This window comes from Aristolochia californica, unplaced genomic scaffold (genome assembly GCF_029961685.1).
Source record: "Aristolochia californica isolate CCGP_79_NKW_82.1479 unplaced genomic scaffold, dmAriCali1.0.hap1 SCAF_3, whole genome shotgun sequence".
NCBI lineage: Eukaryota > Viridiplantae > Streptophyta > Magnoliopsida > Piperales > Aristolochiaceae > Aristolochia > Aristolochia californica.
Genome location: NW_027181992.1, coordinates 39,022,666 through 39,094,754, shown reverse-complemented (window position 1 = coordinate 39,094,754; position 72,089 = coordinate 39,022,666). Strand labels below are relative to the sequence as shown.

Below are 72,089 nucleotides of genomic sequence, written 5' to 3'. Positions count from 1 at the left end.
TGGGTCCCATGTTTGTAGTCATGAGAAAAGGAGATGGGAATTCCAAATATTTTGGTTTTGTTAACTTTGAGAATGTAGAAGTATGCATTAGTGTTGTATCTAATGATAAGAATGCATGTGTGGTGAATGAATACAGCAACGGCGGGGCTGTTTCAGGTAATTTTTCCAGCAGTAAATTGTTATGGACTCTATAGCATCATGAGTTACCAACAGGCGTAGGAATTAATGAATGTGTTTTTCAATTTCCATGTAATTGTTTTTGGTTTGGTTTTGTCTTTGGTTTGGGTTGGTTTAGCATTTATTGGTTTGAACCATTGACCCAAGGGGTCTTTAGTGTTTTGGGCGTCCTCAACCCTATTTAAGGGGACGGCTAGGGTAATGAGAGATATGAATTGAGTCTACTTTAGCTAGAGTAAATTAGATAAACAGGTCAAGAGCTCCTTCAAGCTCTCTCCCGTTTTTCCCCGATTCCTTTCTGAAATTCTCCTTTCCGAAATTCAATATCTATCATTCCCTTATTCCATCTCAACGTTAAGCAAGGTAATGGAAGGAAGAGAAGAGAGGAGGGTGACAAGATCCATGGCTCATGAGGATCCTAACAACGTGGTATCAGACAGGTCCACCCTCGGTGATTCCTCTTCTCCAGAGGACAACGTCAAGTACTTTCAGAACTTCAACAACGATCCACTCTTCAAGGTACTGAAATTTCTCACATCAATAATTACATATGCTGGAATCATCTCTCCAAACAGTCATCCGACAACTTGCTGCACTTCAAGCACCAACGCCACCACCAAATCCACCCCTGCGCCAACCACTGGTTCCCATGGCTACTCACGCACAAGGACCATCCACGATTCCAAGGTACTTTAAACTGAACTTTCCTACATATGATGGCTCTAAAGATCCTTTACTGTGGTTCACGAAATGTGAACAATTCTTCTATCAACAACAAATGGTGGAAATGGACAAGGTTACTTTGGCCGCCTACCACCTGCTTGATGACTCATGTGGTTCCATCACTACCGAAATGTCCATTCCATTCAAGATTGGCTGCACTTTAAACATGCAACCTAATGGGGGAATTGATCAACTATAAATAGACAGGCACCTTAGAAGTTTACCAAAAACGTTCCAAGAAAGGTTGGCCCGAGCTAATGAATTTGTTCCTCCTCACCTACACGTTCAGATTTTTAATGCTGGATTGACAGAGGCGGTTAGATTGGAAGTGGAATTACTTGGTCCGATAGATTTGGACTCAGCAATGAATTATGCCAGAACTGTGGAACACAAACAGAGAGTTCTAAAAGAGTCTTTACACCGAAAACCATTTTGGAACAACAGAATACAGGGTACTGCATTTGGTCCACGTTTTGGGTCCTCTGCCCCTAACCGAGTAGATCAGTCTACCACTGTGCCTCCACACACTATGCCACATAAATTTTTGACTAAACAGGAAATGGAAGCTAGAAAGGCAAAGGGCCTATGTTTTAATTGTGATGAACAATTCCTGTCAGGACATACCTGTAAACGCTTATTCAGTATTGAACTGTTGGAAGAAGATTCAGAAGTGCTTCCTGAAAATGAATTTGTTGAAGAGGTACAGCAAGAACCAGAGCTCTCCCTCCATGCCATGCATGGCCTGCGTAGTTCTAATACCATGCGGGTAAAGGCCAGGTTACATCATCTCATGCTACTTGCTTTAGTTGATTCGGGCAGCACACATAATTTTATCAGTGAACCAGCCACGCAACAATTGGGACTGGAAATTCAACAACAAAGGGGACTCTCAGTTTCAGTGGCCAATGGGGATAAAATTGCAAGTGTGGGGTTATGTGCAAAAACCCCTTTCACCATTGAGGGACATTCATTTCAGGCATATTTACTAGTCATTCCCTTGGCTGGATTTGATTTGGTACTCGGGGGTCAAATGGCTCCAAGTATTAGGACCTATATTATGGGACTTTCAGGCTCGGACTATGACATTTACAGCACTATAGGGTCAGATTACATTACAAGGTATTGTGGCACAGGTACCTAACGTACTTCACACTTTACAGCTTCAGCACAATGGTGATGGTCAGTTAGCTCCTTTACTTACAGCATTTGCGGATTTATTTAATGACCCTACGGGTCTACCACCAGTGCGTCACTGCAATCACCGTTTTCGTTTAAAGCTGGGAACTAATCCAGTAGTGGTGCGGCCTTATCGTTACCCGCATATATAGAAAGATGAAATAGAACGACAGTGCATGCATATGCTCGCTCAAGGTGTGATCCAGCCCAGTCGATCTCCTTTTTCCTCACCAGTGTTACTAGTATGTAAAAAGGATAAATCATGGAGATTTTGTGTCGACTATAGACAACTCAACTTGCAGATAATTAAAGATAAGTTCCCCATTCCAATCGTGGACGAGTTGCTAGATGAGTTACATGGTGCTACAATTTTTACCAAATTAGATTTGAAATCGGGCTATCATCAAATAAGAGTTCACTCGGCGGATGTGGAGAAGACTGCGTTCCGCACACATCACGGTCATTTCAAGTTCCTCGTCATGCCCTTCGGTCTCTCCAATGCACCCTCCACCTTTCAGGCCCTCATGAATAAGGTATTTTCATCACTTCTGCACAACTATGTGTTAGTTTTTTTTTACGACATTCTGGTCTATAGAAAAAATTGGGAAGAACATCTCCACCACCTCCATCAAGTATTTACCATCCTACGCTCTCATCATTTGGTTTTGAATAAATCAAAATGTTCTATGGGTACATCTAAGGTGGCATATTTGGGCCATGTCATATCAGTTGTGGGCGTGAAAGTTGACCAGAGCAAGATACAAGCAGTAACAGATTGGCCGATTCCCACCTCCATCATAGCATTAAGGGGATTTTTGGGCCTAGCAGGATATTACAAAAAATTTATCCAATCTTATGGCCAGATAGCAGCACCACTCAACAACCTTCTCAAAAAACATGCCTTCCACTGGTCTTCTTCAGTGGAACAAACCTTTCACATGTTAAAGGACGCCTTAGCCTCAGCGCTAGTCCTACAATTACCAAATTTTGAGGGAGACTTTGTGGTGGAATGTGATGCATTCGGGGGAGGTATGGGGGCAGTGTTACAACAATTGGGACATCCCATTTCTTATTTCAGCCGTCAGTTAGGACAACACCACCATAAGTTAGCTGCATATGAGAAGGAATTGATTGGGTTAGCCAAGGTTGTCCAACATTGGCGACCTTATCTCTGGGGACGACCATTTTTCATTCGTACAGATCATTGCAGCCTCAAGTATCTTCTTGAACAGCGCCTAACCACATCCCCACAGTAGCATTGGTTAACTAAACTCATGGGCTTCGATTTTACGGTTCATGCTTTATCTCGTCGGGATAATTCAGCCACACAAGTTTATGCTATCAATCACCCACGTTCACTGGTATTAGATTATATTCGTGAGGAAGTACATCAATATCTGGATCTCATGTCATTATATAAGGATATTCAATAGGGGACAGCAGCTCCTCATTGGACGATTCAGGATCGTCTCATACTCTACAAAAACAGGATCTTTATGCATCCTGCGTCCTCACTTCTTCACACCATCCTGTCCTCTATCCATGATAGCACACATGAGGGTCGACAGAAAACATATTTCCGAATCAGTCGAGACTTTTAATGGAAGGGCATGAAGAGCACAATTGCTGATTATGTGGCTGCTTGTCAGATTTGTCAACGAAACAAGGCTGAATCTTTAAGTCCAGCCGGCCTCCCGTAACCTCTACAACTACCATCTCAAATCTGGTCCCACATTTCCATGGACTTCATTTCTAGCCTTCCCGTTTCATCAAGTCGCTCAATTATTTATAGACAAAGCTTCAACAATACGGCCAGCTGTCCCTGACTGCATCCAAGCACCATAAGCTGTCTCCAAAATATTATGGTCCATTTCAGGTGTTGGACAAAATTGGGCCCATGGCATACCGCTTGCAACTACCACCGGAATCAAAGATCCATAATGTATTTCATGTCTCCCAATTGAAGCCCTTCCAGGGTGACTCGCCCCTACTATACACTCCACTGCCGCCACTACATGAGGGCAGAGTCCTTTCTATTCCACTTCAGGTGGTAAAAGCACGCACATTCAAGGTGATTGGGAAATTCTTGTCCAGTGGGCAGATGCCGACCCCAGTGACACAACATGGGAGTCGTTATCAGTTTTTTGACTCTTATATCCTTCCTTCGAGCTTGAGGACAAGCTCTTTCTCCAGGAGGGGGGTGATGTTATGGACTCTATAGCATCACGAGTTACCAACAGGCGTAGAAATTAATGAATGTGTTTTTCAATTTCCATGTAATTGTTTTTGGTTTGGGTTGGTTTAGCATTTATTGGTTTGAACCATTGACCCAAGGGGTCTTTAGTGTTTTGGGCGTCCTCAACCCTATGTAAGGGGACGGCTAGGCTAATGAGAGATATGAATTGAGTTTACTTTAGCTAGAGTAAATTAGATAAACAGGTCAAGAGCTCCTTCAAACTCTCTCCCGTTTTTCCCCAATTCCTTTCCGAAATTTTTCTTTCTGAAATTCAATATCCATCATTCCCCTATTCTATCTCAATGTCAAGCAAGGTAATGGAAGGAAGAGAAGAGAGGAGGGTGACAAGATTCATGGCTCGTGAGGATCCTAACATAAATGTCCATTTAAAAAAGTTGGGTTAATTTTTTTGGATGAATTGTATGATGTTCGACTATTGTTTGTCATAATTCTTCAACCTGGTGTGCCTTTTGGGGATGAAGATTTAAAGAAACTATTTGGCGAGTATGAAAAAACTACAAGTGTTGTAGTAATGAGAAAAGGAGAGCCACTTCCAATTTTTCAAATTGCTGTTGTGGTAGCAATACAGCAATGGGTTCTACAGAAAAAAAATAAAACCGATTAGAAGTGATGCAGATGAGCAACACCTAGAATATGTAGAAGAAAATGGAAATGAATCACAAGGTGCATCTATAGCTGATGAGAATCAGGGACTTGCTACAATGATTACTATTGTCCAGCTCTATGAACAAAAGTTGGAAACAAGACAACTGATAGGTTCATATGTAGGCCAGCAGTATGCCAGTGTTTATGGTCAGAGAGGAAGTTTCACTCCATTGAGTTGTTTAAACCCAAAAAAGGCTCTCGTAACCCATTTGAGTGTTGTGGCAGTCCAGCATTCACTACTGCCAGCCAGCCAAGCAAACAAGGCTATTGTTGTAGTTCTGCATACACTGCTGCCAGCCAGCCAAGCAGACAAAGCTGTTGTGGCAGTCCAGCATACACTGCTACCAGCCAGCCAAGCACACAAGGCTGTTGTGGCTGTCCAGCATACACTACTGATAGCCAGCCCAACCGAGGTGCTTCTTGATGATGCAGTTGGGTATTTGCATTCAATCAAGGCACTAACCCTGAGTGCTGGAAAAGGGAAGTATGATTCCAGTGGTACAGAGGAGTCTACCGCTACTTCTTTGGTTGCACATCAGACATTAAAGTGTTGGACAACAATCACGTTGGGACACTGGATTCAGGGATATCTTGCAGCACTTGGGTTCTTCCACAAATTGTTCTGTGTTGCTGCTATTACAATGCAGAAATGGGCTCCACTAGATAGTCAGGTTAGAGCTAATTCCGAGGTGATAAGCAAATTGGTAGAGGATGGGCAGTGGTTTGATGAAATGCCTCGACAAGGGGAATACCGCAATTTCCTGTTTAGCAGTTTGGGGTTTCTGAAATTGGTGAAAAATATGATAGGTGGGATGTTTTTTATTACCGTTATGGTTTATGGATTATGTCAAGAGGGTTGTCTTAACGAGACTTTGGTTCTATGTGAGAGGATGATGCAATTCCAACTTGTTGCTGTTGTTGCAGTCAGCGTGGTGGTCTCCTTTCATTACTTCCCTCTGAATGTGGAACTTAATGACCAATTTCATCCGAAATGGATTCCAACAGCAGCGGTAGAGATCTCAAATAACATGGAATATACGTATGTTGAGGTGTTTGCTGTAATTTAGGACAGTGAGCAACAGCTTGTGCCGTCTAGATTTTTTAGAAGGAACAACTGGTTGGATTCATGCCAATCTGGGGTTTCTGCTGATGATGGGGATGAGGAAAAACCATGTAGTAGGCTTCCTAGTGTTGTTCAGTTACCAGACTGCTCATTTGATTCACAGGAAACGAGTGGCGTGGCTTGGCTAGTTCTACGGGGGAAGCGATCTTGCTCTTGGCACTTCACTATGAAATGGCTCAACCAACCATACATCGTCAACATGTTGCTCCTGTTTGTTGTGATGGTTGCAAGCCCTTGAGTGTTTCAAGATGCAGCAAAGGGAGGGGGTTAGTGCTGTTGAGTCTGCTCAATTTCAGGGGGTTGGTCATGATGTTGTTGCTGCCATGCTGGCAAAGTGTAGGCAGTGCAACCTTGCCAATGGGGGGCCACTATGAGGGGCTGTTTCACACCAGTCTAGGACTGAGGGAGGGTAGAGATGCTGCTTGGGGAGATGTAGTGACATTCGGCACGCATCCCTACTTTCAACCATTAAAAAAAAAGTAAGTTTCTAGGGGGACTGCTCCAGTTTTGGGTGTCCAGAGGGTGGACATAGCTATCGTGGATGCTACTTGGGAATAGGTGGAGACGTCGACATACAGACCCTACTTTCAAGCTTGAGGACAAGCTCATTCTTCTAGGGGGTGTAATGTTATGAACGCAATAACATTATTATTTTAATTATTTTTATTTAATTTACTTTATTTTATTTCACTTTTAGGCCATATGGGTATTTTTGGAATATTTCATTTATAGGGGTATTTTTTTAATATTTTATCTTAAACCCTATAAGGGTGAACCCTATTTAAGGGATAAGAGTAATGAGAAAGAGAAGCATTGATTTTAGGTTAAACAGGATTTTGAGTTCTCCTCAACGAGCACAAGGGTGTGCGTTCTCCTTAACAAACCTAGGGTTTTCAAGCTTCCCTTTGGCTTAATTTTCGTTTTCCACTTCTTCCTCCCTACGAATCCATGTGTCAAATCCGGAACCATAACAACCTTTACATTGGTGGCCTGCCCAGTAAGGTTCATCACAATTATAATAGAGGTTTTTTGCCCGGCGGTCAGCCATTTCCAAACCAGTTAATTTTCGTATGTATTGGGTGGTAAGTTGTTGGTCGTTGTATATGCTGCCATAGTATTAACCGGAGTATTTTTGGGTGGTTGCACCGTTGGCAAGGTCACTTGAGGTGAATAGTTCCTCCCCCCCTTGCCAACCAGATGAAATGTTCCTTCCCCCTTGCCAACCGGTCCTCCAACTTTGAATTTTTTGTTTTGCTTCCAGTGATCGAGCTAAATTCATTGATCGAGCCAAATCTATAGGTGAGTGGAGTTCCACCTCTAACCTCAAAGACTCATTAAGTCCTGCTGTAAATAAATTTACCTGTTGGTCTACTCTAACCATCTGGCATGCTCGAGCCAATTTTTCTTGGAACTTTTTTTGATAAAGTTCCACGGATGCGGTTTGTCTCAACAAGACCAAATCTCCTAATGGGTTGATGTGTGCTAGAGGGTCGAATCTTATGGTACACAACTCTTTGAATTCCTCCCAATCCAGCACCAATCTCTCCAATTCTACTTGTTGAAACCATAGTTGCGCTTCATCGAGCATTTGAAAAGTGGCCAGTCCCACCTTATCAAACTCAGTTGTCCCTTGATTTGAAAAAATGTTCTCACATCTATGCAACCAAATTAAGGGGACGTCTAACCCAGTAAAAGTGGAAAAATCCAACTTTGTGTACCTAAGTACTGTGCCTCCACCCTATTGTTCATGGACACCAGTCCACCCTACAAACTGCTCCCCCCCCCCCTTCTACTATGCAAGTTGTCCTCACCCCTTCGGTCTGGGGTTGTGTTTCTTTCAGCCAAAAGATCTGAAACCATACCTTAGAGTCTCTCGAGTTGCAGGTTAATACTTGGAATTTTTTTCAGTAGCTAGCCGTAATTTGTCATTCTCACCTATTGTTCGGCCTATGTGCCCTGCACCTCTCTGACCATGGCTCTCAACTCTTCATTGTTGGACGTATCCCCCATGTTACCCTACTCTAATACCATGCTATTACGGTCCCGGGTCATGGATCTTGTAACACGGGGCTGGGAAGGATAATCCAGAGCTTAGTGAACGAGTTCCGCACTGCAGTGGCTACCCTTGGTTTTGGTAAATGGAAAAGAGAAAAAAGAGAAAGGAGAAGAAATCAGGATTCGTGAGGGAACCTAGGACCTTAGAGCTTGTTGAGGAGAACTCCAAACCCTATTTAGGCTAAAATCAGACTTATCTCTTCCCATTCCACTTTCCCCCCTAAGTAAGGTTGGTGCCAACACAAGTTCAAGATAAAAGATTACAATAATGCCCCTACGGCATATTAACTCTTCAACTAAAATAAAAATAAATTAAATTTAAATTAAAAAAAAATTAACTAAATACTATAATAACTCTGCCACGGTGCCTCTGACTGACTCGGCCTGCTATTGAGTTCATACAGACTTAAAACACCAATCGAAGCAACACACAAGATGTATTTGAGAGTCAAATAAAGGATGGTAGGAGAGAGGCTGCCAAATAACTAATGGGTAATAGGTAAAGAGGAAGACAAGATGTTGAGGCCACCACTTCTTCAATAATAATGTCTCATCCAAAGAGACACAATAGTTGCAGCTAAAATGGGTTTGGGCCCATATAACACGAACCAAAATAATAAAAATCCTTGTAAAGGACCCATGAAATAATTCGATACGAGTATCTGCACCAAACAATATGTTGACCAAGGAATATGTTGTGAATACCTCAAAATAATAATTCTACTAGAGACATAGAATTGAGTTGCGCCAAGTCAAACAATAGACCGATATAGCCGAGTTGCAAAAAAATAGGTGTAAACCTTGTGACCCGGACCAGTATAACCTAAGTAGGAAATAATTGGCCAAGTCAAGTTGACCCGGACCCGCATTTACTCACTGATTTGACCCAACTCACTAGGTTAACCTGATGAAATAGATAACTCTCAGGTTAGGTCTCAGTCAAAACAGACTTGGCCCCGGCGTTGGTATAATTTTTTCTAACTTACGAAAAATGAAATCAGCAATTGTCTTCCACACAGCACCGTGATGCACAAAATAATCTCCCTCTCAACTTCCCTTCTATTTCCACAGTGGATGATTTTCTTGATGATTACCTTGCAGAGAGAGGATTCAAAATCACAGTAGTAATGTCTTCCGAAGAAGCAACAATGATGAACTCAAAAGATTTCTATAGCCAAGAAGATACCTAGACTGACAAGAATAGATATGATTCTATCTTTGGAAGATATGAATTCTATACTTTCAGCAGAAAACCAGAGATAGACACAAGCAATAGCAGAGATAGTGACAAACAACAAAAATCTTAGAAAGTCAATCACGGTCTGCTAATCAAGTTCCAACCAAGTAGATAGAGTATTCTACGAAGCTTAGCAATACGACTTCCAGAATAAACTCATCTGAATAAAAATCAATCCCGCAGAGGAAGATAAAAAACTTTCAGAAGCTCATGGGATCTGTATCTCAGTATGGAAATGCCAGCGGCAATAGAAAAACAGAGATGGCAATCAGAGGAGTTTCCAAAATCTGTTGTTAACCAGCTTAACAGTAGAGAGCTATCGAGAGAAGAATAGCATCTTCGTCTTCCTCGCATTGTCAATGCGACACCAATTAAGATGATAATTGCGGCAAATTCATCGGAGACCGCAGAGACGGAGTTGTTTGCTCGATGCCTTTGCTGCAATGAAACATTTGGACTCGCTGGACATCTCGAAAAATTTATTGAAATCCTATAATAACACCACCTTTCATCTCTCCCAGCGAGCAGTAACAAAAACCAAAAACAGAACTTGGTAGAATTGTCCTATCGTCGTCTTCCGCAATAGCAATGGAGTTGTCGCTTGGGAAATAACCAGCAAATAGAAAAGGAATGATGACAATTTTGGAAGGAAATCAGATTCGATAGGTGGGCTTCTAGTAATATATATCTTCCCACAGACGGAGCCAAGGAGGAAAAATTGAATAGTAGTGTCAAGGTGAAAAATTAAAGCAAATAATGGGTAATAAGGACTGAAAAAAAAAAGATAAATACGAACCTAAACTGCTAGAGATAATAGATCAGAAAAAAATCACATTATCTCTGTGGGTTGACCCAGTCAACTCACAAAATCTGCTCTGATACCATGTTGAATTTAAGGAAAAGAGAAATACTTCATTAACTTATGTAATCAAAGTACATGAACGTCTATTTAAAATAGAGGAAGGTAGTAGAGTCCAATAATAATTAAACTACCTTTGTCCCAATTCTACCCAAACTTTAACACTTAAAGATAAGTCCTAACATAATTAAATAACCTAATATAAATAGAAGATTAACATGACTAAAACACCTTTAAATTGAAACTCTTATGTGAGACCTGCTTCCATAATAATTTTGGCTTTGTAAGACATGTTATTGTGTAAGACTCGTCATGCCACCTCACGTGATCATGGTGGGTCCATATCTTATGGGCTTGGGCCCATCATCCAACAAGAAGGAAGAAGGAGAAAAGAGAGAAGAGGAGAAGAAGTGAAGAGGAGAAGGTGATATCCAAGAAGGAGAGAGATAAGAGAGGATGAGCACGTGAGAGAAAAAAAAGAGGAAGAAGAATAGGGTTATGGACTTGTCCAAATCCTCCCTCTTAATCTATATTTATAAATGCCAAAAGTACCAATATTACAAGTATACCTTTTACCCTAGTAAGAGTGAATATGAGACAAAAATCATAAGCTAATTACATCAATGATATCCCAACTTATTCATATCTTTCAACATGTTGTATTATTGACACCTATAAATAAAGCTTAAGAGGGAGTGGTATCTCAGCCTCACATCCCTTATCCTCTCCTCTCTTTCACCAACAAGCTCTTCTTCTCTCTTTCTCACTAGTCGTCTCTCGTTGCACTCCTCTTATCTCTTCTTCTTCTCTTCTCTTCTCTTCTCTTCTTCTCCCTTCTTCCTTTCTCCACTACCTTAATCATAGTAGTAGCAACTATAGCTATAAATCACTTTTAAAGTCAGCCATCAAGATTTCAATTTTCTATAGCAGATCAAAATCCTTCAAGGGACGTCTTAGTAGAGCTAATGACTTGATTAACCTGAAAAATTCTAGGTTAACATGCAAATTCCAATACTTTTCTACCCCATGATTATTTAAACTATAAAAAGTACACTCCCTTTTCTTACCAGCATTAGAAGAATTGTAAGTGGATTCCACCTCTTCTTCCTCTACCTCTACACCTGATTAGCCACCTCTTCCTCTCCCTCAGCCATAGTTGTTGTTTCGCCTTCCATGGGAAAAAAAAATAGCTAAATTTTCTATAGGTTCTGGCTGAGAAAAGGATCACTTGGCTAGAATCCTAAGCATGATAGCATAAACATCATCAAAAGAAGGTTTAGCTAAAGAGCTACGTACCTGAGTATGGTTTTAAATTGTTAAGATAGATAGCAAATACAAGGACCTCTCTCTTGTTTTTCTTGAGTTACTATATCAACTGTGTATGGCTAAACAATGTTCCACTCTTTTAGAAGACCTATGGATCTTGTATTCATGGAGACTATCACGATGTTTTATCGTATACATCTCTTGAAAAATATCATAAATCTTTTGAAAACTATCAAGAGAGGAATACAATTTAAAATAGGTCTTCCAAATAACCCTAGTTGTATCCAAGTGTACAAAGTTATTTACAACTAATTCTTTCATATTGTTTATCAACAAACTCATAACCAAAGTGTCTTCCTTCAATCACTTGTGATTGGAAGAGTCATCTTCAGTAATAGGTGGCTGAGTTAAGTGTTCAGTCAGGTGGTCTTGTAACTCGGAAGCATTTAATTGATTGTGACCAAGGTGAATAATTGCTTAGACCTTTGAGTGGAATAGTTGTAATCCTCAAAGGATCCTATTTGCTGAAATCAGCATATAATGATGAATATGTTGATGTATTTGAACTTTCAACCATCTTAATCAGCCAAAGAAAGACTACTTTTTAATACTCAAGGGAATGTCGAATCCAAAATAACAACTTGTCAAGGCAAGGAGCAAGGATCAATACTAGATTAATAGCTAGTGATCAAGTGTTGAAAATCAAAGCTTCTTAACCCAGCACTATAGAGGAGTTTTTGATTTCATATGAGGGAATTTTTTGCATCAATTTAAGGGCGTAATCAAAGAGATTTCAAGTCTTCGCCCTTTTTCCTTCTTTCCCTCTTCTTTTCTTTTCCTTCCTTCTCATTCTTCCTTCCTCTCCCGCTACAGCCTTGGAGGACCTCGCCATTGCACGCTGCCAACCAAGTACACATTTTTTTCCTAATCTATCCCATGTGATCCTATCAGAGATGTGGGCGAGAAGTGAGAGGCTAGAGGGGAAGGTGTAGGGTGGCTGAGGGGGCCCGAGGAGAGAGGGTGGGGGAGGGAGGGGGAGAGGGGGAGAGAGGGAGGGGGAGAGAGGGGGAGAGGGGAAGGGAAGGAGAGAAAGGGGAGGAGGGAGGGGGAGAGAGGGGGAGAGAGGGGAAGGGAAGGAGAGAGGGGAGGAGGGAGGGGGAGAGGGTTCTAAAGAAAATTAAATAGACCTGTTAGTGCTTTTCTAGGGAAATAAATGAAAATTAATAATCAATCTCAGACATTACCATACTCTTTTGATAAATTTTTAATAAATAAAATATTAAATACAAAATATAATGAAAATTATTTCATGTTGAAAGTATTATAGTATCAATTGTAAAATATTTATTTGAAAAAGTTTTATATAGCTTGTTTTGGCTCATTTTGGATGAAAAATCTTACCCAGAAAATTATAAAATATACTTGGTAAAAATTTCTTGCTAAAAAAATATTTTAAGGAAAAAAAATGAAAATAATAGTCCCTGAAATATATTTCTACAAGAAATGTCTTTCCAATATTTCTTAGAAAAGACACTAACAAGTTCCAAAATCGAAAATTGAAAATCCAAAGTCAAAATGTATTGAAAGATAAAATCATTAAGGGGGGGGGGGGGGGTTAGTCAACTTGAAGTCTGAGATGAAGATCAACCGCAATACGCCCTTCATCAGTTGAAGTCTTTAGTGGAGCGCAAATGACATTTCATCTGGATGTTGGGGATGAAGCGGTCCTTCATCTCCATATTATAAAAAAATTCAAGTGGTTTCCGACCCTTTTTGCCATTCATCCAGATGAAGGACGCGCAGGGGTTCGAATGTTGTAGACTCAATAGCACACCGAGTCACACAACGAAGAAGACAACAACAACTCACTCAATAGGATTTAATTCTTATATTTATTTGAGTAGGATTTATTTCTTATATTGTTTTAAGTAGGATTTATTTCTTATATTGTTTTAAGTAGGAGTTATTTCTAATTACTTTATATGTAAGGACATGATGGGGAATTATTGTAACCCTAACCCTAAAACTCCCTATTTAAGGGATAGGTATGAATGAAATAGGTAAGCTTTGAGATTTTAGAATAACCTAGTCTAAATAGGTTGAGATCACCTCTTGATCTCGAGTTTAGGGTTTACTCCAAAAATCCAACCTATCCTTCACCCTCCATTGCCATCCATCTTCACCCAAATTCATCCACCATCATCCCTACTAAGAAAAGGAGCTTCCTGCCCCTTTTCCAAGCCCAAAGAGGAGGTCTATCCTCCCTCTCGGCAGCAGTAGCAAGAGAGGCCCAATTCCTCCCTTACCAAGCAGCAAAGTGAGGATTTTTATCCTCAAATCTTGAGCAAATCCTGGTGCAACGTGGGAGCTGATCATAGCATCAAAGAAGAGATATTAATATATCCCAAACTCGTGTTTCAAGTTATTTAAGAAAGAAGGATTGCATTCTTAGCTAGAGCAGCAACAAAGAAGGCCAAACCCTCTTTGCCGTGACCAAGAAAAGAGAGCACCTTGCTCTAGCAAGGTCAGCATTGCTATGGGGTCTTCTACCTAGCACAACAACTCGGTAGGACCCTCAAAAGAGGATCTTCCCTCCTGACCAAGCACTGGTTAAGGAGAAATACTCATACACAGACCCTTGATGTGAAGTGAGTAAATTCTGAGTGTTGGATTCACAAATCCCACGCCGTGTTACTCGATCCATGACCCGGGACCATAACAACTTGGTATCAAAGCAGGGTAACATGGGGGATCATATCAGCAATGAAGAAATCCAAATCAGGATACAAAAGAGAGAAGATAGCCTTGAAACAGCACAACCAGTGTTGGGAAAGGTTTGTGGTTTGGAAGAAGAGATGAGCCAAATCATTAGCATGCTACAGGAGTTGAGGACAGAGAGACATCAGAGTCCAGAGGTGCGAGAGGTTGTTCAACCATATCACAGAAGAGGGGAGCAGTGGCCAGGGCACACTGCTGTCCAAGCACCTCAGCATGGAGGCACAATCCCAAGGTACACCAAGTTAGAGTTTCCCTCTTTCAATGGTTCTGTGGATCCCGTAATTTGGTTGCATAGATGTGGAAAAAAAAATTTGAACCAAGGGACTACTGAATGGGATAAGGTGCAACTAGCCTCTTTCCATATGACAGATGAAGCCATGTTATGGGTACTTAAGTAGAGAAAGAGAGACCAGGAATGACTTGGGGCGAATTTAAAAATCTATGCACTGTTAGATTTGGGCCTCCCGCCAACAGCAACCCCTTGGGAGAGTTAGTCCTATTGAGACAAACAGGTTCGGTGGAACACTATCAAAAACTCTTCCAAGAAAAGTTGGCTAGTGCTGGAGAGAGGGTATTGGTTGACCAGCAGGTCTCCTTATTCACAGCAGGTCTCAATGAGTATTTACGGCTAGAGGTAGAACTCCTTATGCCCACGGATCTAGCTCATGCCATGAATATGGCCCGAGCAATGGAACAACGACAACAGTTGCAGCAACATATGTTAAGCACCTAGCCAATACTACCCAAAAGACCGGCCTGTTAGGAGCGGAAGACATAGGTACTTAACCCAGGACCATAACATCACACCCCACCTTCGCGAGCCGACGACCACGGTGGCGTAACGACACTGGCCCAACCCGGTGGCCTACTCTAGCGGCGGCCTACTCCTAGTGCCCCTTCGCAGTTCTCTAGGTCGCCTCCTCCGCTAGGTCGCCCCTTCCAAACCTACCAGTAATTTTAATCCAGCCTTTGCGCACCCCGGGACTCGAACTCGTGACGGGGAGCCCGCTCTGATACCAAATGTTAAGCACCTAGCCAATACTACCCAAAAGACCGGCCTGTTAGGAGCGGAAGACATAGGTACTTAACCCAGGACCATAACAACATAAGCCGGGTTGGTCGAGTGAGAGGAACACTTCCTCCACGTGGCAAGGGCGCCGCTATAATTCATCTCAGGGAGCATCTACAGCAGCACCATCCAAACACACTCCGACTACGACTCGGGTAGCCGATCCCCGCCATGGTAATTCCCTATCGAGCTTTATAAAAAAATTGACGAGTGCAGAGATGGCAGAAAGGAGGTCCAAAAATCTTTGTTATAACTGCGATGAGCAGTATCGGGTCGGATACCAATGTAAACTATTATTTTGGCTCGAGATGGAGGATTCATAGGATCCAGAGGAACCAGAGGATATTATCGAGGAGGAACCACCAGAGATATCCTTGCATGCCATTACTGGGCAGAAATCGCCTACTACAATGCAAGTCCGAGCTCATGTCATCGATCGAGAACTGGTGGGACTAGTCGACTCAGGGAGTACACACAATTTTCTGAGTTTGACAACCGCATAGCATCTCTAGCTCCAGATACACACTCATCCGACAGCCACCGTCTCAGTGGCCAATGGCGAGAAGGTCCCTAGCTATGGGATTAGTAAGGCAGTAACTTTTCCATTGCATTTACTTCATTTAATGCGGAATTTTTTGTTATTCCCCTAGCGGGATTTGATATGGTTTTAGGCATTAAATGGTTACAAACATTGGGCCCATTCTGTGGGACTTTTCGGCTTTAACCATGAGCTTTGATTTGGCCGGAAGTCAGGTGCTCTTACAGGGCTGTCAGGTGGACAGGACCCCCCGCATACACACTTTGCAGACATAGGATCAGCCTGCCAGTACTAGTGATGGTCTGGTTGAGGAGTTCTATGACCTCTTCCAGGAGTCTTCGGGGTTGCCTCCCATGAGGCACTGTGACCATAGGATCTGTCTGAAACCAGGTTCTGAGGTAGTGGTCGTGCGACCATACCGTTACCCACACCTTCAGAAGGACGAGATAGAGCGTCAGTGCCATGAGATGTTGAAACAAGGTCTTATTCATCCCAGCCGCTCCCCGTTCTCTTCACCCGTCTTACTTGTGAAGAAACATGATGGGACATGGAGGTTCTGCGTGGATTATCGGGAGTTGAACGTGCAGACAGTAAAAGACAAGTTCTTGATTCCAGTAGTGGATGAGCTTCTGGATGAGTTACATGGGTCGTGGTTATTCACTAAACTCGACCTCCGTTCGGGATACCATCAGGTCCGGATGCAACCCTCTGATATCGAGAAGACGGTGTTCCACATGCACCATGGCCACTTTGAGTTCATCATCATGCCGTTCGGGTTATCCAATGCACCCTCCACTTTTCAAGCTTTGATGAACGAGGTATTTAGCCCCTATCTTCAAAAATTTGTTCTTGTATTTTTCGATGATATTTTGATATATAGCAAGTCAGTTGAGGAGCACTTGGCACACTTGAGGATTGTTTTCGACTTGTCAAGAGCACATCAGCTCTATTTGAAACACTCCAAGTGTTCTTTTGCGGCTTCACATGTAGGATGTCTGGGACACATTATCTCACATGAGGGGGTTAAGGTGGATCCCGAGAAGATCCGAGCTATTCACGAGTGTCCGCAACCACAGTCATGTTCTGCATTACGGGGTTTTTTGCGTCTTGCGGGCTACTACCACAAATTTATTTAGAACTATGGGCCAGTGGCAGCACCATTGACGAGTTTACTCAAGAAAAATTCCTTTATTTGGAATGAGGGGGCCACCACGTCATTTGTGGCACTCAAAGCTGCCCTCGCATCCGTGTCAGTATTACAACTTCCCAACTTCGACGAATTGTTCGTGGTAGAGTGCGACGCTTCGGGCGTGGGCATGGGGGCCGTTTTATAGTAGTTGGGCCATCCTATTGCTTATTTTAGCAGACAGTTGGCAGTCCGCCATCACAAACTGGCAGCCTATGAGCGCTAAATGATTGGGTTGGCCAAAGCGGTCCAACATTGGAGGCCTTATCTCTAGGGCCGGGCTTTTCTCATACGCACGGATCACTACAGCCTTAAATTCTTACTAGAATAGCATTTGACAACGTCGCCACAGCAGCACTGGATCAGTAAGTTGTTGGAGTTTGACTTCTCGGTGGAGTATCGTGCGGGGAGATTAAATAAGGTGGCAGATGCCTTGTCACAGTATTTTGAAGATCAGCAGTCGGTCTATTCTATCAGCCAGCCGAGATTTCTCATTATGGACTTGGTGCGAGAAGCACATGCTACTAACCCTGCACTACAGGAACTGCATCAGCAGATCTCAGAAGGGACAATGAATGTGAAGTGGTCCATCCAGGATTCACTTATTTATTACAAGCATCAGATTTTCCTTCCACCTGTGTCCGAGTTGATTCCAGCTATTCTCTCGGTCTACCACGATAGTACACACGAGGGGATCCAGAAGACCTTGCACAGAATTCGAGCTGATTTTTACTGGCAAGCCATGAAACCCTCTATTGCGACTTATGTGGGCGACTGTCAGGTATGCCAGCGCAACAAAGCCGAGCACTTGAGTCCAGCCGGTCTTCTCCAGCCTCTGGCCCTTCCTACGCAGGTTTGGGCCGACATTTCAATGGATTTTGTGGAAGGCCTACCCTTGGAGCAACACGGGATGCTCAGACTTTCCTGGAGCAGATTGTCTGCTTACATGGCATTTCAGAATCCATTGTGAGTAACAGAGATGCATTTTTCACGAGCACCTTTTGGCGGGAATTATTTCGCTTGAGTGGGACGAAATTGAAGTTCTCCTCTGCCTATCATCCACAGACAGACGGGCAGACTGAGGTGGTGAACCGCACCATCGAGATGTATCTACGGTGCTTGGTGGGGGATCGTCCGCGGGGGGATCGTCCGCGGCAATGGGTTCAATGGCTTCCATGGGCCGAATACTGTTACAACACTTCGTTCCACTCTACATTGCAATCCACTCCTTTTCGGGTTATATATGGTCGGGATCCACCTCGCCTCCTCTCGTACAACCCAGGGTCCACCCGCGTGGACATGATTGATCAGGCACTCATAGACAGGGGTCTACTGCTACAGAATATCACAGAACGGCTAAGATGTGCCCAAGCTCAGATGAAGGATGTATACAACAGAGGCCACCATGAGGTCTCTTTTGAGGTTGGAAAGTATGTGTGGCTACGGCTCCAGCCCTACCGTCAGCAGTCTCTAGCGGGACCTCCACGTCATAAGCTCTCACTATTATGGACTCAATAAGACTGTAAAGGATATCGAGTCATAAGCTCTCACTGTTATGCAAAATTCGAAATTAAAAGCAACATAAATAATAAAAGTAAAGTAGATGACTCAGTCTTATTGAGTCCATAACATCTGCCCCCCCTTGGAGATCGAGCTTGACCTCAAGCTCAGAAGCTGGGTAGACCTAGTGAAAGTTGTCGAGCCGCTCCCATTTTGCGTAGTTGTGGCCGATTGCTGCCCAGTAATGGCATGCAGGGAGATGTCCGGTGGTTCTTCCTCAATCATATCCTCTGTCACCTCGATATCCACATCTTCAACCTTATCGATCAAAAATAATCTTTTGCACTGATGCCCAACCTGATATGGTTCATCACAGTTGTAACATAGATTCTTAGCCCGTCGTTCCGCCATCTCAGCACTTGTCAATTTTTATATAAAAGGAGTTGTAGGATGACTAGATCTCAGATCCCCTGTCAATGTAATAGCCGGGTTGTTTCTCGGAGGAATGCGCTCCCCTGACCCTGGAGGTCGTTTGTGCTGTGCCTACTGTCGCAATTCTAAAGCACGAGCTATATTCATAGTGCTAGATAAGTTAACAGGTGCATAGAGCTCCACCTCAAGCTTTAAGGCCTCTGTCAGTCCTCCTGTAAATAGCGCAACTTGCTGATCCACTTGTACCATACTACTGGCTCGTGCTAATTTTTTCTGGAACAATTTTTTATATTGCTCCACGGCCCCAGTTTGGCGTAGTAAAACCAAATCTCCCAAAGGTTACTGTAAGCCGAAGGACCAAAACGGAGAGAACACAGTCGTTTAAATTCATCCCAATCTACCACCTCGCTATCAACCTCAACTAGTTGGTACCAAAGTTGTGCTTCCCCTAGTAAGTGGAAAACAGCTACGTTGACTCGGTCATAGGTTGGGACTCGCTGATGGCTAAAAATTTTTTCGCATCGATACAACCATATCAAAGGGTCTTCTGACCCATTATAAGTAGGGAATTCCATTTTAGTATACTTCGGAACAGTGCCTCCCCCCTGGTAGAAGTGTCCCCCCGGAATGAGGGGTCCTTGCCGTCCTGAGAAACTCGTGCGCCTCGAAAATTCATCTCCCCCTCTGTTATACGAATGGTTCCCTCCTCTCTGATCTGGAATGAGGGGTACAGTCCCTCCCCCCTGGTTGAGGTGTCCCCCCGGAACGAAGGGTCCTTGCTGACCCGAGAAACTTGTGTGTCTAGTAAACTCATCTCCCCCTCTGATCTGCGAATGGTCTCTCAGAATTCGGTTTTTGCCAGTGCTCAAACCAGTCTCCATGTTACCCATTCTTCCTTTCAAGGTTTCCAAACTGAGAGTGAACTTTTCCTCCAATGCAGCAAATTTCTTGCCAGTAGTTAGACCATTCTCCATGCTATCCATCCTTCCCTTCAAGGTCTCCATATCGATATCAATTTTTGAGAACCTCTCTAGGACAATATCAAATTTTCTTTCAAGCAATTCAAAGTATTCATTGGTGCTTCTCTCTGCCGGGTTACCCTACTCTGATACCAAGTTGTTACGGTCCCTAGCCATGGATCTAGTAACTCGGCGAGTTGAATATGAATCCAGCACTGTTTGAGGGTTTCTTATCACGTTTTTGTGAAAAGAACTCTCTTATACTTCTCCTTTCACGTTAGAATTGAAAAGGATTTTCCTTTTCTCAATTATAGATGCAACAAGTAAGTTAAAGGACTATTTAAGCACTCAGATATGAAACCCCTCTTTTATGATTCAAGACAAGAGGGTTTTACTTGCTGTAGTGACTCAAGAACAACCCCTTTCCCTTTACTGAATTCATTCCCCTTGAAAAGGAGTTTCCTTTTCTTAATTATGAATGAACCCAGCTAGTCAAGGAAGCTCCTTGAGGCCCCAATGTGGAACCCCATTTCTTGTCAAGGTAGGGTTTCCAATTTTATGCAGCACTGGTTCCTTACGTAAAAGAGAAACATAAATCTAATCTTAATGTTTGGAATAAGATTAGCAAATACCTTTTGACATCAACACCAATCCAGCAACTAGAATTCGTCCTCCTTCCTGGTTAGCTCACGCCAACCCTTCTCCAAATACCTCTTGACGTCAACACCAATTCAGCATCTAGAATTTTTGCGAAAAAGATGACCTCTCTTGTAGCTCGAAAGAGAAAGGTAATTCCTCTTCCTTTTCCTTCCAAGATCTCCTCAAAGACTCCCCCAATGGACGCAGCAAACCCCCAAGAGAGTTCACACCAAGAACCCTAGAATAGAGAGCCTAGAAGGAACCTAAATTACCCTAGTTTATGCTAATCGCCGAGTTACACTTCTACCAGGGGGGAGGCACTGTTCCGAGGTATACTAAAATGGAATTCCCTACTTATAATGGGTCAGAAGACCCTTTGATATGGTTGTATTGATGCGAAAAAAATTTTAGCCATCAGCGAGTCCCAACCTATGACCGAGTCAACGTAGTTGTTTTCCACTTACTAGGGGAAGCACAACTTTGGTACCATCTAGTTGAGGTTGATAGCGAGGTGGTAGATTGGGATGAATTTAAACGACTGTGTTCTCTCTGTTTTGGTCCTCCGGCTTACAGTAACCCTTTGGGAGATTTGGTTTTACTACGCCAAACTGGGGCCGCGGAGCAATATCAAAAATTGTTCCGAGAAAAATTAGCACGAGCCAGCATTATGGTACAAGTGGATCAGCAAGTTGCGCTATTTACAGCAGGACTGACGGAGGCCTTAAAGCTTGAGGTGGAGCTCTATGCACCTGTTGACTTATCCAGCGCTATGAATATAGCTCGTGCTTTAGAATTGCGACAGCAGGCACAGCACAGACGACCTCCAGGGTCAGGGGAGCGCATTCCTCCGAGAAACAACCCGGGTATTACATTGACAGGGGATCTGAGATCTAGTCATCCTACAACTCCTTATATAAAAAAATTGACAAGTGCTGAGCTGGCGAAACGGCAGGGTAAGAATCTATGGTACAACTGTGATGAACCATATCGGGTTGGGCATCAGTGCAAAAGATTGTTTTTGATCGATAAGGTTGAAGATGAGGATATCGAGGTGATAGAGGATATGATTGAGGAAGAACCACCAGACATCTCCCTGCATGCCATTACTGGGCTGCAATTGGCCACAACTACGCAAAATGGGAGCGGCTCGACAACTTTCACCAGGTCTACCCAGCTTCCGAGCTTGAGGTCAAGCTCGATCTCCAAGGGGGGGCAGATGTTATGGACTAAGACTGAGTCATCTACTTTACTTTTATTATTTATGTTGCTTTTACTTTCGAATTTTATTGATTTGTAATAAGACTTAAAGATAGGGGTAGAATTGGGTTTTATAACCCTAACCTATGTTGATGTTAATTACCCTATTTAAGGGGTAAGGATGGAGAAATAAAGCAAGTTCGGAATTAGCATAAACTAGGGTAATTTAGGTTCCTTCTAGGCTCTCTATTCTAGGGTTCTTGGTGTGAACTCTCTTGGGGGTTTGCTGCATCCATTAGGGAGTCTTTGAGGAGATCTTGGAAGGGAAAGGAAGAGGAATTACCTTTCTCTTTCCAGCTGCAAGAGAAGGTCATCTCTTCCACGAAAAATCCAGAAAAGGAGAGGTCTTGACGTGAGTCTACCCAGAAAGGAGGATGGGTTCTTGTTGCTGGTTGGGAGTTCCGAATTCTGGGCAGAGGGGTTCCAAATTTTGGGCTGAAGAGGAGTTCCAAATCTGAGCTGAGGAGGAGTTCCGAATTCTGGGCAGAGGAGTTCCGAATTCAAGGCAGAGGAGTTCCGAATTTTGGGCTGAAGAGGAGTTCCGAATCTGAGCTGAGGAGGAGTTCCGAATTCATTCAAAGAGGTAACTTGAGATTCCCAGATTTTTTGGGCCGTTTCCCATTCTTCGACGCGTGGGACCAGTCGCCTATCAACTCAAATTACCGGACACAGCCAGAATTCACGATGTGTTTCATGTCTCTCTTTTGAAGCCGCATTCCGAAGCACATCCTACATCCACTCCATTCCTACCATCGGTTGATCATAGCGAGGTTATTCTTAACCCAGCTGCGGTGTTACATGAACGGCTGACCAATGATCATTGGGAGATTCTCGTTATGTGGACGGACACTGACCCCGACGCTGCAACATGGGAACGTGTGGACAACTTCAAACAAGTCTACCCAACTTTTGAGCTTGAGGACAAGCTCTTTCTCCATGGGGAGGCAAATGTTGTGGACTCAATAGCACACCGAGTCACACAACGAAGAAGACAACAACAACTCACTCAATAGGATTTAATTCTTATATTTCTTTGAGTAGGATTTATTTTTTATATTGTTTTAAGTAGGATTTATTTCTTATATTGTTTTAAGTAGGAGTTATTTCTAATTACTTTAGATGTAAGGGCATTATGGGGAATTATTGTAACCCTAACCCTAAAACTCCCTATTTAAGGGATAGGTATGAATGAAATAGGTAAGCTTTGAGATTTTAGAATAACCTAGTCTAAATAGGTTGAGATCACCTCTTGATCTCGAGTTTAGGGTTTACTCCAAAAATCCAACCTATCCTTCACCCTCCATTGCCATCCATCTTCATCAAAATTCATCCAACATCATCCCTACTAAGAAAAGGAGTTTCTTGCCCCTTTTCCCAGCCCAAAGAAGAGGTCTATCCTCCCTCTCGGCAGCAGCAGCAAGAGAGGCCCAATTCCTCCCTTACCAAGCAGCAAAGTGAGGATTTTTATCCTCAAATCTTGAGCAAATCCTGGTGCAACATGGGAGCTGATCATAGCATCAAAGAAGAGGTATTAATCTATCCCAAACTCGTATTTCAAGTTATTTAAGAAAGAAGGATTGCATTCTTAGCTAGAGCAGCAACAAAGAGGGCCAAACCCTCTTTGTCGTGACCAAGAAAAGAGAGCACCTTCCTCTAGCAAGGTCAGCATTGTTGTGGGGTCTTCTACCTAGCACAACAACTCGGTAGGACCCTCAAAAGAGGATCTTTCCTCCTGGCCAAGCACTGGTTAAGGAGAAATACTCATACATAGACCCTTGACGTGAAGTGAGTAAATTCTGAGTGCTAGATTCACAAATCCCATGCCGTGTTACTCGATCCATGACCCAGGACCGTAACATCGAACCCGCGACATTTTTTCCCTTCTCTCTCCTCGCACCCCCCTCTCTCGCGCGTCCTCATTTTCTTTTTTCCTTCCTCTCTCCCGCACCCCCTCTCTCGTCTCCCTGCGCACCTGACGTCTCTGCTCCCTCTCTTCTCTCAGACTCTCCTCTCTGGCCTCCATATTTGCTCCCTCTCGTCTCTGGCCTCCATCTTTCGGTCTTCTCTTGGACTCGCCCTCTCTCTCGCACCCCCTCTCTCGTTTTCATGTCTCCCTCTCTTCTCTCGGACTCGCTCTCCATTTCGCTTCTCCCTCTCTTATCCCTCTTGACCTCCCTCTTCTCCCTCTCTTCTCCCTTTCAGCCTCCCACTCCCTTCTCTCTCTCGCTATTCTCTTTTCCCCCAAAATACCTTCTGATTTCGTTTGATTTCCCCATTTTTATTTTTATTTCGATTTTGATTTTCCCATTTTGATTTTGATTTCTATTTCGATTTCGATTTCCCCATTTCAATTTCGATTTTGATTTTGATTTCAATTTCCCCATTTCGATTTCGATTTCTCCATTTACTCTATTGTATTAGTGATTTAATAGTAGTAATTAAATTATTGTTAACTCAAGCACTTGGTTTAATTAACTCATTTTTATAATTAATAAAATCAATGGTTTTATATTTAATGGAAAAATATTTTTAATTAATAATATGTAAAAATATATAGTGTGTTAAATTTAGTACTTGATAGATTTTTCCTGTTTAATCATGACTTTTTTATGTTAAAGAACACCATATATTATCAATAAATTAATAACTTAAATTTATTATATTCGTTTATGTTTTTTTTAATGTTATTTATTTATTTTTTATGATTAATCATGTGCACAGTTAATTGACTCATGTAATTATAGTATTAATGTACAATAAACAGTGATCTTTAAGTAATATAATATATAATTAAATTAATTAGTACATTAATATATTTTAGTTATACATTAAATTAGTTATTCGTGTAATAATAATGTTTATTTTACCTAATTTGATGTTTAAGTATTATATTTTAATTAAGTATATTTTACAAGTTACTAATTCTCTTAGTTTACGTGTTTTCCTCATTTGGGGACACTAACACTGGAAATTATTTTCTAATAGACATAAACTTATCCACACTAATACCCATTTTGAAGATAAAAATCATGTAAATGCATGAGTTGAAGATCAAGAACAAATTTTCAGTTTTGAATAACCCATATTAGATTAGCTGTATTTATGAGATCAATCTGATGCAGCAAATAATGGCGATAACGCGTAGGACTGGTCGGACCAATCGCAGTGTATGCTTTTTTGTCGCAACTTTTTTAAAAATATACCTGAATGAGCGCACATGTCGCACTGCGATCGAGGCGATGGAGCTTTTTTTAATTGAGATTGGTAGAAAGCGTGGTTGATACCTTGAGCCGTGTCTCACGTGGGGACTCCCAGTGAGGTTCGATTTATGGACAAAAACTCGATCGGAACATTTTGAAGATATTCTCTAGGCAAAAATTATCATCGATTGGCTTCCAAAACTACCCTTCTTTGTCGCTTTTTAACCAAATAGATTGAATCTCGTTTCTGAAAGTAATTGCGATCAAAACCTAATGGCAATGTTTGTTACCGTTAGTCAATGAAAAAACCATTAAAAATGACTCTCGTCGTTTCACCCAGAGGCTGCGGATCTTCACTCTCGTATTGCTCAAGCGCTGCGCTGGATGAGGGCGAACTCACACATGGCGATGGCGATTGCGAATCTCTGGCCTTCCTTTCTCCTTCTCGTATTATTCTCTACTTCTACCGCTCTCTCCGATCACGGTCAGGGGACTTACATAGTCCACGTGGCCAAGTCCCTCAAACCTGCTCACATCCTTTCCCACCATCACTGGTACTCCGCGGCCGTCCAGTCTCTCCAGCAATCTCAGCAACCAGCACAAATCCTTTACACGTACGACCATGCCGTGCAAGGCTTCGCCGTCCGTCTCGCGCCTTTTCAGGCCGACGCCCTTAGATCTCTCCCTGGCATCCTCAACGTCGTTCCCGAGCGAATCCATCATGTCCATACTACGCACACCCCCCAATTTTTGGGCCTACAGGACAGCTTTGGACTCTGGCCAAATTCCGACTACGCTGATGACGTTATCGTCGGCGTGTTGGATACCGGAATCTGGCCGGAGCTCCGTAGTTTTTCCGACCAAGGTCTTTCGGAGGTTCCGTCCGGATGGAAAGGCACCTGTGAGGATACCAGGGATTTTCCAGCGTCTTTGTGCAATAAGAAATTGATCGGGGCCAGGGTTTTCTACAAAGGGTACGAAGCCTACAGGCGCAGACCTATCAATGAGTCCCTAGAGTCGAAATCTCCCAGGGATACCGAAGGACACGGGACTCACACTGCCTCCACGGCGGCTGGGTCACTAGTTCACGGTGCCGGGTTGTTTCAGTACGCTGAAGGAGAAGCTCGGGGGATGGCAACTAAAGCCCGAATCGCGGCCTACAAAATCTGTTGGAGCTTGGGCTGCTTCGATTCGGATATTCTCGCCGCCATGGATCAGGCCGTGGCCGATGGGGTCCATGTCATTTCACTCTCCGTCGGTTCCGGCGGATACGCTCCACGCTATGTCGATGATTCGATCGCGATCGGAGCGTTCGGGGCCATGCAGAACGGGGTAGTGGTCTCCTGCTCGGCGGGCAACTCGGGGCCTGGACCCTACACTGCAGTTAACATTGCTCCATGGATCCTGACAGTTGGGGCCTCGACAATCGACAGAGAGTTCCCTGCTGATGTAGTCACTGGAGATGGAAACGTCTATGGTGGTGTGTCCCTTTATTCGGGAGATGCGCTCGACTCGTCTTACAACAATTCAGTCGTCTACGCCGGTGACTGTGGGAGCAGCCTCTGCTATCCTGGCGGCCTAACCCCTTCCAAGGTTGCCGGTAAAATTGTTGTTTGTGAGCGTGGCGGAAACGCTCGGGTGGAGAAGGGGAGTGCGGTCAAGATGGCTGGTGGCGTGGGAATGATCCTTGCAAACACAGCAGAGAGTGGGGAGGAGCTTATAGCCGATTCCCACCTCATCGCTGCTACCATGGTTGGTCAGGCTGCAGGCGGCAAGATTCTGTCATACGTACGATCGGATCCTTCACCAGTTGCTACGATCCTCTTCAGGGGAACCGTGATTGGGCCTAGACCGGCGGCTCCTAAGGTCGCGGCCTTCTCCAGCCGAGGACCCAATTATCGGTCCCCAGAGATCCTGAAGCCGGATGTCATTGCCCCCGGCGTTAACATCTTGGCCGGATGGACGGGCGCCTCGGCGCCAACTGATCTAGAAATCGATCCGAGGCGCGTGGAATTCAACATCATCTCTGGGACATCCATGTCTTGCCCCCATGTCAGCGGCTTAGCAGCTTTGCTTAGGAAGGCTTTCCCGAACTTGAGTCCCGCCGCCATCAAATCCGCCCTCATGACCACGGCATACAACACAGATAACTCAGGCGAGGTCATCAAGGATCTCGCCACTGGTGACAAGTCTACGCCCTTCGTCCGCGGGGCCGGGCACGTCGACCCGAACAGAGCCCTCGATCCGGGTCTGATATACGACATCCAGGAAAGAGACTACATCGGGTTCCTTTGCGCTAGTGGATACAGCAATTGGGAAATAGCCGTGTTCGTGAAGGAACCAACCGGCGTGGATTGCTCGAGCCAGTCTGCGGCCTTGGGCACTCCAGGGAATCTCAACTACCCCTCCTTCTCGGTGGTGTTCGAGCCAGGACGTGAAATTGTACAATACAAGCGGGTGGTGACCAATGTGGGCGAACCTGCAGATGCTGTTTATGATGTCAAGGTCGACGGGCCATCCTTTGTGCAAATCGATGTCTCTCCCAGCAAGCTCGCCTTTAGCGAGGAGAAGAACAGCTTGACTTACGTGGTCACCTTCGTGTCCTTGAGCGATCAGGAGCCGGTGCTGGCAAGTGCGACGTTCGGTTCCATCACTTGGAGCGACGGTCATCACGTCGTGCGAAGCCCTGTTGCCTTCCGTTGGCGCGGTGGATGGGCGGCCTCCATTTGAGAAATCAAAATGTCATCACTTATCTTTGTAGTGTTTAATTTTAGATGTAATTAAGACAATATTAGTTTAATTGTAATCTGAATACTTTATCTCTTATCACTTTCCAAAAAATTAATACGGTACTAGAACATTATAGGGAGGATGTTTTTTTTTTCCTTCTCATTAATCTTATGTCTATCATTTTAGTATCTTTCTTTAATATCTTTTCTGAAACCTTAAAAATCATTATGTGATCTGAATATTTGGTTGAGGGGGACTTGGTGTGACGCCTTAAAAAAATCATTATATGGTATGAAGACAAATACAAAATTGTGTTGGCTCGGGAGAAGAAGTTGAAGTGGGAAAGTATCAGATGTTAGTTGGCAAGTTTATCAATCTCACTGTAACTAGACTATATACATATATATATATATATATATTTTTTTTGCTGCAACCAGCGTGGTCAATCAATATATGCATAAACTTTAGATGTCTCATTGGTAAGCATTGGAGAGAATTCTTAGGTACTTGAAAAAGGCACCAGGACAAGGTCTCTTATATAAGTATCATGGTCATTTCAATATTGAAAAACTTGTTGATGTCGATGAGGCTAGATCACCAGATGATAAAAAATCTACCTCGAGATACTCTAGTTGGAGGCAATCTTGTTACAATGAGGAGTAAAAAACAAAATGTGGTTGTAAGGCCTTGTGCAGAAGCAAAATACAGAGTTATGACATATACGGCAAGTGAACTTCTATGGATTAAATCTCATTTAGCAAAATTGGCATTCAACAAAGAAGGCCATATGGAACTCTATTGTGACAATCAAGTTATGATCCACATTGCCTCCAACCCAAATTTTATGAGAGAACTAAGCATATCGATGTGGATTGTCACTTTGTAAGAGAAAAGTTGCAAGCAAGAATCATAAGTCTTAATCATGTCTCAACTCATAGGCAACTTGTTCATATATTCACAAAGTAAGTGAACTCCAAAGTTTTCTCCACTGCGTGTACAAGTTGGGGATATACGATTTTTTCATTACCAATTTTAGGGGGAGTGTTGAAAGATACAAACGAACTTAGGTGTCATTATTGTAAATATTTTTTGTCACTTCTTCATTCTTTTTAGGGTGAAGGGTGTATTTGTAATTTATGTACTTTTGACATCTATAAATAAAGGTTATGTTAGGAATTAGACGCCCTAATTTCAAACTAACGATAGCAGCAATAATAAACACCGAAGAAGGGAAAAGCAAACACGGAAAGCACAACAAGATTTATACAAGTTCGCCTCAAGGAGAGACTATGTCCTATCTTCTGCCACTATAGTAATCCATTATGAAGATGAAATAGTTTACAAGAGAATTCACACACTTACAAGTGTTTCTCTCTAACCTCTTAGGCTACAACTCGAGATGCTCCTCAGATTAAGATCATAAAACCCTAATAGAAGTGCCCCCCACCCCCACCCCTGGAATTTAAAGAGAAAGCTAGGGTAACCGCATTACAAGAGTGAAATTCCCAAACTGCCCTTAATGAAATAACAGTGTTAGAAGATAGGCCCAAACCCACACGACTAAGGCAGGCCCACAAGATGGACCCAAGAACATAAGAAGTAGGACCCACCATGATTACCACAAGTTGGCATCCTTATCCCATAAGTTGGAAGATCAAGAAGAACTCACAAAGGCATATGTATCTTATGATCATGTCCTAGAAGAGTTCTAATTTGAGTTATATTTGTCTTTTATTTATATTGAGTTATTTAATTATGCAAGGACTTATCTTTAAGTGTTAGTATTTGGGACAACGGTAGTTTTATTGTAATTGGACTCTACTATCTTCCTCTATTATAAATAGAGGTTCATGTACTCTGATTATAATAAGTCAATGAAGTATTTCTCTTTTTCATAAATTCAACATGGTATCATAGCGGGTTCTATGAGTTGACTTGGTCAACCCACAAAGATAATGAGATCCTTTTCTCTAAACCCTAAACCCTAAACCCTAAGTCTAGGTTCGTAGTTTTTTTTTTCATTCCCTACACCCCTTTTTTTATTAGAGTTTTTTTTAATCTATAGTGAGATTTTCATATTGCAAATTATATATTGACAAAAATATATTTGAGTTCATTTTCCAAAGAAAAATTAACTTTTCCAATCGGAGTTATCTACAGAGAGATATTGATATTTGAATGAGCGAAGGTCACATTGCAAAAAGGTTCAAGCAGCAGCAGAAAGCTTCAGATTCCGAGGTATTTTATGCTCTCAAGAACTAGACTTTATATGGAGAAATATATATTAAAATAAATATATATAAGTCTATTCTTTTACGTATTCAACCAATTTTTTTATCTGAGTTATCTACAAAGAGAAATCGATATTGGAAGCAGCAAAAATTAGATTGAAAAAGAGGTTTGAGTAGCACCTGAAAGCATCAACTTCCGAGGTATTTTTTGCTATTAAGAAAAAGACTTTATATGGATAATTATATATCAAAAGAAATATATGTAAGTCTATTTTCTTAACTATTCAACCAAATCTCTTTACGATTTTTTTTATAATGAGATATTGATCTTCGAATAGTTAATGGTCTGTTACGGTCCCAAGTCATGGATCAAGTAACACGGCGTGGGATCTGAGGATCCTGCACTGTAAGTGTGTTGGTGGACTCGGTAAGGTCAGAGAAAACCCTTTCTTGGACTGATCTTGATCAAGTGGTCAACACTCTCTTTGATGAAGGTAATATGGTGCTCGATAGAGATCAAGAACCAAGATATAATGAACGTGAAGGGTAGAGGGAAAGGGTTACCTTTTCTTGACCACGACAAAGAGGGTTTCACTCCTCTTCTTGCTGTTGGTCGTGCTAGGATTGTAGTCCTATCTTGGGTAGCCCTTTGCCTACATTGGGAATCTCCTTCCTAGCTTCTTGTTGGACTCAATGCTAGAAAGAGATCTACTTTATGTTGCTCGTGATGTGGGAGATGAATTCTCTCAATTCTGGCTCGGTAAGAGAGATGAAAACCCTCTCTTCTTGCTCGTGATGAAGAGGAGGTAGAAGCCTCTCTTTGAACTCGAAAAAGGGACAGAAAGTCTCCCTCCCTTGATCGGTATGAATCAATGGAGAATAGATCAAGAGTGATGGTGGGATATGCAGATTTCTAAGGAAAATCTATACATCGAGACCTTCAAAGGAGATCTCTAACCCTAGAACTCATCAAGGTAAGTTCCAAACCTATTTAACCTAATTATCAATGCTTTCCTTTTCTCTATTTCCTTCCCCTTTAAATAGGGTTTGACGTCATAAGTGTTTTAGGGCTAAAAATACCCATACTGCCCCTACAAACATAAACCTTACATACTTAATAAAAAATCATACTTAAAGCAATATAAAATATGAATTATAAAACTACTGAACTCGTTGAGTCATTGTCTCCTCCTTTGAATGACTCGGTGTGCAATTGAGTCCACAACATGGTCATTCTGGAAAAAAGGGAGAAATAGTACTTAGATCGGCTAGATGACAGAGACCGAAGTATATCAGATTATTTATCTTTTGATAATTATATTTTATGAAGATAAGTTATACTTGGATGAAAATTATTTAAGTCTAGTTTCAAATGAAGAAAACTTTATGTCAATCTGATCTATATTTAAAGATATATTCGCATTGGAAGAATCAAAGGTCGTGCTGGTATTTTGTTGCATTGAAAAATCAGAATTTAGGCCCATTGTTTTGCGTCACTTTTTGAGTTGATATATCAGAAAAATATCTCACTTGTCCCTGGTTTGAGGGCTTATCTATACATCTCTATTATTTTGGCTTATGGCTACATCAATGATATTTGGTTCAAGTTGGGATCACAACCATTACCTCCCAACTTGAGAGGGAGAAGTAGAAGAAGTACAAAAAAGAGGTATTTTATTTCTTATGTTGTGGATAAGTTTATGTGACCAAAATATTCAAGAAAGGGGGAGTACAAAAGATGAAGCTTCTGCATCTAAGAAAAAATATTTTTATCGGATTATGATTATTTCATGGGTCCTTCTACGAGGTTTATTATTTTGGTTTGTGTTATATGTGTGGGAAGATGGTCGTGTTACATTAAAGTTTTTGCTATTATGTCTCATTTGGATGAGACATTTTTGTTGAAGAAGAGGTGGTCTCAGTACCTTTTCTCATACTATAATTTAGTTGACTCTCAAAAATATCACAGTTGGAACACCATGAGAATCGGTGCCTGGATTGGGACACCATGATAAATTTAGCTCTAAAAAATATCATGGTTAGGATACCATGAGAGTCGGTGTCCAGATTGGGACACCATTATAAATATAAAACCCATTACCTCCCCCCCGTAATGGCTTTTATTACTCCTACCACTTGTGAGTCGTTGTCCTGTGGAGGGACACGGTAGAAACACTACCGATAGAAACACTACCTACAAAAGATGGAGTGTACCCTACATCCAGCATTAGGACTGGAGAATGGTGCAATGTCTTATCGACGAAGAGTGATTTTTACTCTGACTTATATTATGCCAGTAGGGCCTCATGGAAGGATGCAACAGCGTGAGGGGGAGTGTTGGAAGATGAAGGCATATTGGAAGATGTGCCATTTTATACAAAAAAAATTTATACATCATTTTGTTGCAAGTTGGGAGTTCATGTTGTTCTTTCACCCCCAGCTTGAGGGAGAATATTGGAAGATAGGCCCAAGCCCACATGACCAAAGAAGGCCCACATATCTAAGAGTATTATAAGATGGGTCACACGACCAAGGAAGGCCCACAAGATGGGCCCAAGAACATATGAAGTAGGACCCATCATGATTACCACAAACTGGCATCCTTATCACATAAGTTGGAAGATCAAGAAGGACTCACAAAGGCATATTTATCTTATGATCATGTCCTAGAAGAGTTCTAGTTTGAGTTATGTTTGTCTTTTATCTATATTGAGTTCTTTAATTATGTTAGGACTTATCTTTAAGTCTTAGAGTTTGGGTGTAATTGGGACAAAGGTAGTTTTATTGTAATTAGACTCTACTATCTTCCTCTATTATAAATAGAGGTTCATGTACTCTGATTATAATAAGTCAAAGAAGTATTTCTCTTTTTCATAAATTCAACAAACAGCCAATATATCGTGGATCGGATGGGGGCTTCGCAACTCAGCATAAGTCATTAATTTGGCTCCACAAGTTAACAATCTCCTACTCGGAGACTAATCCATCATCAATAACTCCTCTACAGCAGTGGCAACAACTTCTCAATTGTTATGATCCCGGTGTTAACATATGTTAGAATGTATATAATATTGGATTTATGTTTATATTTTGTTGTATAATTTATGTCTTGTACATAAGCTCATTAGTTGGGTTGGGATGCCTTGTATTTAGCCCATGGGTTGTAATGTAACCTAACCCTAAGTTTAAATAGAAAAGAAAAGGAGGGGAATAGGACCTCTCTTTTTTCCAGCTTCCACGGTGTCTCCTTCCTCACGGCAAAACCAGAGCTTGAAGCTCTTCTCCCTAGTTGTTTCGTCAGCCTCTAGTGGCGGTGGTTCTGTCCTCTAAACGTGAGCTTTGAGCTCTTGGTCTAGGTTGTGTCGCCATGGTGATTTTGTCCACCAAATTTCAGAGCTGGAAGCTCTTGTCTTGGCAGTTCCATCAGCCTCCATTTGGTGGACATTGGGTGCTTCTTTCAGGTAACACTATTCTAGAAATACAGGAAAGATTACGGGCTCTTCTTGATGATCCTACTATATATCGACACCCGATTGGGAGTCTCATATATTTGACTACTACTCATCCTAACATATCATATGCAGTTCATCAGGTCAGTCAGTTTATGTCTTCTCCCCGACACTTTCATCTTGCGGCAGTTCAGTGCATCATCTGCTATCTAGGAGGTTCTCCTACTCGTGGATTATTCTTTACTATAGGCTTTGCGCTTCGTCTGGTTGCATACAGTGATGTTGATTGGGCTGGGTGCCCCGATACCAGTCGCTCTACTATAGTTTGATGTATGTTTGTAGGGGATGCATTGATTTCTTGGAAATGCAAGAAACAGGACCAGGTGTCCAAGTCCTCTACCGAGGTCGAGTATCGTGTCATGTCTACTACGTGTTCTGAAGTTATATGGCTACGCTGTCTTCTTGCTAAGCTCTAGTTTCTTCAGACTACCCCTACACCTCTCCATGCAGATAATACGAGTGCTATTCAGATTGCTTCCAACCATGTTTTCCATTAGTACACCAAGCACATTGAGGTTGATTGTCACTCTATCCATGATACTTTGGAGCGGGTGGTCATATGTCTTCCATAAATCTCTTCGGATCTTCAAGTGGTTGATGTCTTCACCAAAGCATTGTCTCAACCCCGGCATAATTTTTTGGTTGGCAAACTATTGCTGGTTGACTTCCCAACATCAATTTGAGGGGGGATGTTACCATATGTTGGAATATATATAAGATAGGATTTATGTTAATAATTTGTTGTATAATTTATGTCTTGTACACAGGCTCATTAGTTGGGTTGGGAAGCCTTGTATTTAGCCCATGGGTTGTAATGCAACCTAACCCTAAGCTTAAATAGAAAAGAAAAGGAGGCGAACAGGACTCCCATTTTTCCAGCTTCCACGCTTTCTCCTTCCTCACGGTGAAACCAGATCTTGAAGTTCTTCTCCCTGGCTGTTCCGTCAGCCTCTAGTGGTGGTGGTTTTGTCCAATGAATGTGAGCTTTGAGCTCTTGGTCTAGACTATGTCGTCAGCCTCTAGTGGTGATGGTTATGTCCACTGAACGTGAGCTTTGAGCTCTTGGTCTAGGCTGTGCTATCAGCCTCATTTCATGGTGGTTCTGTCCACCAAATCTCAGAGCTGGAAGCTCTTGTCTTGGCTGTTCCATCAGCCTCCATTGGTGGATGTTGGGTGTTTCTTTCAGGTAACACTCTTCTAAAAAATATTTAACACCCGTATCTGACATGGCGATTCTTAAGGAGGAAAAAGAAAAAGACGAAATTCAAGTTGAAGGAAAGCTTGAAAACCCTAGGTTCTTTAAGGATAACACACCCCCTGGGCTCATTGAGGAGAACTCAAAACCCTTGTTTACTCTAAATCAATGCTTGTTATTCTCATTACTCTTACTCTTTAAATAGCATTCACCCTTACAAGGTTTCAGATAAAGTATTAAAAAAATGCCCTTATAGATAAAATATTACAAAAATATCCCTATGGCCTATTGATTCTTGAACTGAAATAAAATAAAGTAAATTAAAGAAAAACAATTAATTAGACTCTCAATAACTTAATAATGTTATTGCGTGTATACCATTACACCCCCTTGGGAGAAAGAGCTTGTCCTCAAGCTCGAAGGTAGGGTCTACTTGCCCTTGCTGACGTCTCCACCTGTTCCTAAGTAGCATCCGAGGTATCTGTGTCAGCCCTCTGGACGACAAAACTGTAGCATTCCACTCGAGAAGCAATTTTTTTTTTGCCAACACTACCAGCATCACTTGTTGTAGCACATCCCAAGACGGTTAAGTACCATGAGATGGAATGCATGAACTAATTCCCCATACAATGCCTTCACCGCAGCAGAAATTGCAATAGGTGGAACTATGCCCATAACAGAAGGGTCCACACCAACAACAGTAAAATTCCTGAATACACCAAGAATTGGTAATGCCTTCTACTCTGCAACCGAGCTTCTCATAAAGAGGATTGCACCAACACCATCACCTACTTGGCTTGAGTTACCAACAGTGGTTTTGCCATCCTTCATGAAAACAGTCTTCCGCTTAGCCAACACAAATACATTATGAAGGCAACCCTCTTCCACATAAAGCACAAAATTTATTGCCACATAAATCACAACATAGAATGCTTGCATCCTGCAAACCCGCATGCCAACATGGGTAACAAAATTCAATCTAGTGATGACCCCAACCCTTCTCTCTATGGCCTTTATTTGCTTAGGAAGAACGCAAAATAGAAATTGATCAACACTACCAGTGTATTCATTCTGCAGTGCGACTGTTTTCAGCACTGGTTTTTGTCTGTCTAGTAGCAATGTTGTCTGCACTGGCACAATAGACATCATTTGGTGGAAGAACCTATTAGCCTCTTTAGTTGGCATATGTTGGGGCTGACTTGCTTGACTGAGAACAGCCACCCAGCAAGCATCATTTTTCAGTATTTGGAAGTAGTGCTTGTTTAGCAACTGGAGCACCCAAGTTTGTAGTATCACTTGTTGAATTGTCAGTGGAGTGGAATGAAGGCCTTACAGCAGTTGCTGCCCAGTTCATACCAGGATGTGTATCTGTAATGCTCCAACTCCTCTATGCCATTTTCTCTATTCCAAGTATAATTCCCTTGTTCTGGCTGTCAACCACAGAACCCATTGTGTCACAAAATGTAGGACAAAATTGGGTTGTCTCTTCCAGCTTTGTCCAGTCCCTACGTCCTTGTAGGAGTTTGCGGTTCATGTTAGTAAATATTGGTTGGCCGCCCCTGCCCATCCCAAATTCTCCATCTCCCTATATAGTGGCAGCCAATGGCCTAGTTGTATTCCATGTAACTTTCCAGCAAGTATAACAATCCCCTTGTGAACATACAACATCATATCAGTCTCTAGAGCTCCATGAATGACACTTGCAGTAAGAACAGGAATGACATTTGTTGTTGTCCCTTTTCATCCAGAATTAGCTACATCCTGTAGAGGAGTATTTGTTGTGCCCATAGCAACAGATAATTGGGCTTCATAACTCACTGTTGATTGTACTCTCAGAACTGTCATCACTATTTTCAGCAATGCTTTTTAGCTGTTTAGCAACAAACTTTTTTTGCACTGCCATAGTAGCACGGTGTCCTTGGCTGTCTAGCAACAATGTTTTCTGCACTGCCACAACAACACTGTGTCCTTGGCTGTCTAGCAGCACTATGTTTTGCACTGTCAAAACAGCTCTATACAATCCAGCAATGCATTGGATTGAGCTGGAACAATAGGTGAAACTTCTGCGTAATCCATGTGCTGGCGTAGGCTGTCCTAGTTGTTCTTTTAATCCTAGTGTAGTAGCCTGCATAACTTGCTGAAACCAAATTCGTTGTCTGAGATCCATCAGGTTCATTCCAGCTCCATCACTTTCAGTAATACTAATATAACCTCCAATAAGAAGAGATGCCATGAAGGAACTAACAAGAGAAATTTTTTTTGTTGCATTATATATATCTGGTTGTTGTTCAACTTTCTTACTGATTTGTGGACTTGTGAATTTTGCATATGCACTCAACCCAGTAAGTTGAGACAATGCTAACGCACCCCCAATAGTTCTCTCCATCTCTCGGCACTGTGAAATGGTACTTCTGTCCATCCATATAGGTGACTCTTCGGTGTGAAAAACATCACTCAACTGTGTTAAAATAGCCTTTTCTAGGTATAAAGAACTCAATGTAGGGGATCTTCCTTTCTTCCAATAAACATTGCCATGCTACTGGCCTAAATATGGACCTATCAGTTTTCTTTTTTCCAACTTGTGTTCACAGATCTGAACAGCAGTAATCACAACAGCATGTCCCTGATTCTCATGATCTATAGATGCACCCTACTATTCATTTTTATTTTCTACATATTCCAGTTGCTGCTCATCTTCATCACTTCTAACAGGTTTTATTTTTTTCTGTTGAGCCCATTTCTACATTGCCACAATAGCAACAAATTTAAAAATTGAAAGTCTCTCCTGTCCAACCCAAGATTGCAACAGCAACAGAAATTTGAAATTTAGTCAGACTGTTCAACCCAGCCACAGAAAAATAATTCATCCCCACAGAAAAAAAATTCATCTCCAGAGTTCACACCTGGTTGAAGAATTTTTACAAACAGTGGCCAAGCAACATACATATCATCCAAAAAATTAAACACAAGTTATGAGATAGACTATTATTGCTGGAAAAATGACCATAAACAGACACATTGTTGTTGTGTTCATCCACAACAATAGAATGTGTCCCATAAAAAATGAAATAATTCATCGACAAGATCATTCTCGACACACCCAAATAAATTTTATATCCAATTTTTCCCACGTTGGCTACCTTTTCATATTCAGAACTCCCATCGAAGAGAAAAATTTCTATGAATAGGGCCCGAGTAGCATACATGGGACAAAAAAAATTCAATACAACGTTGTCAATTTGACCAAGAACAGACACACAAGTGTTGTTCGCATCAACAGAAAAGCAAATCACCCCAAGAAATTTTATTACCATTACCGGAATCCCCAAAAAGTTCCCATATCTCAATTCAGACACTACAACCCGAATTCCATAAAAAAATGGACTGTTTCTCTGCTTCACGGAACAGAAAACCACCAGGCCAAATATTTACCCCCATGGAAGAATCGTTTAGACATAACAATTGAGGGTGTTTAAGAAACTTACCCCAAAATGCGTTGAAGTTGGTTCCCCACTACGTTGCCAAGAGCGAGATTGAGAGGGAGAGTCTGGAAGCCACAACCCACCAGACCTTTTTCCGATGGTGAATAGCACCCCTTTGGGGCTTCTCCGTTTGTTGATTTTTCGAGACAGAGGGCTCTCAGATTTTTTGCGTCTCTTGTTCTGGGAGACATTTTGCGTCCAATGAGAAGGGTTTTTTTGAAGTTGAACGCAAATCTGCCCTTACGGATGAGATGTTTGCAGTATAAGCCTCCGATTTTGGATTTCCAGGGGCTCGTATTGTTGCATTGGCTTGGCCAGCTTGGAGATTGTGAAATTTTTTGGCCCTTGGCCATTCTGCCCGTCCGAGACAGCGTTTCAAGCGAGTTTAGGTCGTATGAACTTTTTTGCAGCAGCGAGATGCCTCTCAATTGCAAAAATTTTAATAGAAGTTTTACTTATTCCATCCTGCAAGGCTTCTTCCCATGCTATAACTCTTGCACGTATTTCTTCCAATAGATCGCACACGGCAATCCATTTTTCTTGGGACGAAGAATCGCTCATTGTGTTCCCGCTCTGATACCAATTGTTATGATTCCAGATCTGACACGGCGATTCGTAGGGAGGAAGAAGAGAAAGACAAAAATCAAGTCGAAGGGAAGCTTGAAAACCGTAGGTTCTTTGAGGAGAATGCACACCCCTGAGCTCGTTGAGGAAAACTCAAAACCCTTGTTTATTCTAAATTAGTGTTTGTTCTTTTCATTACTCTTACTTCTTAAATAGGGTTCACCCTTACAAGGTTTAAAATAAAATATTACAAAAATTTCCTTGTGGCCTACTAATTATTTAACTGAAATAAAATAAAGTAAATTAAATAAAAACAATTAATTAGACTCTAAATAAATTAATAATGTTATTGCGTGCATAATATCAATCCTCATAGAGAAGTCCAATCGAAGTTGCATACAACTTTAGTTTCTTGATCGTAACAGTCTTTGTCAACATATAAGTTGAAATCTAACTCACTCGGATCTTCTCAAGTGCTAAGTCTCCATCCTTCAGAACCAATCTGAAGAAGTGATAACACACCTGTATGTACGCTATTCTGGTATGATAAATAGGATTCTTTGCTAAATGAATAGCACTCTGACTGTCACAATACAACACTTTTTTCCCATGCTTGAGACCTAATTCTTCCCAAATAGACTGCAACCATACCATCTCTTTGTTGGCTTTGGTCACAGCAACATATTTTGCCTCAGTGGTGGAAAGAGCAACTATCTTCTACAACTTAGAGACCCAACTAAATGTTGTGCCACCCAATGTGTATACATATCCAATGGTACTCTTCCTACCATCAATGTCTGCAGCTATGTCAGAATCTACATAACTTTGTAATCCCAAGTCAGACTTTCTAAAACATAAGGTTGAGTCTGTAGTGCCTCTCAAATACTTGAGAATCCACTTCATTGCTTCGCAATGTTTTTTACCCGGATTACTCATATATCTACTCACAACTCCCATTGCATGAGTTATGTCTGGTCTAGCGCACACTATGGCATACATGAGACTGCCAATAGTAGAAGAATAAGGAACATTGGCCATGTTGGCTCGCTCCTGCTCTGTAGAAGGTAAATGATCCTTAGATAGCCTAAAGTGACTAGCCAAAGGAGTACTCACTGGTTTTGCATCATTCATGTTGAATCTATTGAGCACCTTTTTCACATATTCTTCTTGTGACAGTTTCAAGACATCAATGTCTCTTGTAATCCTCATCCCAAGGATTTGTTTTACAGTACCCAAATCCTTCATTGCAAACCTCTTGAACAACTCCCTTTTCAACTTATCTATTTCCTGTTTGCAAGTACTTACTATCAACATGTCATCAACATATAGTAGTAGAATTATATAAGAGTCATCAAACTTCTTCACATAACAACAATGATCTACCTGACACCTCAAGAAACCATTACTACTCATAAAGGAGTCAAACTTCTTATACCACTGTCTTGGAGCTTGTTTAAGACCATACAAACTCTTTTGAAGTTTGTACACCATTTTCTTCTTTCCTTGTGCTTTGAAACCTTGTGGCTGCATCATGTAAATTTCTTCCTCCAAATCACCATGAAAAAATGTTGTCTTTACATCCAACTGCTCTAAGTGAAAGTCTTCATTTGTCACTAGTCCAAGCACTATTCTAATAGTAGTCAATTTCATTACTGGAGAGAAAATCTTAGTGTAGTCAATACCTTCTTTTTGTTGAAAGTGTTTTACCACCAGTGTTGCCTTGTACCGCTTGCTACCATAATGTTCATCTTTTATTCAGTACACCCATTTATTCTGCAAGGCCTTCTTCCCTTTTGGTAACTCGGCCAACTGCCATGTTTGATTGGAAAACAGTGAATCCATATCATCCTTCATGGCCAACTCCCACTTGGTTGATTCATCAACTTGCATGACTTCCTTATAACTCTCTAGTTCACATTTATCAGTCAACAAAATATAATTTAGTGTTGGGGAGTACCTTTGTGGTGGTCTGCTAGTTCTGGAAGATCTCCTGAGTTCAGTCATAGGAATGTTCTGATTTACTTATGGGGGTATATTTTCTTGGTCTTCCTGAGCAATATTCTTTATCTCAATAACTGGAAGATCTCTCAACTGAATCACTTCTAACTTTTTAGATTCATCATTTGTGCCCTCAGACTCTGTTCTCAACCTGTCTTTATACAGGGCACCTTCATTGAAGATCATGTCCTTGCTCTTGATAACCTTACGACTTTGGTTATCCCATAAACTATAACCAAGCTCAGTACCACCATAGCCAATAAAGAAACATATATTAGATTTAGCATCAAGTTTATTTATAGCAGTAGAATCAATATAAATATAAGAAACACAACCAAAAACTTTCAAGAAAGAAAGGTTTACCTCTTTGCCACTTCAGACCTCTTCTGGTATTTTGCAATCCAATGGTATTCAACAAAATATAATTTAGTGTTGGGGAGTACCTTTGTGGTGGTCTGCTAGTTCTGGAAGATCTCCTGAGTTTAGTCATAGGAATGTTCTGATTTACTTATGGGGGTATATTTTCTTGGTCTTCTTGAGCAATATTCTTTATCTCAATAACTAGAAGATCTCTCAACTAAATCACTTCTAACTTCTTGGATTCATCATTTGTGCCCTCAGACTCTGTTCTCAACCTGTCTTTATACAGGGCACCTTCATTGAAGATCATGTCCTTGCTCTTGATAACCTTACGACTTTGGTTATCCCATAAACTATAACCAAGCTCAGTACCACCATAGCCAATAAAGAAACATATATTAGATTTAGCATCAAGTTTATTTATAGCAGTAGAATCATTATAAATATAAGAAACACAACCAAAAACTTTCAAGAAAGAAAGGTTTACCTCTTTGCCACTTCAGACCTCTTCTGGTATTTTGCAATCCAATGGTATTGAGGGACCTCTGTTGATCAAATAGGCAGTGGTGCTAATAGCCTCAGACCAGAACATCTTTGGCAATCCCACGTGCAATCTCATGCTCCTAGCATGCTCGTTCAAAGTCTTATTCATCCTCTCTGCCACACCATTCTGTTGAGGTTTTCTAGGTGTTGAATATATGGAAAAGAGAAATACTTTATTGACTTATTATAATCGGAGTACATGAACCTCTATTTATAATAAAGGAAAGTAGTGGATTCCAACTACAATTAAACTACCTTTGTCCCAATTACACCGAAACTCTAACACTTAAAGATAATTCATAGCATAATTAAATAACCCAACATAAATAGAATACTAACATGACTAAAACACCTTTAAACTGAAACTCTTTTGTAAGACCTCTTTCTATAATAATTGTGACTCTATAAGACTTCTTCTAGTGTAAGACTCATAATGCCACCTCACATGATCATGGTGGGTCCTACCAACTCGTGTGATCATTGTGGGTCCATATCTTATGGGCTTGGGCCCATCTTCCAACACACTTGGATTTATGGGTCTTCCTTGATCGTGTGGGCTTGGGCCCATCTTCCAACATCCCCCCTCAAGCTAGGGGTGAGAAAACATCATGAACTCCCAGCTTGATACAAATAATGTATAGAATCTTTTCGTATAAAATGGCAGTCCTCCATATCTTCCAACACTCCCCCTCATGCTGGTGCTCTCTTCCATGAGGCCCAGCTGGCATAAGATAAGTAAGAGTAAAATCACTCTGAGTCATATGACATCGCTCCATACTCGAGTCGTAACCCATTCTGGATATAGGGCACACTCTTATTATTCGCAGGTAGTGGCACTCCTATCTTTTGCAAGTAGTGGATTTATACGCAATGCTCAGAAGTGTAGTAAAACTCCTCCATCACTGTGTCCCTCCACAGGACAACAACTCTCAAGTGGTAGGAGTAATAAATGTCAATTAATGGGGGGTAACATATATGTAGTAATAAGCTCCTCCATCACGATGTCCCAACCCAGGCACCGACTCTCAAACATGATAAGTGGGTAATGCCTGTCATTCACAAGACAACGATAAAAAGACCCACGGGTATATATATATTCACAATAGACTTAAAACACCCATATGTATATATGTATGGACTTAAACTCCCAACCGAAGTAACACCCAAAAGGTTGGCCCAAAGATGTATGTGAGAGTCAAATAAAGGATGGTAGCAGTAAGGTTGTCAAATAACCAATAGGAAATGGGTAAACAAGAAGATAGGATGTTGAGGCCACCACTTCTTCAATAATAATGTCTCTTCCGAAGAAACACAATAGTTGCAGTTGAAATGGGCCTGAGCCTATATAACACGAACCAAAATGATAAAATCCAAGTAAAATGACCCATGGAATAATCCAATGCGAGTATCTGCACCAAATAATATGTTGAGCAAGGAATAAGTTGTGAATACCTCAAAATAATAATCTAGCCTGAGAATTGAATCGAGTCGATCCGAGTCAGGTATCACCAATAATTACCATAATTATTATTGCAAGTCAGGATTCTTGGTATTCAATTTTCTTGCTACAAAAATTTCTTCTTAGATGCAGAAGCTTCATCTTTGTGATCCCCCTTTTCTTGAATATTTTTGTCACACTAAAATTACCACTACATATAAAATATTTCTTTCTTGTATTTCTTCTTCTACTTCTCCCCCTCAAGTTAGTAGGTAATGGCAGTGATCTCAGCTTGAACCAAATAACATAGATGTAAAAATAAAAATAACAATAACTTGATAATGGGAATCAAAGGAAGATAACATGATGGGGCCAAAATGTTCTTTATTCAAATCTTCAACAGGATAACTGATGCTGACAATAGATACCAACCGTGGAGTCCTTCTTTCATAAAAATATCTCAGTCAAAGAGACACAATAGCAGCAGTGGAAATGGGCCAATGCCCAAATAACATGTACCGAATTCACAATGTTATAACAGTAGATAACCGGTAAATAATGAAAGTCCTTAAGAGTAATAAGGACACATGAAATAATTTGGCTTAAATTCGAATTTTTCAATGCAACAGGATACCAACATGACCTTTGATTCTTCGAATGCAAATACATCCTTAAATATAGATCAGATTGATGAAACTTTCTCCTTTTAAAAATAGACTTAAATACCTTTCATCTAATTATAACTTCTCTTCATAAAATATATTTCTATTGAGATATATAATCTGATAGATTTTGGTCTCTGTAATCTGGCCGAACTAAGTACTCATTCTCTTTTTGCCAACATGACCATTGACTCTTCCGAGATTAATCTCCATATAAAAAAACTCAGATCGAGAATTGGTTAAATAGGTAAGAAATTAGACTTATTGATCTTTCTTGTGATATATAATTTTCCATATAAAGTCATGTTCTTGATAGCATAAAATAGATTGAAAGTTGAAGTTTTTTGCTGTAGCTCGAACCTCTTTTGTAATCTGACCTTTGTTGCTTCAAATATCAATTTTTATTCGTAGATAACTTTGATTTAAAAAAAATCATTTTTCCTTGGAAAGTAGACTCGAATATCTTTCCATCAATTTATAATTTGCAGTATGAAAAACTCATTATAGAGGTGAAAACATAAAGAAAATAAACAGTATAGGGACTAAAAAGAAGAAGATAAATACAAACCTAAACTTCTAGAGATAATAAATCAGAAAATATTACATTACCTCTTTGGGTTGAACGTGTCAACTCACAGAACCTGCTCTGATACCATGTTGAATTTATGAAAAAGAGAAATACTTCATTGACTTATTATAATCAGAGTACATGAACCTCTATTGATAATATAGGAAAGTAGTAGAGTCCAACTACAATTAAACTACCTTTGTCCCAATTACACCCAAACTCTAATACTTAAAGATAAGTCCTAGCATAATTAAATAACCCAATATAAATAGAAGACTAACATGACTAAAATAACTTTAAACTAAAACTCTTTTATGAGACCTCCTTCCATAATAATTGTGACTTTGTAAGACTTCTTCTTGTGTAAGACTTCTTATTGTGTAAAACTCATAATGCCACCTCATGTGATCATAGTGGATCCCACCAGCATGTGTGATCATGGTGGGTCCATATCTTATGGGTTTGGATCCACCTTCCAACACACTTGGATATGTGGACCTTCCTTGGTCGTGTGGGCTTGGGCCCATCTTCCAACACTAGGAATGGTCTTCTTCAACTTGATTCCATTATCAGCGTAGTACCACTTAAAATCATCATCTATGTATTCTCCCCCATTATCTGACTACAAACACTTCACCTTCAAATCTGTTTCATTCTCAACCATTGTTCTCCATCTCTTGAAGGTATCAAAAACATCATATTTCTTTTTCAGGCAATAAACCCATACCTTTATGCTTGCATCATCAATAAATATCACATAGTAGTTAGAACCAAATGAAAGTAACAATTGAAGGCCCCCACACATCTGTGTGAACCAACTTCAACTTTGTTATTTTTTGCTCCTTTCCAGCCTTAGAAAAGCTAACCCTTTTCTGCTTGCCAAAGATACAACCTTCACACAAACTATTATTTATAGTTTTCAACTTTGGTAACTTCCCTTTGTGGTATTTTATGTCATTTTTAAATTGCAGAGTTTTTTCATGAGATGTACTTTATTATTCACGGAAGGCTTATCATACATGTCAGACAATCTTCATCATCCCTGCTGTGGTTTTCTTCGATGCCACGTTGTGAGTAATGTTCTTTGATAGTGTTAACCAGATTACTCCCAACACCTATCTATTGAGGAGATTTCACTCATCATCTTTCATACCTTCTAGTTTCATATCCAGAAGTGGAGCGCACAACTTTTTACTGTACAGATAATCTTCGATTTGCATCCTCCAAAAAGCAAAATCCATCCCATTGAACTTGTTGATTCCAAGTGTCAATCTTTCTCCGCCAGCCATTGCTCTCAATCGCGAACCAAAGCTCTGATACCAGTTGTTAGGAATTAAATGTCCTAATTCCAAACTATCGAAAGCAATAATAATAAACGTGAAGAAGGTAAAAGCAAGCATGGAAAAATATAACAAGATTTATACAAGTTCGCTTCAAGGTGAGACTATGGCCTGTCTTCCGCCGCTGCAGTAATCTACTATGAAGATAAAATAGTTTACAAGAAAAATCACACACTTACATGTGTTTCTCTCTAACCTCTTGGGCAGTAACTTGAGATATTCCTCGGATTAAGATCATAAAACCCTAATAAACGGCGCCCCCCAATTTAAATAGAAAGCTAGGGCAACCGTATTACAAGAGTAAAATTCTCAAACTGCCCTTAATGAAACAATAGTCTATATATCATGGATAGGACGGGGGCTCCGCCCTGCACCCCTGGGACGGGGACTTCCCGCTCCCTTCCAACCCCCATGGCGACCTTACCGCTGTAAGGTTGATCTGTGACCAATTTGGCATAAGGCGTTAATTAGGCTCCACAACTTAATAGGTTAAGGGGGACGGTTTGGACACAAGTCCATAACCCTATTCTTTCTTCCTTTTCTTCCTCGCATATTCCCTAATCTTTCTCTCTCTCTTAGACGTCTCCATCTGTCCACTCTCTTCTTCTTATTCTTCCTTCTCTCCTTCATCAAAATCATAAGGTATGGAATCCTGAAAGACAACACTCTAGTTTGGATACATGCGAGAAAAAAAATATTTTAAAATGTTGATGATTAAAATTTTCTCTCAAGTTTCTTATTCTTTTCTTTTCTCCTCAAATTTTATCATTTTATGAGAGAAAAATTATTAACTAAGAGAGTGATTTTCTCTTAGGGTATGTTTGGAACCCCTAGAAAAAAAAGAAAAAAAAGAAAAAAAGATAAAGAGAAAGAGAATTAAAAAGAAAAGAAAAGAGGTTTCTTTTCTCTTGTTTGGATGCCCATGGAAAATAAGAGAGAAAACAAAAGAGAAGGTTTATCTAGTTTGGATGTACAAGGAAAATGAAAATGAAATGAAAATTGAATTTTTATTCAATTCAACCAAGTTGGACAAGTATTTGGTCAAATTCATGATAGATAATTGTTTGATCACATGTCAATTATTTCTTGCCACCCAAAAGGATCGAGCATTTTGTCTTGGGATTGACTGTTACTTGAATTTTAATCATTTTTTAAAACTTTTTGACCCATTCTGGTTATGCATATTGTATATCCTATATTTAACATTTATCTATTATAGTGTCCTCATAATGCACATTTGAGGAAGAAGCATGTACCTCGCCCCTTCGGCATTCGTGCCCACTTACATCGCTGCCGCAAGTACCTTCATTTTCATCTGTACAAAAACGTACTACTGGAGCCCCATGCTTGAGAAAACAAAGCTCAGAACATTCACAGACAAACCTATTTTTTTAGATTGATCCATCCATTCATGGCTACACATGATGGATTAAAATAGCACTTACTGGTACCACTATGCTGGTCTCGTGTTAGGTAGAAGAAAGGGTTGAGCTTTCCCAAAGAAATAACAACGGAAAGGGATGGTAGTATTGTGCCACAACTGTGATTCCATCTCGCCCAAATAGACAATCGAAAGGATCCACATTTCGTGACGGCGACGACGATGGAGGCATGGGCTAAAGATATTCATTGGTTTCTGGGGAAGGGATTTGGTGAAGCAGGAATGATCAGTGTTGCCTAATTGAGGAAGTACTCATTAGAAAAGAGAAGAAAAAAATGAAAGGCAAAACAAAGAATCACCGTCCGTCCAACTTGGAGGGGTCAATGATGGTTCAGATATTTTTCTTCATGTACTACCTTCTAGGTTATGTTTTTAACTCTTTTTTGTTTTTCCTTTCCTTGGAAAAAGTGAAATGCATACAATGAACAATAGTGGAGATCCTCGACCATGACTACAGTTGTCAAGAACGGCTTCCAAGGTTGACCCAGGTACGTTTTCACGTGACCAAGATCCTCGACCGCAACAATGTTGCCATAGTGGAGAATTGAACTAGTTTTAAGGTTTGGTCAGATTTTCCTTGAGCAACGATATTGTTTGAATGGTTTCTTCCCAGTTTGGGGATGCTTATGTTGCAATCATGAAACAAAGCCAAGAGGACGTCACTAAGATAAATTTATGGAGTTGTAGATGTCACATTGTTTATAGAACTGGCAGTTGAGTTTGGCATAGAGAGTGTCTTGGAACCCACAAAGCTCACAATGGAAGAAGGTTTATAGATCCAAAGTGCACATCATCACTACTATTGGAGAATCATAGGTGGCTGTATTCTCGAAGGTAATATCAATGGCGATGAACCCATCTCCTTACACCACTGCACATTTATAGAAGAGCAGTCAAAATGATACAAAAAAAAGGTATCAATTACCAATGAACCGATTGAGGAAATGATATGTTCACAATATTGATTCCGAGTCTTCGCAAGGTGTGAGTGACATCGAGCTCGGTTGTGGGAATTTCATGCTGAAAAGAAAGAGAGAGAAAAGGACACGTAGAGAAACGTTGGAGAGAAGGAGAGAAGGAGAGAAGGAGAGGGAGGTGAGGTGACTGTAGATGGGCGAGCATATTGGTACATGGAGGGAAGGAAGCTTTCTGGCTCGTTAGTTGAGGAGGATGGAAAGGTTTGAGATTTCAAATAAGCCCGATAAAATTTTGTCTACCCCTTTCTATTACTTTTATTTTCTCTTGGAATTCCATCAGTTTAAGATGGAAAATATTATAACTAAGAGAGAAACTACTTTTCTCTCCATGATTCTCTACTGCCAAATAGTAGAAAATCACTTTCTTTCTCCTTTTTTTTTCTTTTCTTTTCTCATTTCTAGGGCTTGTTTGGAACCCATAAAAAAAAAGGGGAGAGAAAACTATTTTTTGTTGTTTGGCAACAAAGAATCATTGAGAGACAAAAAAATAAAAGGGAAAATCACTTTCTCTCTTAGTTAACAAGTTTTCTCTTATAAAATGATGGAATTTGAGAAAAAAAGGAAAAAAAAAATATAAACTTGAGAGAAAATTTTATTCATCAAAATTTAAAAATATTACCAACTTTTTTCCCTTTTTATTTTTTGCATGTATCCGAACAAGAGAAACTATATTTCTTTTCATTTTCTCTCTCATTCTTCGTAGGCATCCAAACATAAGGACAATAACCTTTTTTTTTTCTCTCTTCTTTTGTGTTCCAAACACACTTTTAATGATTATCTATTGCCAAACATGTATCCGAACAAGAGAAACTATATTTCTTTTCATTTTCTCTCTCATTCTTGGTAGGCATCCAAACAAAAGGACAATAACCTATTTTTTTCTCTCTCTTCTTTTGTGTTCCAAACACACTTTTAATGATTATTTATTGCCAAAGCAAAAAATACCTTTCTCTTCCATTTTTTTCTTTTCTTTTCTTTTGGCGGTATATTTTTCTTAAATAAAGTATATTTCACCTGACATTTTATGCACCGACGCATTTGATTTATTAATGGAATTGACATTCCACTCCAAATTTTCGAGGGTACTAACGTGCCCTTCTATTTCGGTCACTAAGCATACGCTGAATTCTGTTAAGCACGCGTGCTTCTTCCATTTCTCTAGTTTCTCCTACTTTGGGTTTGCGGAGGAGGCTTCAGGAAACCCTTGGGAGCGAGGGCTTTTACTGGAATCAAGACATTCTCTCTAATGGCTTCCTTGGATACTGATGTGAACATGACTCCCGTTGGTGAAGGCTCTAGCGGTGGTGGTCCCTTCTCTTCTGTGAAGAAACCTAAGCGCTTTGAAATCAAGAAGTGGAACGCCGTTGCTCTCTGGGCTTGGGGTATGCAATCCGTGCTCGTCCTTTCGTTGAAAACCCTAGTTTTTTATACTTCGTCTTTTCTTTGTTATCTGTCTTCGCTTTCTTGTTGTTAGCTATGAACTCTAGGGGCCCGAATTGGGGTTTTCCGGTAATGCTACCTGTCGGTTATGATGTGGGCCTGATTTGCTTTTTTGAATTCGTTGGTGCAGATATTGTGGTGGATAATTGTGCTATTTGCAGAAACCACATTATGGATCTATGTGAGATTTTATTTTCTTTTTTTTACTCTTTGCGGCTCTAACGTTTTGAAATCTTATTTGTTGTCTTCATGTTTATACTTGTTGTAAAATCTTTTAGGCATCGAATGTCAAGCTAATCAAGCGAGCGCAACGAGTGAGGAGTGCACTGTTGCCTGGGGTAGGTGGACATAAAATTTTCTTAGTTTTATAATTTTTCTTTTAAACTAAGTTACCTGTCTAGTTCTAAAAATGCTAAGTTGTCTGATCTTCCTAAATTAGAATGAACTAGTAAAAGATTTGTAGTTTTTAGATTTCAATTGTAAACGTTATGCTGCAAAGAGGCTTGGAATATTGGGATAATGTGGTCATCTAGTGCCAATACAGAAATTGTGCTGGGAGCCAGCCATTGTACTAGATTTCTTACTCATCTCTTGCAGACCTCTGTGTTATTTTCATATTTTTATATTGTTTTAAAATTCCACCATGCCTTATTCTAACTTTAAATTGTTGAATAAAAGCTTGTCTTTTCATCATGTTAGCAGGAATATGTCCCTCATGTGTTTTCGTTTATGGTTTCTGTCCTCTTCGTTATCAACTGCCATTGACTGTTTGTGTGACTGCAAATGTTCAATTCATTCCTGCAAGCAATTCCATTTCTCTTAGAAAATGGGATTCCTTTATGTTGTTCTAGTAGTGAAAATCATAGAAAATGAGTATAACAGTGGTAATGTTTGTCATTCTGCTGGTTATTTTTGTAGCTTTTGATGCAATTAAGATTTTCTTTAAATTACATGATATTACAAAAATAACATTTTGTAATTTTAAATGTCTTCATATGTTACATGTATTATTACTGCCCTTTAAAAAATTTATTGGTACTGTGCAACAATTACATTGGAAGTTGTTAACAAATTTGATCTGTCCTTACTTTTTAATTTCATATAGTTGGAAGTTGAAACCTTTAATTTTTTGTTGCTGGTATGAGACTATTGTTGAATTTAGGACCCCATGAATAATAACTCGAGCAAGGGGTGAGAGAAGAGAAAAAGAGAAGAGGGAAAGAGAGCTCTCGGGTAGAGAGAGGAGAAGAAGAAAACTAAAGAGAAGAGAAGAGAAGAGAAGCTTTCATGTGAATGAGAAAAGGGGAGAGAACTCTTTGCTTGTTTTATTGATTTATTGTGAATACAAGCTCCTCTATTTATAGTGGAGGAGTGATATAATTTATGTACACTTTCCAACTATAATTCAACTCAATTTAGAACATACTCAAATTCTAACTTACCCAAATTTTAACTTACCCAAAACCTGACTTTCCCAAATCCTTCTTCACAAGCTGGCTAGGCTGAGGATGCCAGCTCATGCTATATTCTTGTGGGTCCCATTAAATCTTCCGTCTCATGGGACAAAGATGCCAACTCGTGGTATCTTTGTGGGTCCCACTAAATCTTCAATTCTGCCAACTTATTCCAGCTCATCATCCAACTCATGCCAGCTTGTGTGTTGACTCATCTTGGCTTCTCACGTCCTCATGGTGGGTCTTACCAGCTCATGCAACCAAGGTGGGTCCCACATTGTAACACTCCTCCTCAAACTGGGGGTGAGAAAACATCGTAGATGCCCAGCTTGCTGCAAATGGTGGACAAAATTTTTTTGAGTGACCGGTTTGGTGAGAATGTCTGCAACTTGGCTCTGTGTAGATGTATACTTAAGAGATAATATGCCGGATTGGAACTTTTCCCGTATGAAGTGGCAGTCTACTTTAATATGCTTTGTCCTCTCATGAAAGACTGGATTGGATGTGATATGTATGGCTACCTGATTATTGCAATATAGGTCCATAGGAGCTTCGTTGTAGAATCCCAGTTCAGTCAGAAGAGATCTGATCCATAGAAGTTCATTGACTGTGTGTGTCAAGGCTCTGTATTCTGCTTCTGAAATGGACCGTGCAACTACATTCTGTTTCTTGCTTCTCCATGTAACCAAGTTCCCTCCAACCATCGTACAATATCCTAAAGTAGATTTTTTGTCATCCGGCCTAGTTTGCCTATGAAAATCCTTCGACGTTGAAGTGACCATGATTTTTATAGAGGAGCCCTCTTCCTGGTGCTTCTTTCAGATATCGCAATATCCTTTCTAGTACTTGCCAATGACTGAGTTGTGGGGTGTGCATATATTTACTTACCACACTGATTGCATATGAAATATCTGACCTCGTTACGTAGAGGTACATAAGTTTTCCCACCAATTTTTGATATTTTTCGACATCTGCCTCTTCTCCAGTACTAGCACATAATTTTGTATTTGAGTCCATAGGAGTTTCTGCTGGTCTGCATCCCATCATTCCAGTCTCCTCCAGTAGGTCAAGGACATACTTCCTTTGAGATAATATAATACCATGTCCGAATTGTAGTACTTCAATGCCCATAAAATATTTGAGCAGTCCGAGATCCTGTCTTGAATTCAGCACATATCCTTTCTTTTGTTTTTTGGATGTCCTCGAGATCACTACCAGTTATAATGATATCATCAACATATACTGCCAAAATCACCTTACCCTTCGGTGTGTCTTTAATAAATATGGAGTGATCTCTAGAGCATCTGTGAAATCCGGCGCGTATGAGTGCTTGGCTAAAATTTTCAAACCATGCACGAGGAGACTGTTTAAGATCATAAAGAGATTTTATGAGTCGACATACGGACTCCCCTTCAACCACATACCCAGGTGGTTGCTGCATGTAAATTTCCTCTTTGATATCCCCATTCAGAAAGGCATTCTTGACATCAAGTTGATATACCTGCTAGGAAGAGTTAGTTGCCAGAGATAATAACACACGTACCGAGTTCATTTTTGTTATTGGAGAGAAGGTTTCCTCATAATCAATGCCATAACACTTTGTATAGCCTTTAGCAATGAGGTGAGCCTTCAGTCGAGCCACGGACCCATCCGGATTGTGTTTCATAGTAAACACCCATTTGCAACCGACGGGTTTCTTCTCTGATGGAAGTGGGTCTAGAGCCCATGTTTGATTTTCATAAAGTGCTTGCATTTCTTCATCCATTGCCGCCTTCCACCCCGGATGTTTGAAAGCCTCCTGATAGGATTGTGGTACAAACATGGAGGTAATAGCCAAGAGAAATTGACAGCATACAGGGGACCGACGGTGATGAGACACAAAATTTGTAATGGGATGAGAAGTAGAAGACATGGTGCATGATTGGAGTTCTTTTCAAAGGGCAATAGGAGGAGTATCGTATTGTGGGCCAAAAATAACTGGAGAAGATGGGCTTACCTCGGGGGGATTTGTAAACTCAGCAGGTGAGGTATCAGCCAGTGTTTCTGGGGGCTGAGTCGTTTCTGTAGTACAGAGCACAACCAGCCGAGAGGAACCTGGTATTGAAGATAAACCTGGAGGAGCATTATCAGAATAATATGGAGAGTCTTCAAAAAATGTGACATCCCGGGACACAAGTAAATGTGAAGAGTGGGATTGTAGTAAACATAACCCTTTTGGATCCGAGAGTATCCAAGAAAGATTCACTCGATAGCTTGTTGGAAGATAGGCCCAAGTCCACACGACCAAGGAAGGCCCACAAGATGGGCCCAAGCACATATGTAGGAGCCACCATGATTACCACAAGCTGGTATCTTTATCACATAAGTTGGAAGATCAAGAAGGACTCACAAAGACATCTTTATCTTATCGTCACGTTCTAGAAGAGTTCTAGCTCGAGTTATGTTTGTCTTTTATCTATATTGAGTTATTTAATTGTGCTAGGACTTATCTTTAAGTGTTAGAGTTTGGGTGTAATTGGGACGAAAGTAGTTTTATTGTAATTGGATTCTACTACCTTCATCTATTATAAATAGAAGTTCATGTACTCTGATTATAATAAGCTAATGAAGTCAATGAAGTATTTCTCTTTTCCATAAATTCAACATGGTATTAGAGCAAGTTCTGTGAGTTGACTTGGTCAACCCACAGAGTTAATGAGATCCTTTTCTCTAAACCCTAAACCTTAAGTCTAGGTTCGTAGTTTTTTTTTTCAGTCCCAACACCCGTAGTTTGCTTTGCATTTTTCACCTCTATATTGAGATTTTCGTATTGCAAATTATATATTGACGGAAAGATGTTTGAGTCTAATTTTCATGGAAAAACGATTTTTTCTAATCGGAATTATCTACAAAGAGAAATCGAGATTTGAATTAGCAAATGTTAGATTGCGAAAGAGGTTTGAGCAGCTGCATAAAGCTTCAACTTACGAGGTATTTTATGCTATCAAGAACAAGACTTTATATGGAGATATATATATCAAAAAAAAGATTTGTAAGTCTATTCTCTTAAATATTCAACTAATTTTCAATCGGATTTATCTACAAAGATAAATCGATATTTGAAGCAGCGAAGGTTAGATTGAAAAAAAGGTTCGAGCAGCAGCAGAAAGCTTCAACTTTTGAGATATTTTATGCTATCAAGAACGAGACTTTATATGAAGAATTATATATCAAAAGAGAGATCTGTAAGTCTATTTTCTTACCTATTCAACCAATTCTCGATCTGAGTTTTTTTATAAGGAGATATTGATCTTGGAAGAGTCAATGGTCATGCTGGAAAATAAAGGAGAAACAGTGCTTAGTTTGGCTAGATGACAGAGACCGAAATCTATCAGATTATTTATCTTATGATAATTTTATTTTATGAAGAGAAGTTACACTTGGATGAAATGTATTTAAGTATAGTTTTAGAAGGAGAAAATTTCATGTCAATCTGATCTATATTTAAAGATATATTCGCATTGGAAGAATCAAAGCTCCTGTTGGTATTCTGTTGTATTGAAAAATCTGGATTTATGCCCTTAGTTTTGCGCCACTGTTTGAGTTGTTATATCAGGGAAATATCTCACTTCTACTTGGTTTAAGGGCTTATTACTATATCTATGTTATTTGGGCTTATTTTTGCATCTATGATATTTTGTTCAAGTTAGGATCATTGCCATTACCTCCCAGCTTGAGGGGGAGAAGTAGAAGAAGTACAAGAAAGAGGTATTTTATTCCATATGTTGTGGATAAGTTTATGTGACCAAAATATTTAAGAAAGGGGTCGCACAAAAGATAAAGCTTATGCATCTAAGAAAAAATATTTATATCGGATTGTGATTATTTCATGGGTCCTTCTACAAGGTTTATTATTTTGGTTTGTGTTATATGTGTTGGAAGATGGTCGTGTTACATTACAACTACTGCTATTATGTTTCTTTGGATGAGACATTATTATTGAAGAAGAGGTGGCCTCAATACCTTTTCTCATACAATAATTTATTTGACTCTTAAAAAATATCACGGTTAGGACACAATGAGAGTCAGTGCCCGGATTGGGACACTATGATAAATTTAACTCTACAAAATATCACTGTTGGGATACCATGAGAGTCGATGTCCGGATTGGGACACCATTATAAATAAACCCACTACCCCCCCTGTAATGGCTTTTGTTACTCCTACCACTTGAGAGTTGTTGTCCTGTGGAGGGACACGGTAGTGGACACTTTAGATCAATGCCGATAGACACACTACCTACAAAAGACGGAGTGTGCCCTAGATCTAGTATTAGGACTGGAGTATGGAGCAATGTCTTACCGGCTAGTAGTGATTTTTACTCTCACTTTATTATGCTAGCAGGGCCTCATGGAAGGATGCAACAGCGTGAGGGGAAGTGTTGGAAGATGTGCCATTTTATACAAAAAGATTTTATATATCATCTGCAGCAAGCTGGGAGTCCATGTTGTTCTCTCAACCCCAGCTTGAGGGGGAGTTTTAGAAGATAGGCCCAACCACACGACTAAGGAAGGCCCACATATCTAAGAGTATTATAAGATGGGCCACACGACCAAGGAAGGCCCACAAGATGTGCCCAAACACATAAGTAGGACTCACCATGATTACCACGAGCTGACATCCTTATCGCATAACTTGGAAGATAAAAAAGGACTCACAAAGGCATCTTTATCTTATGGTCACGTCCTAGAAGAGTTCTAGTTTGAGTTATGTTTGTCTTTTATCTATATTGAGTTATTTAATTGTGCTAGGATTTATCTTTAAGTGTTAGAGTTTGGGTGTAATCGGGACGAAGGTAGTTTTATTGTAATTGGACTCTACTACTTTCCTCTCTTATAAATATAGGTTCATGTACTCTGGTTATAATAAGTCAATAAAGTATTTATCTTTTCCATAAATTCAACACTTTTGGATCAAGTATACTATGTGTTGGGGAGGAAACATGAACAAAACATTGACACCCAAAGACTTTCAATGGCAGTGAAAAAGGATCATCATGAGGTAATAATAGAGAGTAAGGGGATTTGTTCCCAAGAATGCAAGATGGGAACCGGTTTATAAGAAAGCATGCAGTAAGAATTGCATGCGGCCAATAAAAGTATGGAACTTTCATGGCATATAGTAAACCGCAAGCTACCTCAAGAACACCATTTTGTTGAGGGGTGTAGGCACATGAGGTTTGATGAATAATGCCATTTTCTTGACAAAAGGAGTCAAAGTCTTTGGAGATGTATTCTTTGGCATTATCTGATCTAAGTATTTGTATTTTCTGACCAAACTGAGTGAGTACCATAGCATGAAACAATTTAAAAATCAATGGTATTTCAGAACGCTCTTTAAATAGAAATAACCAAGTGGTACGAGTGAAATCATCAATAAATGTTATAAAATACTTGACTTGAGAAATGTTTGAGACGTTCAAGGGTCCCCATACATTAATATGAATTAAGGTAAACGGAGTGACACTATTAACCTCTGGACGAGGGGAGTATGTAGACCTCTGGTGTTTACTTATTTGACAGATTTCACATTGAAACTCTGACCTCGTTTTAAGAGTAGGAAAGATATAATGAATAGATTGTGCAGACGGATGTCCCAATTGGTTGTGCCATAATCTGGTGTCAGTTTCACTTGTGGAAACGGTATTTATTTTTGGCACATCTAGGTAGTAGAGCCCCCCTTGTTCACGGCCTCAACCAATCACCTGCTTCATTATGAGATCTTGAAAAACACTTGAAGTAGGTGAGAAGATGATAGAGCAATTAAAATATTTAGTGAGCTGACTAATTGATTAAAGATTTAAAGGGAAGTAGGAACAAAAAGGATATCAGTGAGCGAAAGTGATGGTGTAACATAAGTGGAACCTTTCCCTTGAACTTTAGTTTGTGAACCGTTAGCTATGGTAACAATTTTTTGTGAAAGACAAGGAGATAATAAGTGTAGTAAATTTTTGGTACCTATGAGATACTTTGAGGCCCCTGAGTCAATTATCCAGGATGAAGAGGAGGCATATAGCATACCTGGAGCGGTGGTAGTAGTAGCAGTGGAGGATGAGCTTGGAACAAAACCCAACGGTGTTTTCATTTTCTAGAATAACTCATACTCATCATTATTAAGGGTTTTCTGTTCTTTTGATGTGGTAGGCTGTTCCTCCTTTGTAGTACTTAATAAGGCTTGATTAGCCTTCTTATTGTCATATCTCTGCAATATGGCCATATCTTCTGTAGAAGTTGCATTTCTTGTCTGAGAAGCTCCTATCAATTGTGTGGCCAGGTTTCCCACACTTAGTGAATTCTTTGTCTGAATAGCACGTTTCTATAGTGTGGCTAGATTTCCCACACTTAGTGCATTTTTTCCAATCTGTTCTGCCGTACCCATTCCTTCCACCTCTTCCTCGTCCTCCTCCAAAATAGCTGCCATGGCCTTGGCCACGGTCAGATGATGGTCCCCTATGCTCGGAGTACATAGCAAATGGTATTGTAGGAGTAGATGAAGAAGTGTTGGGAAGATGAAGTAATGTAGCACATACATCAAATGTGGGGATCACAGAAGAGTTAAGAAGTTGACTCTTAGCAACTTGAAGATACGGTTTAGGGCTTAGGATTTAGGGGTTTGATGTTTGCAAGACATATGGCCGTGACCAAGTCTTCTTTTTGTTTGTTTTGGACAAAGATATTTGTGGAAGTAGGTTGGGCTATTTTCCATTCTTGAAGAAGCCCTCTAAATTGAGCCAAATATTCATGGATATTATCTCCTTGCTTAGTGGTAAGTATTCTTTGGAGAATATCATATGGCTTGTGTAAGTTATCGGAGCTAAAATACAGCTTAATACATGTCTCCTAAATTTGTTTAGCCGTATCAAGATGAATAACATTATTGGAGACATGTTCTTCCATGTTGTTTATAAGCTAACTAATCACCATAGTATCATTCTTCAACCACTTGTTGTAAAAAATATCATCTTCATCAATTGGTGGTCCACGGGTGGTGAGATGACCATGGAGGTCTTTTGTTATAAGAAATCGGCGAACCGATGTGGACCAGCTTATAAAATTCGATACCCATCGTAAGGGTACAGTAATAATCTTGAGTATATCACTCTTGTGACCCATGTATTCTTCAGCCATAATAGGCAAAAAATCTCTAATCAATTACTAGTTAAAAAACCAAGTATAGGTCTTTAACCAAAACAACTAATGGAGGAGCTTTAGCATAAAAGCTAAATAATCATATTTCTGAAAATTTTCCGAATAATCACTCATAAAAGGTTCAATATCATTATGCTTTATCTCGGAATTTCGTTCCCACAGAGTTATAAAAACATTTCAACATAAACTGGTCTTGGTCAACAAAATTTTCAAATCGACAAAAAATTGTCTTCATGACTTCTTCTAATCCGAGATGAAAACATATTTCCACTAACTCCATGAGATGAAGACATGCATAAAAACCTCTCTAAACCATCCTTTTAATATCCAAAAACCAGTAGCATAAATCAATAATATCATAAACAAAAAAACTTATCTCATGAGCTTCAATCTTGCTTCATGAAGAGCCTTCTATGATCATATATTCTTAGAGCATTCCTTTGACATGGGGATCTTAAATTGGTTGCTCTGATACCATGTTGAATTAAGGACCCCATGAATAATAACTCGAGCAAGGGGAGAGAGAAGAGAAAAAGAGAAGAGGGAAAGAGAGCTCTCGGGTAGAGAGAGGAGAAGAAGAAAACTAAAGAGAAGAGAAGAGAAGAGAAGAGAAGCTTTCACGTGAATGAGAAAAGGGAAGAGAACTCCTTGCTTTTTTATTGATTTATTGTGAGTACAAGCTCCTTTATTTATAGTGGAGTGATATAATTTATGTACACTTTCCAACTATAATTCAACTCAATTTAGAACTTACTCAAATTCTAACTTACCCAAAACCTGACTTTCCCAAATTCTTCTTCATGAGCTGGCTAGGCTGAGGATGCCTGCCCATGTTATATTCTTGTGGGTCCCATTAGATCTTCTAGCTCATGGGACAAAGATGCCAGCTCGTGGTATCTTTGTGGGCCCCACCAGCTCATGCAACCAAGGTGGGTCCCACATTGTAACAACTATGATCTAATGCCAAGATTACCTTTATGATAAGCCTTTTCTTATGTAAGACGTGAAAAGAAAATGGGGCACTGGAACTTAGTTATATGAGGTAAAATTTTAGTGTACTAACTGTGGACTGAGCTATATTTGAGGAAAGCATCTTAATCAGAAATATGTATTTGAGATCATCCTTTTAAACATTGAAAATTTCATCTTTATTGTTATTGCCATATTTTCTTATGATCCTTAATAAGAAGAGCTGAATTTAGGTTTCTAATGAGTAAGGTAGAAAGGAGAGATGGTGAGCCACGAATTTGGAGAGGAAAAACTAGGATTTAACTAGTGTCTTCTGGGTTTTCAAGCTTCTTTATATCCACTTTCTTTTCCTTAAATAGAGATTGTAATTACTTAGACTCTCAAGGCAAGTTTAGGCCCCCCTTGTCGTGTGAAACTAGGTCCTAACTTAATTACCCCCTTGGAAGACCTTGTCCTCTGAGGTTCGGTTGTAATGGATCATCCTCCATCATCCCAAATATCATGATCAATGTCAATAATATAATATGGAGGTAGATTCTTGGGGCAGTGGCGACCAAGGCAAAATACTAAGTGATGAAAAACTGTGCCTTATGCATGTTGCTAGTCCATTGTCATGGACGGAGGGTTGGAGGGGGAAGTTGGAGAGGGATAAGCATGAGATGTCGAATGATGAGGAAACTAGTTTTGGGGCTGTTGGGGGGTCAAAAAAATGTGACATGGGGGGAGTTAGAGGATTCCACAGGAGCAAAGGAGAAGGGGCTGGCTTGGAGCTTAGCGTGGGTGGGTGGGGATTGACATGGGTCTAACGGGAGAGCTACATGGGAGTGGGCATATTGATGCTAATGAGAGGGATTGCATGCTTTTGGTTTTGGCTTGGATTGGGGTAAGGGTTGGTGAGGATGCTTGAGGGGATGGTGGGTGGAGAAGGTACTAGCTTAGGATGTGAGAGGACTGGAGTGGGGGGCTGTTATTCCAGCTGGTGTGATGGTTCTTGAAGAGGGTGGTCTGGAGTTCCACCACCATGGGTAGGACTTGTAATTTTGGTCGGATAAGAACTTCTCATCACAATTGAAGAACCTTGAGATCGTGTAGCTTCCATCTTGACAATATTGGACCACTTGAAGGGCTTCTGGTTGGTTCAGGAAACTTTGAGATCAGCAATCACTTGATGAGTTCCTTGCACGATGAACAATAACTTCTCCTCTTGTTTTCAGCAATTGACACTTATTTCCACTATGTGAGGGTTCCTTTTTGTCTGACCTTTGTTGCTTTTGATGTGGATTTCTCCATTGAAGTATCAGAGTATTGCGATGTTTGATGGGTTGAAAATGAGATTAAAAAAACTATCTAGAAAGGTATAATTCATAATGTAAAATTAATATTTTATAGACCGAATTCAGATGCAAATAGAGGTGGGTGGAGAAAACAGTGATGGTTAAAAAAAATACCTAACTTTTACTCGACTAAAGATTAGTGCTGGGCGAGAAGGACAAGTGAAAAAACTTCTCCAAAAAATCTAGAAAAACCTTTCACAATTCTATTTATTAACCGAATTGAACTGCTTCGATACCAATTTTACAATCTTTACAACAAGAAGAACACAAGTTATAGGTTTTTTGTGCTGGTGGGAAGATAGAAAAAGGAAAGAGGAAAAATCAAGAATTAGTGAGGGAAAAAAGAATAAACAAGTTTCTTTAGGGCATGTTTGGAACGCAGAAAGTGGAGAGAAAAGAAAAGAAAGTGAAGTGGAAGAAAAAGAGAAAAGAAAAGAAAAAGAAAAAAGTTATTTTTCTCTTGTTTGGATGCCGATGGAAAATGAGAGAGAAATATAGTTTCTCTTGTTTGGATGCATGCGAAAAATGGAAAAGAAAAGAAAAATTAGAAATATTTTAAAATCGTGATGATTAAAATTTTCTCTCTTATTTTTTTCTTTTCTTTTCTCCAAATTCCATACTTTTTTGAGAGAAAATTATGAGAGCAAGTTTCTCTCATATTTTCTTTTCTCTTTGAAAATCTGTGCTGCCAAACACTGGAAAAGGACTTTCTTTCCCTTTTTATTTTCATTTCTTATCTTTTCTGTGGTTTTCAAACATACTCTTTAGGTTGTGTTTGGAACGTAGAAAGTGGAGAGAAAAGGCAGAGAAAAGAAAGAGAATGAGAAAAGAAAAGAAAAAAGGTTTTTTTCCTCTTGTTTGGATGCCCATAGAAAATGTAAGAGAAAATAGAAGAGAAATATAGTTTCTCTTATTTGGATACACATGGAAAATAAAAAAAAATAGCAAAATTTTAAAATTTTGATGATTAAGATTTTCTCCCAAATTTCTATTTCTTTTATTTTCTTCCCAAATTCCATCATTTTGTGAGAGAGAATTTATTAACTAAGAGTGATTTTCTCTCTTTGTTTATTTTCTCTCAATGATTCTCTGCTGCCAAATAACATAAAATAACTTTCTTTTCCTTAAGGTTTTCAAACTTTTCTATATTTCTACTATCATCTTCTTAAATAGAGATTGCAATTATTTGACTCGTAAGGCAAGCTAGGGTTCCCCCCTTTCATGTGAAGCAGGGTCCTAACTGCAACTTAATTACCTCCTAATGCCCCTTATATGCTTAAGGAATGAAAAAGACAGTTAACTGTAGTAATTATTCCATACCCTCTTACATCCAAATTCCTCATTTGTCCCTTTTGTATTAAATTACTAAATTGCCTTTGGACTATAACATATTTCTTAATGTTTTATTGGTTGGCGGTTTCTTCATGAACTATCTGTACTATAATATCTTATATTCTTTGTCATTAACAGGGGTATGCAACCATGCTTTTCATTTTCATTGCATTAGCCGGTGGCTCAAGACTCGTCAAGTGTGCCCCCTAGGTATATGTCTACTCTTCCCTCTTTTGCTTTTGGATGCAAACCCCTGGTGCTTGCATCTGATAGTTATGTGGTGGCTCATCTGCAGACAATAGCGAGTGGGAGTTCCAAAAATACGGACATTAGGAGGATCAACTATGACAACACTCTCTAAATTTGGCTAGCTGATTGCTTTCAACTGTTTGGAAATTATACTGAAGAAATTCCTGAATTTGTTTACATGAAGCTTGGGCTTCGGATGGTCTTGATGGTTTGTTTCGGGAATGTTAGACGTGCATTACCTATTTAGAACTGGAAGGGATGAGGTTTTGTGGCTGCTTTTTTGTAGTATTGTTGAATGCTTTGTAACATAGATTCTGTCACTTGCTTCAGCTTATTGAATCTGGCTACATAAAATCTTTATTGCATGCTTTGCTATTTGAACAGAAGGAAAAAGGAAACGAGAGAGAGTGCTTAATGAGGCCTCATCTCCAGCCTTATGGTTCTGTGCCTACAGCTGTTGAAGGCGTGAATGTTTGACTAAAGGAAAAAGTGCTGATGTACAAATCATTGTGAATAAGGTTGGGCCTCTGCAAATGTTTGAAAAGTAAAGGCTCATGCATATACAAGCAAACACACAATGAGCTTACATAATTTATACTAGTTCACTATCTTCTCTCTGGTTTGCTAATCTACTCCGAATGCTTTTGCACTTTAGAGTTAATTTACTGTGTTGGGGTTGTCGAACTACACTTGTAACAATTTGCCTTCGATGCCTATTACAATATTGCCTACAAAGAAAAATATGCCACTTAATCTGCTATAACAATCAAATTACAACAATTCACCTCACATAGGAATATAAAAACAAACTAGGTTATTTGACCTAGAGTCACAAAAGAATTTTCCAGCACCATACTATCACCATTGAGACGGAGGATGAAGCCATGGTGTGGCCAGACACCAAGGCAAAAGACTGTGCAAGTCCAGTGCATAACAATAGCAGTAACGGCCAAGGCCAAGTGCAAAGGCACGGCCCAGAGGGGCGCACACATATGGCTGGCCCGGCATCAGCTGCAGCAAAGGAAGATACACTTGAGCTTGCCAAACGGATGGCCAAGCAACAAGGTGCACAACAACCCCAGCAGCCAGCCCAGACACAAGGCAGCACGCCAACAGAGAGTCCTGGTGGGGCGAATGGGGTTGCTGGCGCCAAGAAAGTCCTGGCGGGGCGAAATGGGGTTGCTGGCTCCCATAGAGTCCTGGCGGGGCGAAATGGGGTTGCTGGCTCCCATAGAGTCCTGGCGGGGCGAAATGGGGTTGCTGGCGCCCATAGAGTCCTGGCGGGGCGAAATGGGGTTTCCAGGAGTCCGGCGTCAGCAGGACTCCAGGCGCCTGGCACCAGGCGCGCGCCAACAGAGTCCTGGCGGTGCGAAATGGGGTTTCCAGGAGTCCAGCGCCAACAGGACTCCAGACGCCCAGGGCGCCCTTGACGCCAGAATTCGGATTTTTCGGATTCTGGCGGATTTCTTGGCATTTTTAGAGATTTCTAAAGCCAAAGAAGAGGTTATAAATAGAGGGACTTCTCCCATTGTAAAGAGGTCGAAAATCCTTAGTATTCTTTACTTTTTAAGTGTATAGAGAGAGTTTTTAGCCTTGACCTTAAAGAGTGTTTGGCCATCCTTTGTAATCTTGTATTCTTAATACAAAGTAGGCTTTTCTCTGCTATATCTTGGTCCTTTCATTGTCCCTTTTGGCTTGCAACTTCTTGTGTGAAGTATTGGTTGGAGGATCCGAGGCTCAAGGAGGCTGACTAGTTCTTCGGAAGAGCTAGGCCGCACGGGGTAGATATTCCGCAAGGCTAGACGGACTTAGCCTAAATCTAACCGCGTGACAACCATACTTAAATTGATGTGAGGATGGTCTTACCTTGCGAAGGCTTGACCCAACAATATGCAAGGGTTGTTTACAATTCAGCTCAAAGATAAAAGTCTCCCAACAAAGGTAGAGATTATTATAAGCACAGTATTGTATACTAATTCTAAGTACCTATTTTTTTTGTAATAGCTGCTTAATTGGTCCTAACTTGATCAGATTTCAAAGTTTAAGCTTAATATAAATCAGATTGGTTTTGAAATATGGGTGACGCTTAAATATAATAGCTCAATCAAATGATATTTTGCACTACATAGATTTCAAAGAATGAGATCTTTAGTTCAGGCTTACTTGACCAAAGTGATTTCAACATACACACTTGGACTTTTTAAAAACGATCCTAACAATCAATAATCTGAACAAAATGACTAATTTCCAAGTAGGAACACTCTACTTCAGATATGCTTCACCAGGTACAATCAATTGATTTTAGAGTACATGTATAGAAATACTTCACTTTTAGAAATTCACCCCCAATTCTTTTTCAATAATTTGTACAAGCCCATTTTAAATATAAGTGCTAGCATAAGTGATATGATTTCAAAGTATGAGAGCAAGGTAGATCTTGGAAGTGATCATCTCAAAGTGATGCTCATCATTAGTTTTGTTTTCCTCCTCTTCCTATTGATCCGAAGCACATAGTAGTGCCATGCCAATAGTTAAGCTACTAAGCAAAGCCGCGTTTTGAGAACTCCGTAGAAGTGATTTCTAGTACTAAGTAAATGGATATTTCAAACTTTAAGTTCAGAAATACTTAGTTCTCATGTAGTTGGCTTTTCAAACACTAAAATCTGATCTCCAAGCTTTCAAAGTGAATGTGTGTTTTGTAGTGCTCATGGAAGCCTTAGGAATCCAGAGAGAGTTTTGTTGCTAAAACCACTAAAATATGCAACTTTTCAATATTTAAAATTTGAATAATTGAGCTTGGAAAGTGACCTTTTATCATTTTATAAAATCTTGATTAAAAATCTTGATAAATACTTAAATTTTCATGATGAGTCATTAATTACATAGATAGGCCACTTGTAGAATTTGGAGATCTATCTTGTCCAGAATGGGTGGTTTAGATCGTTGTGGTCCGATTGGAAAATCTTTATTAAAAATTTCTTCTTCTTTTGCATGTTTGACTTATTTTGTCTACACGTTCAAATGGTTTACCATAGAGCCCATCATTCGGATGGAAGTGGTCACACAACCATTATAACTTGGCCCTATTTTCTACCTTTCTCTTTCTACCTACATTAGGCTAGCCATTTGAATGTTTGGCTAATGGTCTTCAACACAAGCTTTTCTCTTTGTAGTCCGGTTGGATAAAGATCTGTTGGTCGGCTCTTCTTTTCTTGCCTTGCTTTTTGTGCTAAGTTCTCTTATTTGGTCGGACAATGTTGCCACACTATTTGGATAGGGTGCTATCTGGCATGGTTTGCTTCCTTCCTTTTTTTAATTTATTTTTGTGCCATTCAGATGGTCTTTGGAAGGTTGAATGGGTTTGCTACTAGAAATCTCAATGATCTCCCTTTGGCTAATGCATTCTACTCATTTCTTTTACACCCCTATATCTTGGTGGATGCAATCATTTATAGTAGTCTCAAATAATATTACAATAAGAGCACAAACCTCTTTTGAGGGATCTTAAGAGCACACATTATGTCTCTTTTAACATATATCTTTGTTGAAATTTAGGATTCCATGATGTATAATCATAGTAGGTGCTGTGTTGTCTGCCTTCAATTCTCTAGCAATGTTTCTCAACTCTTCACTGTTGGACGGTTCCCCCATGTTACCCTGTTCTGATACCATGATGTTAGGTTCCCTTGTCATAGATAACAAGGCGTGTGATGGGTAAATCCAGAGCTAAGAGGGTGAGTTCTTACACTGTTGTGCTCGGCTAAATTGAACAACAACACCTGAAACCAGTGTACAAGTTTAGGACTGTTGTTCTTGGCTTGAACTCAGTAAAACGGAAAGGAAGAGGGAAGAAGATGGGATTAATGGGGATAACCAGAGCTCAATGAGTGGAACTCCAACCCCAGAGCTTGTCAATGGGGAAATCCAAACCTTGAGCTCTTCAAGGAGAACTCGGGATTCTGTTTTGGGCTAAAATGATAAATGCCTCTTCATATTCCACTTTCTCTCCTACATAAGCTTGATGCCAACAAAATTTTAGGCTGAAAATTAAAATAATGCCCCTGTGGCATATTTACTCTTAAACTGATATAAAATGCAGTAATATAAAACTAAAGAACTTAGTACTTAGTTACTCAGCCACGGTGCCTCTGAGTGACTCGGCTCGCTATCGAGTTCATAACAGATAATGTCAATGATCCCAACTTGAAGTCAACAAATATTTTGCAAGCTCCAGTACTAATCCACCTCTTGTAAGATCAAATAAAAGAAGGCTAATATCAATAACTTCACTTTCTCAAATATTGTAAACCAAGCAACTCAAGCCAAGCCAAATATTTCAATATTTTCCTGCCTTAATTTTTTAGGCAAGGATACCAAATCAAATTCTTTGTAATCTTTCAAAATACCAAAAAAATCATAAAATTATTGAATGCAAAAATCTTCTAAATAAAGTAGTTTCCTCCTTCAAATGGTGCCAACTTAGCAATCAAAGAAGACACCTTTCTTTGCCTTTTTTTTTTTCCCTTGAAATCTTTAGGCAAGGCAATCATTGACAAATAAATCAAGGAAAGTTTATGAAAATAAGCTGATCTTCTAAAGATTCTTTCCAAATATTGTTAGTTAAAAAAAAAATTTCCAATCATGAGATACTTTCCTGATATTGTTGATCAATAACAACAAATCAAAAAGTTCAGCAAAAAAAATTGGCTTAAATTTGGAACTTCGCATGCAACGGTAAACTAGTATGAGTTTTGATTCTTCTTATGTGAATATCTCCTTCAATATAATAGATCATATTGACATGAAATTTTATTCCTTTGAATTTGGACATGAATACCTTTCAATCAAGTATAATTTATCTTCATAAAATATACTTCTTTTGAGATAAATAATTTGATATATTTCATACTCTTTAATCTGGCTAAATCGAGTTCTTTCTTCTTTGGCCAACATGATCATTGACTCTCCCGAGATTGATATCTCCATCTAAAAAACTCAGAATGAGAATTAGTTGAATATGTAAGAAAATACACTTACATATATTTTATTTTATATATATGTCTCCATATAAAGTCTTGTTCTTGATGGCATAAAATGGCTTGAAAGTTGAAATTTTCTATTGCTGCACGAAACTTTTTTGTTGCTTTACCTTTGTTGCATCAGATGTCAATTTCTCTTTCTAGAAAAATTTGATTTCAATGATTATTTTTTATTTGGAAACTAGACTTAAATATCTTTCCAACATTTTATAATTTTCTATATGAAAAATATGGCAAGAGAGTGAAACATCCAATGAAATATAGAAATAAGAAATAAGACTTAAGAAAAAAATGAGAAACTCCTTTCTTGTTCTTTTTATTTTCTTCTTCTTCCTCCCTTTCTTCTCCAACTTCTTCTCCATCTTCTTCTCCTTTAACATCTCAGATCATTGACTGCTCTGATACCATGTTGAAACTTAGAATTCCATGATGTATAAAAGAAGATTTAGGAGTGAGAAGAAGAAGAAGAGTTATGGATAAAAGGTTTTAGGGGGAGAAGAGGAAGAGTGACAATTTTTAGAAAAGAGGAGGAAGATTAGGGTAATGAACTTGTCCAAACCCTTCCCCTTAAGTTGAATTCATAGATATAAAAAATACTAATATTACAAGAATACCCTTCACCCTAGTAAGAGTGAATAAGAGACATAAATCATAAACTAATTACATTAGTACCATCTTTATGAGATAACTCTTTATTTACCATCATGCCACCACTGTGTGGGCATGTGGGTCTTCTTGGTCTATGGGCTTGCGCCCATCTTCCAACAAAAAGAAAAGAGAGCAGATAAATTTTAGGAGGAGAAGAAAAAGAGAAGAAAGGTAAGTTCGTTCATGTGTCTTCCCATTCTTCCCTCTAAACTTCTGTTTGTTAATGCTTTTCTCTTTCAGTTCTATAGAAAGATAACCACAACCTCCTCCCTTGTATTCATTGTGTGGGTTCTTGATGCTAATTTGAGAGGTACAACTCAATATAGTACAAGTCACAAGTTTTGGTTGTTAAGATTTAAGGATTGAGGTAGATTACTCTTCTTTAAACATTTGATCCTCAGTTAGGTGTTCATAAATGAGGGATTTTAAAATTTATGGGATAGTTGAGGTTAGGGAAATCAAAATTTGAAGTTGTCCAGTGGAATAACTCAACAATTTTGAGGGTAGTTAGGAATTTTTATGTGCATGTCAAATTATTCTTTTATAAAGTCTTATTGTTAAATCTTCGTTAAGAAGGGGTCTTATACCCCCGGTTTGATTAGATTGAAGGAGCCAAAAGTTTTGATCCTCTCTCTAAACTAACCAAACTATTTTGACGGTAGATAAGAAGCTGTAGATTGTATGTATAGTACTGATCTTTACTGAAGGGTTTTGATATGTCCCCGATAAGTAGGATTTTAAAATTTTCAGGTATGTTAGAGATTTGAGAGGCTAAATCTAATGCCTTTTTCTATAAATTAATTGTACTATTTGATGCAATTGAATCCTCTGTTGCATGAATGATGAATTGTTGTAGAAGCCTTTTATATTGAGTTATGTTGTTAAGATGTTTATTTATAGGAATTGAAAATGATTTTGAGAGTTATTTTTTGTGGATTTCCCCCCTAGTGAGTCCCAGTGAAGGATATATATATATTTTTAATATGTAAAACAACTGTTAACATGTAATAGCTGTCAATTCATTGTAAATGGATGATTAATTGTATAAATTTAGGTGATTTGAATCAATTGAAACAAATCTTGCAGAAATTACGTCTTCCCGTTTTTAACATGGTATCAGAGTAGGGGTTCTGCCTCTGCTGATTTCGCTCCTGCGTTCGGTCAGGAGGTTGAACAGGGGCTCTGTTTCCATTTGCGCAAAATAATCTCGTGGATTTGCAAGAATCTCGGTCCCGTTGCCATTGTCGGAGAAGACGACACTTCCAGTGTTTTTGAATCTCTTTCGAGACGTCAACAACAGGAGTTTGATTTTGCTAGTTCGTCCCCGTGCTGTTTAAAAGCTAGCACTCTTCAGGGAAGAAGAGACTGTTGCTGGTGTTTTTGTTGTTCTCTGTTCTTGCCGCCGATTATCCTTTGGTTTGCTGTCGTTCCACTCTATTCGGAAGTGTGGAAGATGACTCCACTGTTGCGAGGAAGAAGATCAGATTTCCTAAGTTAGGAAACATGATTTAATTGAGCGCTGGTTCAATCGGCTGCCGAGTCTCAGACCGGACCCACCCAAGTCAACCCAGTGAACCATTGACCAGAGAGTCATCTGTTCCACACGGGTTAACCCAACGAGCAGAGATGATTCGGCCCATTGGTTCGGGTCAACTCAGACAGAGTCAACCCGGTTCGGGTCAATTCGACCAGGTCAAATTGGTCTGATCAACCTGACTTGGCCCACTTATTTTTATTTTTATTTTTTGCCTCGGTTATTCGGGTCTGGGTCCCGAGTTTTATACATATTTCTTCCGTGACTTGGCTATAATGGTCTTCTATTTGACTTAGTGCGACTCTATTCTTTTTCTCCAGATGAATTATTATTTTGAAGTATAAGCAGCTTATTACTCGGATCGGGCTTATTACTTGGGGAACCACTTCATAATGGACTCGCTGCGACTTATTTCATGTCCTTATTACTCTTAAGGACTTCTATTATTTACCGGCTATCCACTGCTATATAACTGCACGTGGTAAATGTTATTTTGGCATTGGCCCATCTCCGCAACTGCTATTGTGTCTCTTTGTTGAGACTTTATTTCTAAAGAGGAACTTCTTGGACTTTTGCCTTGGGTTCATTATTTGCTGACTGTTGTTGGCATTGGTTCGTCTGATACAGAATTTGAATTACCCATGGTGGCCTCGACATCTTATCTTTCTCTTTACCCATTACTCATTGGTTATTTGACTGCTTCCTCCTATCATCCTTTTATTTAACTCTCACTTACCCTTATTGGCCAACCCTTTTCAAGCATTGCTTTGGTTGGTCCCTTTTACTTATATGGGTGTTTTAAGCAATTTGAAACTTTTTATTGGTCTTGTGAATGACAGGCATCACCCACTCTACCTTTTATTGGTACCCTTGGCTATCTTATCGTCATCTTGTGAATGACAAACATTATTCACTTTAGTGATTATTATCACTAAATTTTTTCAAAATCATTTGAGGTTGGTTTCGACTTAAGTTTTATCACCCATTTCTACCCTTTGAGAGTTTGTACCTGTTCCCCCCTTAATTGGCATTTCTTACTCCTACCATTTGAGAGACGATATCCTGTGGAGGGACATGGTGATGGAGGATTTTATTACACTTCTGAGCACTGCGTATAGACCAACTGCCTACAGAAAATAGGAGTGTGCCCTACAACCAGCATAAGTTATGATTGGAGTATGGAGCAATGTCATACGACTTGGAGTGATTATTTCTCTCACTTATCTTATGCCAGTTGGGCCTCATGGAAGAGATCACCAGCGTGAGGGGGAGTTTAGGAAGATGTGGAAGACTACCATTTTATACGAAAAGATCTTGTACACTATTTGCAACAAACTGGGAGTTCATGATAGAGGAGCTTATTACTACATCTATGTTATTTGGTTCAACCTAGAATCATTGACATTACCTCCCAGCTTGAGGGGGAGTGTTAATCTGTAAAACAACTGTTAACGTGTAATAGCAGTTAATTCACTATAAATGCGTGATTTCTTGTATAAATTTAGGTGATTTGAATCAATTGAAACAAGTCTTCCAGAAATTACCTCTTCCCGTTTTTAACATATATATATATATATATATATATATATACACACACACACAGTTAGAAAAATTAAATTCTGGTTTGATGAGGCTGATAATATTTGAGCTCGGGACTTCGTTTATAGTAATTACCTATACTAGTTGATGCTAGTGAATTCTTATGCATGACTTAGGGACCGTTATAGATTTGATTTCTATGAATTTTTCTTTGTTGGAATTGAATTTTGATTTGCCAAAGCCAATGATATTAAAGTTTGAAACTTTGTTTAGTATCGTAAATTATTTTAGATGATGTCGCTAAGTCTTATTTCATGAGATATATGGATCCCTTTCATATTGAGCTTTATTGTAGGCTACTTATCTAAAGGGATTGAATTTTGATGTAGTGAAAGCTAATTTGGTCCAGTTGTTTATAATGATAATTATATTGGTTTAATGCTATTGAGTTCTATTGTGGGAGTCATGGATTGTTCCATTTGGGGATTCTATTCCTATATAGTCTTGTTGTAGGCCATCTATTCAGAGATGTTGAATTCTGTTTTGGTAGAAGGCCTTATGCTTGTAATGGCAGGATAAATTAGTTGGTGTCTTAAATTTTCATTGCATGAGTTACAATTATTTGTGTAAATTCATTATTTATTAGGTCATATCAAAAGTGATTTCTCCCACCGATTGGGACGAAGTTAGGAGTGTTAAATTCAAGATTCAAAATGTGAGAGATCAGACACGATATAATCGATTAGATCACTATAAGTGGTAGAGACGACAAGAGTTGTTTAATAGATCTCGATTAACTCCATCCTATTGGAGAGAAAGCAAAGGCAATTCTTAAAAAATGTGTTCCAGATGTGGGAAGAAGCATGAAGGAAAACCATGTAGGTGGTATATGGGAATATGTTTTAAATGCAGGGCGAAGAGACACAAAATAAAAAAAACTGTCATTGCGTGTAGCCACAACCATCACAACAAGGAATAACTAGGGAGGGTTTTTTCAATATCAAATCATGATATGCATGCCTCCAAATCCGTCATTGAAGGTACTCTTTTTATTTTCTAACATTAGGCTCAAGTATTGATTGACCTAGGTACGACCCTCTTTTGTGTCAAGACCTTTTTCTATAAGACTTCAAATGAAACCTCAAACGCTAGTCTATGAACTCATACTGTTACGAGTCGAGTCCAGACTTCAATAGTTACGAAATTGGTGTGCGAATCATGTATTGTGAAGGTGAAAGATGAAGAGTTAG

The 72,089-nt window shown here is 39.8% G+C and overlaps 2 protein-coding genes across 2 annotated transcripts; both read left to right on the top strand.

Moving 5' to 3' along the window:
- Window positions 1-25,428: 25,428 nt before the first annotated feature.
- Window positions 25,429-27,976, top strand: LOC137959288 (subtilisin-like protease SBT1.4). Its single transcript, XM_068806687.1, has one exon. The coding sequence runs from the start codon at window positions 25,461-25,463 to the stop codon at window positions 27,804-27,806; it is 2,346 nt and encodes a 781-aa protein (XP_068662788.1). The 5' UTR covers window positions 25,429-25,460; the 3' UTR covers window positions 27,807-27,976.
- A 21,242-nt stretch (window positions 27,977-49,218) lies between these two features.
- LOC137959059 (RING-box protein 1a-like) lies at window positions 49,219-62,433 on the top strand. The gene is made up of 5 exons (XM_068806339.1): window positions 49,219-49,496; window positions 49,685-49,735; window positions 49,833-49,892; window positions 61,969-62,040; window positions 62,126-62,433. Exons 1-5 carry the CDS (start codon window positions 49,361-49,363, stop codon window positions 62,161-62,163), a joined length of 357 nt encoding a protein of 118 aa, XP_068662440.1. The 5' UTR covers window positions 49,219-49,360; the 3' UTR covers window positions 62,164-62,433.
- Window positions 62,434-72,089: the final 9,656 nt, after the last annotated feature.

Excerpts from the sequence above, each read along its gene's own strand:
- LOC137959288 (XM_068806687.1), top strand. The coding sequence starts at position 25,461 with ATGAGGGCGAACTCACACATGGCGATGGCGATTGCGAATCTCTGGCCT.
- LOC137959059 (XM_068806339.1), top strand. The coding sequence starts at position 49,361 with ATGGCTTCCTTGGATACTGATGTGAACATGACTCCCGTTGGTGAAGGC. Across the intron at positions 49,736-49,832 it reads AAACCACATTATGGATCTAT|GCATCGAATGTCAAGCTAAT; the intron begins GTGAGATTTTAT and ends AAAATCTTTTAG. Across the intron at positions 49,893-61,968 it reads GGAGTGCACTGTTGCCTGGG|GGGTATGCAACCATGCTTTT; the intron begins GTAGGTGGACAT and ends TGTCATTAACAG.